The sequence below is a fragment of the Silene latifolia genome, chromosome 7 (genome assembly GCF_048544455.1).
Source record: "Silene latifolia isolate original U9 population chromosome 7, ASM4854445v1, whole genome shotgun sequence".
NCBI classification, from domain to species: Eukaryota; Viridiplantae; Streptophyta; class Magnoliopsida; order Caryophyllales; family Caryophyllaceae; genus Silene; species Silene latifolia.
The window spans coordinates 43388599-43460687 of NC_133532.1; the positions used below are offsets into that span (position 1 = coordinate 43388599).

The 72089-nt window shown below is 38.0% G+C and overlaps 1 protein-coding gene across 1 annotated transcript; it reads right to left on the bottom strand.

Annotated features, from left to right (window-relative positions):
- Window positions 1–27205: 27205 nt before the first annotated feature.
- LOC141591040 (uncharacterized) lies at window positions 27206–45082 on the bottom strand. The gene is made up of 6 exons (XM_074411505.1): window positions 44625–45082; window positions 43861–44060; window positions 43619–43759; window positions 43030–43110; window positions 27712–27839; window positions 27206–27555 (listed from the first exon to the last, which is right to left on the bottom strand). Exons 1-6 carry the CDS (start codon window positions 44848–44850, stop codon window positions 27510–27512), a joined length of 822 nt encoding a protein of 273 aa, XP_074267606.1. The 5' UTR covers window positions 44851–45082; the 3' UTR covers window positions 27206–27509.
- Window positions 45083–72089: the final 27007 nt, after the last annotated feature.

The following is a 72089-nucleotide window of genomic DNA, read 5'->3' on the forward strand; positions in this document are numbered from 1 at the left end:
CTGAGTAGGGAAACCCTACCTGGAATGCAATCACAAATCAGACGATCTAGCAGCTGTCTCAAAATCTCTCCTCTACGAATCCTCCTCATATACATATATTCATACAATTACTACCTTAACCATATAAAACATAAAACATAAAACCCCCAAATCCCCAAATTAGGGTTTAACCAACATCAATCAAATGGTATAAAAACGGTACGTAGAACTTACCCTTGACGCAAGGATCACAATGATATAAAGAACAAAGGCAACCGACTCCTTTAGCTCCGGGATTTGTCAATAAAGCGGAAGAACAAAGCAACGTAACTTGAAATCTCTCTTAATCAGTGAATTAGGTTTTGTAAAAGTGTTTAAAGAAGATGACGAAAGTTATTATATATTAATCCGCCTTATTAACAAAACCCGTCAAATAACACCCGATACCGACTTACTCAATCGAGTAAGACACGTACTCGATCGAGTGCCACTTACTCGATCTAGTGCCAAGGCTACTCGATCGAGTACCCTACAGGAAGACTACTGTTTCGTATACCAAACATACTTACTCGACAGAGTAAGCCCCACTCGATAGAGTACCCACAGACTCATAAAACCGTAGTGTTACCGTCTTCTCTCCTTAAAAAGAACTTCGTCCCCGAAGTTCAAACCACAACAAAACAAAAACACACTAACACTCTCCCGACACAACAACAAAAACAAAACTCAACATAAAAACTCCAACACATACTTACCAACCAAACTCAACCCGACTCAAAAAACTACTAACTATATCAAAATCAACATAAAAAGATGTAAAAACTCTTCGCGACCATCTCCTACCCCCATAAAAGAAACAAGGTTACGTCCCCGTAATCATACATACCTAATCAAAAAGAGACGGGCAGCGCTCTCTCATGGCCTCTTCTGCCTCCCATGTAGCCTCTTCAACCTCCTGATTAGACCGAAGAACCTTAAGCAACACTGTCTCACCATGTCTAGTTTTCCTAAACTTCCGGTCAAGGATCTGTTTAGGCACCTCAAGATAAGACAAGGACTTATCCAGCTCTATGTTCTCTACCTCTAACACATGTTGATACGTGCATTTTATATTGTCCTTTTAGGCCTTTTATGCACGTATTTCTATGCTATTATCGTAATTTTATGCTATGAAATGCCCCGAATATGCTACTTTGGTTTGTTTTGTCTTATTTGCAGGAATGAACCAGAAAGTAGTGAAATCAAGCCTTTTACCGTCCGTTTAGCATGCATTTAGAGGAAGAGTGAATTTGGAGCGGGAATGTAGCTATTTTGAGATGCGCAAAGAAGAAAGATAGCTAGGCGAGCAAAGGAAGAACTTCAAATTGCTAGTGCCTACTTTGAAGAGCCATATCTCGAGTTCTACAACAGATTTTCAGGTTATTCCAATTTGAGATGAAAGTTTGTCTTCTTAGCTTTCCAACGCCACCGGAATCGCCCTGTTTGCCCAAGTAATGAAGACATGGAAGCCGTTTGAAGTTCAGTGCGCGAAGCAGGAATTGTGTGTTGGAAAGTACTCGATCGAGTAGATTTATGTTCGATCGAGTCCTTTTTCTACTCGATCGAGTAGATTCAATTTAAGGTTTACTCGATCGAGTTGATTTTCTACTCGATCGAGTGGTTTAAGCTTAATTTTACTCGATCGAGTGATTTAAAGTTACTCGATCGAGTGGTTTTGATGTTACGCGGGATTAATTAACCCGTGTTGGGCTTAATTTTGGGATAGACTTTTGTTTTCCTATTTAAGCTTTCATAATTAGGTTAAGGGGGATCTCTTATCAGACTTCAGACTATCATACGTTACTTTTTCCTTCTGTTACTGTTGGACATTGCTTTTCTTCCCTTTTCCGAATCCTTACTCTGTAACTTTCTCTTCCTTTTTATTCTTCTTATTTAATGTTTATTATTCTTCTTTCCCTTATTTTTGATCTTTTATTATTCATGTCTTGCTAATTCCCTTTCTAGGATTTAGGTGATTCAATGGACTAATGTTAATTGCTAATTAGGTTTATAGGTTGACGTTGTTGTTTTAGTCTATGTTGTTAATCACTGCTATAATTGTATCCTGCTAGTTGAGTCGACACAATTAGCCTTTTAATTTAGGTAAGCCTTGACCTAGACCGAAAGGTTGGAAAGGGCGAGACCTGCAGTGAACAATATGATGCTTTAGTGAGGGCGAAAGTTAAGCTAATAGCATTTTAGGGCGAATTGAGACCGAAAGGAGATATTCATTGCCCCTTAGACCGACACATCGACTGATCTGTGACCTTAACTGCGATTGACTGACGTTCATTGATGACCCGGAATCCTAGTTCTCTCTCTTTATTGTTAATCCCTTTATTTTTATCTCTCAATTTCTCTTGCCACCTCTCTTAGTTTAGAAATCATATTCAAACCCCCGTTACTCTTAGACTTATTTAAAACAGATAAATCTCATTTTTGCCTCCCTGTGGAGATCGACCCTACTTGCTGCTAGCTTCTGTTAGTTGTATTTAGGTTTATTTTTGGCACAAAAACGACCGTATCAAATTTTGGCGCCGTTGCCGGGGAGGCAGCGTAGTTTTATCTGTTTTTATTTAGTCTATTTCTTGTCTCAAGGAACCTCAGTTCCTTGAGACCATTCTCATGTCTTTCGTTCTTGACTTGCCGCAGAGAGAGAACGAAAGTTTTGGTTCTTATATAGACAGGTGGGAGGAGTGGCTCGAACCAAGACGAGGAATTCTTTCGGGACACCAAATATGCCAGTCTATCATCCAGGGAATTAATGCCCCTACGCGAGCATACCTCGAGGCTAATGGTAAGTGGGATTTCGAAGGAATCCCCGTAAAAGAGGTATTAGAATTTTTTGAATGGTTTGCTACTGAAACTCTTAAACCCAATTTCTCTCTTCATGTTGACTCAGATGAGGGGGTGGGTGAGACCTTAGAAACCGTTCTAGAAAATACTGACGAAAAAATAGAGGAGACCATTGGCGTGGTTAATAACCCCTTATATAAGGATAATTTAGAACCCCTCTATGATTCTTGCACAGATAGTGAGGACGACTGGGAAGGTCTCTTTGAGAACTTCCCTACTGACGAGTCCGACCCTAAGGAGAGTGAGGAGAAAATTTTTGACAGTTTTGAGGTTAAATGGGATAGTTATGACGATATTATGGATGAACTTATTGTTGAGGACCCAATTGACCCAATTGACTTTACTGTCCCTTGCATTTGGGATGAATACCCACCTTCTCCTTTAGAAGACTAGATTCCTCTACCTCACAATATAAACCCGTCAGTGCATCTGGATTATACTCGCATTATTTTTGAGTCAAATGCTCATGAGCTCTCTTATTTTCCACTCGCGGTTAATTTAAGCTTCTATATTCCGCCCTTAGCTGGAGGGAGGAATAATTTTGTGGATGTTTTTAGGAGCTGTCATAGGAAATTTGTTAGACTTAAATGCTATTTCATTTTAATTTCCTATGCTATTGCTATTTTATAGTGCTACTTACATTTTTGTGTAGCACATGCGCGCATTTGTTTGATCGATTCTTTGCGCGCTTTGAGCTGTTTTGACCAGGCTAATTAGAGCAGCTGGATGAAAAAGAAGGTCGAGCTGGGACTTGTCTGAAACTAGCGCTACCCGGGAGGCAACCCGGAGATTTATTTTTAGTTGTTTTTCAAACATTGCATTTTATTTCAGTTGTGTGTAATAATTGGTCTTCGTACCATAAACTATATAAGTATGCTTGCTTTGTTAGTTTTGCGGGCTGTTTTTATTGCGTCTTTTGCAGGAATATACTAAGGATCACTCGATCGAGTACTTATTCTACTCGATCGAGTACCTGCAAAAAAAAAAGAAAAAAAAAGAAAAAAAAAAGAAAAAATTTACTCGAACGACCACTATTCCTCTCGATCGAGCTGTTTTGGACGCCCATTGCTTGGATTAGCTTCTTGTGACGATGTTTCGGAGCTATTAGTGACCTCCCACGTTGCTGGCTGGTTTGGGGAGGTCCCTTATTCGCGCAATCTTGTGAGCTTTCCGTATTTATTCTCTTTCTCTTTTAGTTTGCATTTCCTTTCCATGTTTTGGTACAATGAGGGCATTGTACGGGTTGGTTTGGGGAGGTTATGCATCCATATCTGTGTCTGCATCTTGTTTTTATTGCATTTCTGTTATCATGTTTAATTTCAGTATGCATTGTTGTTTATTTTCATAAAAATCAAAAATCTCATAAAAATTGAAAAATTTCAAAAATTCAAAAAAATATTCACGTTTATTTTTGCATATAGGTTGAGTCGGAACGGTAGATTTCCGTGATGATAATGCACTATAACTTGTCATTTTCTTTGAGCCTTGCACTTCTGTTGATAGTTATTAGCTTTGTCATACGCATAGTCTACGAGTTCCTGTTCAAATATAGCTGACTGTTTAGACTTGACCTGATAAATTGGCAACCTACTCTATAAATTCTGAGTTTTAGAGCCTTATAACTGGGGACATTCATGACCGGTTTACATAGGAATTGAGAGTAGTACTCCTTGCATAACATGTTTATTACTTTTGCACATTTATGAAATTCGATTTCTTGTCAAATGCATATATTCGGGTTTGTGGTCGGTGTCACATGCAGGGAGGTGCTTGCAAATTTCCCTTTTCCTTATATTTTTCACCCATTTAGCTCCACTTAAGGCAAAACTTGCCTTTTTGACCCATTAGCTACATCCAAAACTGAGCCTGCCTAGTCAAGCTAGTTTAGTATGTCTTTTGTGATATGATTTTCCGTCTGCAGTTTGGCCCGTATCCCTTTATTTTTATCTCTCAATTTCTCTTGCCACCTCTCTTAGTTTAGAAATCATATTCAAACCTCCGTTACTCTTAGACTAATTTAAAACAGATAAATCTTATTTTTGCCTCCCTGTGGAGATCGACCCTACTTATCGCTAGCTTCTGTTAGTTATATTTTGGTCGCGTCCCCGGCAACGGCGCCAAAATTTGATACCGGTCGTCGCAGTATCAAAAATAAACCTAAGTACAACTAACGGAAGCTAGCGGTAAGTAGGGTCGATCTCCACAGGGAGGCAAAATGAGATTTATCTGTCTAATTTTTGTCTATGAGTAACGGGGGTTGATTGATTGTAATTAATCTAAAATTAATCTAAAGCAAAGAGAGAAAGAGTACGAGAAAATAAGAGCAGAGTAATAAGAGAGAAAATATGCTAGGAATCGGTCTACCGTGGCAACTACACTATCGGGTCAACTGAGTCGATTAAATTATTGATAAGAAGAGCGAGGTCGTCACCTTTCGGTCCTTAAACCTACGATTATACCCTTTCGGTCTCTAATCGCCCTAGGGTCTCCCTAATTTAGCTTTCGCCCTAGTTAGGTATCACCTATTGTAATCAAGCAAGCCTTCCCTTCCAATCTTTCGATCTAGGTCGGGGGTAACTAATTAATCGGTCTCCTGCATGCATTCATTCAACCTAATCACAATTATATTACTTAATACAATTCTTGTCGCAAAACTAATCTAATTATGTCGATCCTAACATATTGCTACCACGGTTTCCCTAGTCCTAACATATTAAAGGAATTAGCTACGCATGGCTCGGGATACTACACTAACAATTGCTAATCTAATAACATAAGACATGATAACTAAATAGAGGAATAATAAAAGCAATAAAGAAACAAGAATGAATTAAAAGGGAAAGATTACGGTTACAAAGTTGTAGATCGGAAATCGTAGCAAGCCAAATCCGAATCCCCAAAAATCGTAGCAAAGTGTTGAGATGTAAACTAAGAGATGTATGATATGATATAGAGATGTCTGATTAGCAAGACTAATCTCCTTATTTATAAAAAAACCTATGCGTAATTAAACCTAATACGTCACGGACCCAAGCCCATAAGAGAATCTACTCGATCGAGTAATTTAAAACCTCTCGATCGAGTAAACTAAAGCTTAAACCACTCGATCGAGTAGAAAATCTACTCGATCGAGTAAATCATCTACTCGATCGAGTGATTTAAAACCACTCGATCGAGTAAACTAAAGCTTAAACCACTCGATCGAGTAGAAAATCTACTCGATCGAGTAAATCCTAAAATGCAACTACTTGATCGAGTAGAAAAAGGACTCGATCGAGTAAAATTGTACTCGATCGAGTACTTTCCAGCAACAATTTCCTGCTTTGCGCACTGAACTTCAAACGGCTGCCATTTCTTCGTTACTTGGGAAAACAGGGCGATTCTGGTGGCGTTGGAAAGCTAAGAGGACAAGATTTTATCTTCAATTGGAATCACCTGAATATCTATTGTAGAACTCGATATATGGCTCTCCAAACTAGGCACTAGCAATTTGAAGTTCTTCCTTTGCTCGCCTAGCTATCTTTCTTCTTTGCGCATCTCAAAATAGCTACATTCATGCTCCAAATTCACTCTTCCTCAGAATGCATGCTAAACGGACGGTAAAAGGCTTGATTTCACTACTTTCTGTTTCATTCCTGCAAATAAGACAAAACAAACCAAAGTAGCATATTCGGGGCATTTCGTAGCATAAACTACGATAATAGCATAGAAATACGTGCATAAAAAGACCTAAAAAGACTATATAAAATGCATGTATCACATGTGACGGATCACTAACATACTTCTGCAGCTGAGACACATGAAACACATTATGTACCCTATCCAAAGCAGACGGTAAAGCCAACGGATAAGAAACCTCTCCAACACGGTCTAAGATCTCATATGGTCCTATGAACTTCTGACTCAACTTCCATTTCTTACCAAATCTCATGACTCCACGCATAGGAGACACTTTCAAAAGAACCTTGTCCCCAACCTGAAACTCTATATCCCGTCGATGTAGATCAGCATAACTCTTCTGTCGATCCTGGGCCGCTCTCATCCTCTTTCTGATCAGCTTAATCTGCTCTACCATCTCATGTCCCCAACCTGTTGTTACCCTGTTGACTCTTCGGTAAACCCACGATAAAATCCATAGAAATGGACTCTTCGGTAAACCCACGATAACCCATATCATGTTGTTACCCTGTTGACTCTTCGGTAAACCCACGATAAAATCCATAAAAATGGACTCCCACTTCCACTCAGGTACCTCAAGAGACTGAATCTTACCTTATGGTCATCGCTGCTCCCCTTTTACTCTCTGACATGTCAAACAACGGGTCACAAACTCAGCTGTTTCTTTCTTCATCCCAGGCTACCAGAAAGTCTTCTTCAAATCCTTGTATAGCTTGTCACCACCTGGATGTACCGAGTATGGTGTGCAATGAGCCTCTATCATGATCATCTTTTTCAGCTCCTCATCATTAGGGACAAACCACCTCCCATCAAACCTCAGACTACCATCTGTATGAATAGAGAATCTAGACACTGTCCCTTTCTCTACTCCACCTCTCCACTCCACAATCTTGGGATCCAACACCTGTTTACCACGAATATCATCATAAAGATCAGGCTGCACTGTCAAATCTCCCATGACATCCCTTTTCTGGATCATATGTATCCCAAACTTCCCAACCTCATCTCTCAATCTCATCAAAGATATGGATGTGCACAAAGAATGCACACTCTTCCTGCTCAAAGCATCTGCAACCACATCGGCTTTCCCTTCATGGTAGATAATATCCATGTTATAATCGCCAATCAACTCCATCCACCTCCACTGTCCCATGTTCAACTCCTTTTGAGTGAAGATGTACTTGAGACTCTTGTGATATGAAAATACCTTAAAGGTCGCCCCATATAGGTAATGTCTCCAAATCTTAAGAGCAAATACAACTGCACGCAACTCCAGATCATGTGTAGGATAATTCTCCTCATAAGGGTTCAATTGCCTAGCATATGCAATCACTTTCTGTAGATACCCGTATCCGTCGATATTGGAATTTATAGAGAACCCGACAAACACCCGATGATGATAGGACGACATGTATTTGCTAGTTGGCATTGTCATTATTTGGGTTCGTTTTACGATGTAGAATTAGCGTCGTCGATGAAATATTTTATCAATTTAAATGATATTTAAATTAATGTTTTTTAAAGTGAATTCATTTTATTGTTTTAATTTGAATTTATTTTCTTAAACTTATTTTATTGAAAATAAAATAGATATTTGATTTGAAAAATCATTCTTTAGTTACTTGATTTGAAAAATCAATTTAAATCGTTTTATAAACCGTATTTGAAGAACTCGATTTTTTTTACGATGGTTTTATACGCGATTTTGAGCTCGTTTTCAACTTGATTTGGGCACGATTTTTGAAGCAAACTCGAACCAACTCCTGACCCATAACCCAACCCATCACTCATCCTCATAACCAGGCCCTAACCCCATGCAAGCCCACGTCCAAACTCCCTCCAATCCAGCTAATAACCCGTCCCAAACAGCCCGCACAACCAACCCTTTCCCTTACCCGTGTTCAGCTTCGCCAAGCCCCAAACCCGCTCCAAACACCACTTAAACCCGTGCCCATTAACCCTAAACCATACCCTAGTATCCTACCAATATTACCTTAGCTTAAACACCAAGCAAACCCCTCATACAAACCCTAAAAACCCCACGAAATAGCTGATGGACAACAGCTATGCAAACCGAGTCCAAGGTCTCTTAACCCTATCAAACCCTACTTTAACTCCCTAGAAATACCTCCCCTCTGCCATACTTTAATTCCTCTAAGTTCTCCATACATACTACCGTCACTAACCAACACTAATCTCCACAAACAAACCCTAGTTGCCTCTCAAAACCCTCGACAAAACCGAGACATCCAAACTGAGAAACAGTTTGTGTCTCTCTCGAAATACCATTCGTTTCCCCTTCAAATCTCCATTAAAATTCGAGTTTCTTATTCCTAATTAACCATATAACATCCATCTACATCTTAGACAAAGATTCACAAGCCAAATTGACCTTGAGAGTACACGAATCCCCTCGAAAAACAGAGTGTCATACACTCTGTTTTCGCGGCTTTTCCTGTCTGTCCAGTTCTTTTTGTGCTCGTTTTTCGTGCCCAATAACTCAGAACGAGCGTGGTTTGTTTTAATATCTTTGTTCTCCTCTCTTTCTAGTTTTCAAAACATCTTTTAAATCTAATTTTCACCGTGAAACGAGTGAGAAATTGCAGTTTGAAAGTCGCTGTCCAGATTTACAAAAAACGTGTTATTACTTTGTTCCTTCGTCGACGACGGCCTCTCGAGATAAAATCTACGATGTATTACGACCCAAGACGGTGTCAACGATACATTTAGGTTGAGGGTGCATCAAATCCTCCTCTTCTCCCTTTTATTTCGTTCTTTTTTATGTTTGTTTTTTATTGTTCGTTTTTACATTGTTTATCGTTTTGCATCGTTTGATATCGTTAACTGTGAAACTAGTTTAGTCTGAGTATGAGTTAAAGTACCACCATGAACACCCGCGTTGACTTTATTTGGGAAAGAAATCTACCAGATCGGTCGGTCGTATCCCCTTCTCATTTACATATCCTCGTGTTCAAGGTAGGGCATTAATAAAACGAATTGTAACTTTGTTCCTCGCTTTTGACCCCTCGCTTGTCTCGCTCAATTCGGCCTGCCCTAGGACCCGTTGCATGTTAGTTCAACCTCTGATTGTTAACATATGAATCATTTAGACGATATTAGATCGATTTAATAACCTAATTAGACATGTTAGGGTGCTTCGACACAAGCATTAAAATCGGTTAACAATTCTGTAACCTAATTGAATACATCTCTCTTTTCACATGATTTCTCGCTAGTATAAGAGTGCGTGATTATCACCTTCTTATTAACACTCGACGAGTTAATTTAACTAGCGAACTTGACCTAATTCGACCCTTTATGCCGTGTAGAGCACTCGGTTTAGGCGAAGCCTTCTGACCTCTCTTATCATCGATTTCTAATGTATATCCCGTATCGCTTTGCAAATCTATCTAACCTAATGAATCTAACCCAAGGATTAGGGTAGGCTAGGATATGTAGGTCGTGTTTGGCCGTGTATTTTGTAGTCCTTTTCTCGCTCTTTTTATCTTTATCTCGTTATTTCGTATCTTGTAATTACTTTTGTTTATTGAGTCGTGTTTTGTAATTTGTTTGTAATTAGTTTGCCGTTATCGAGTCAAATGATTTATAAAAACCTTAGTCTCGTCTGGTTAGATGGTTGTGCTCCAATTCATGTAAGAGCGTAGTAAATCGCATGTTGTTTAAAGCAACATGGCTTGATGTATGCTAATGCAGGTTTTGGTGTGTGACTTAATGTCTAATTCGATGAGATTAAGCGAAAGCACGCATTACGAGGAGTGACCCAAGGCCGTGAGTTATGTAAACCGTGGGCCACCCCTTGTGCACGTTTTCCTAGGCCGGATTGGCATGTAGGGTGTCGTGTACTGTGTCGTATATATCAATTGTATTTAGATCGAGTTGCATCTTTAATTTCTTGTTGTGTCGGCATGAAATGCCTGGATTGTAATAGGGTAGATCCCAACGGCTCCCCCATTCCCATCAAGCCTTGTTTGTTTCGTTTATATGTTGTTAGATCAATCAACCCACATGCTAAATTACAACTTTGACAAAGTTAGTTTAGTTGCATCTAAATCGATATAGAAACCTCACATGTTAGGGTTTTAAAACGATGTTTGCATATCATATACCATAGTAGCTACGACCTTGTTTGAAATCCGATACTTGACTTAGTAGAGGCCGTTATTGACGGGCGGGGTTAGGTGTCCTTATGGGCTTCCTAACACGTACCCTCACCCCTTACTCAAGATCTATGGTTTGTGGATCTGTCTAAATACCATTGGATTATGAGAGTAATTCAAATCGAGTGATATAGGGTACAAGTCTTTATCTTTAATCACTCGTAGTCGATTGGCTTTATGCTTTTCGATGAAAGGTGTAAAGTTGACTTGAACGGTTCCAAGTTCCCATAAAACTTGGTGGCGACTCTAATTTATCTTAATTCGATTCGAAAGAACCTTGAGTCGATTGTGCCCCTGTGGATCCCGCGGACGCAGTTCCCGCGGGCATTGTCCACAGTTTGGCGACTCTGCTGGGGAAAAGAGGACTAGTTACACTTTGTTTCTAGGGTCTTTTCCTCCGAGGTGTAACTTGAAAAGAAAGTATTGGAAAGTAAAACATTACTCGTAGTGCTACGATTCATGCATAAACCCTTAAGGACTTTCCCGGGCCGCCCCAGCGCTTCTTTGTGACGCGTGGGGGGCGACGTCTCACTATGCCAGGTGCTTGCACATTGCTTTCTTCCGCTCCGCCTCGTCGTGGTTCTTGAGGGTGAGGATGCTCTTCTAGGTACTCTACCTAAAGGCCCTTGTTCTATTAGACCCGAAAGGATTGAGGGTATAGACCTTCTTATAGAAGACTTGCCGAGACTTAGAAATGTCTAGGAGCATACATCCTTATAACATGAGAATGACAATGTGCAAGGTGATCTCCCGAGTCTTTTTTCAAATTTTCCATGTCAATTTCAAAACCGAACTTTTGAACAACTTACTTTCAAAATAGCATGGTTTTAAAAACGCGTAATGCTGCCCAAGTAGGACTAGTTCTTTCGGCCCAAAATGAGCTTTTATAGCCGGCATGCTGCCCATTTTAAATCTCATTTTCAAATCGATTATTCATTTTTTTTCAAATTTAATCCAAAATGCCTCTCGAAACTTAACCAAGCATGAAATGCGTCGAGTCGTGTCCGGGTCCTAGCCGTGTTTGGCTAGGCGTGTTTCGTCCTAGGTATCTAGAACACGACCTTGTTGGATCACCCAAGCTCACCTCTTGGGCTTCGAGTCATGTGGGTCGACCAATTGGTCTAGGATAGTCCACAGAAACGTCCAAGCTAGGCCATTTAGGGCGTTTCACTTAAACCTATGGGCTATGTTGGTCCAATCACGGGTTTAGTCACACCGAGTCCAGTTTAGAATCGAGTTATGATGGTTTGGGTCGTGTCGTTTTGTCGAGTCCAAAATGAATCGAGGTCTAAATCCAACCGTGAGTCGAACCTTTTGGTTAGTCAGTCATAAGTCGAGTCTTTGTTTGAGTCAAGTTGGTGTCGTGTCCTTAAGTGTGCAGGGGATCTTACATTTGAATATTGACTCAGTTCGGGGTTTTCTTGTAGAAAGGCCGCCAAAAACCCGACTTCAAGCAATGGAAGACGCTGTTAACAAACTCACTGAGGTCGTGAACCTCATGAGGGCCAGAATGGATGTGATCGAATCCAAGCTGGGTGAATATTCCTCCACCCCACCTCTGACTCATCTGAAGAAACGGTTCAAATTCATTGAAGACCGTCTGAAACTCTCCCAGGGGATGAACATCCACTACGAAAATGCTAGGGCCTATGCCCCAGTTCAGGATAAGTTGCCCACAAACATGGTACTCACTGATATCCCAAAGTTTAAAGGCACAGAAGATCCAGTCCACCATGTTAAGGCCTATAAGGGGTACTTAGCCCTGAAGGGAGTACCTGCTGACATGCTCTCTGAAATTTTCACTCAATATCTGGATGAACACCCGAAGGCGTGGTTCTACAATCTTGACCTTAAGAACTTCCCCACTTTCGAAGATATTACGGTGGAGTTCTGCAAGCACTATGCTGATAATGTCGAGATTCAAACCAACATAAGAACATTGGAGGTGATGACACAAAAAGACAAAGAAGGCTTTACTGAATTCCTTCCAAGATGGCGCGCTGAAAGCGTGAAATTAGCCAAGAAGCCTGACGAAGTTGAAATGGTAGATAAGTTCGTAAAGAATCTACGACCTATTTACCGCAATGCTCTGAAATACCAGAATTTTGGCTCTTTCAAAGAATTGATAAGAATCGGGATAAAGGTAGAAAATGATGTCATAAGGGCAGAGGCTGAAAAGCCGAAAGGGTACCAAGGGGCCTCATCGTCTAAGGCCAAGGCCCCAACAACGACCCATATTGATGAAGCCATCAATCTCTTAGAAGGGCAATCGAAGAAGTCGCAGCGCCAAACACCTAGGGCATTCACCGATATCGGATGCACTTATACATACGCTCTCCAAAGGCTCATAGCCCAAGGAAAGCCTGAAGCCTATTGGTCCAACTCCGGACCCCCCGCTGATCAACAAGGTAAATGGTATAAACCAAATGCCTACTGTGCCTTTCATCAAGGGAAAGGCCATGATACTTAAAGGTGCTATCGACTGAAGCACGAAATCCAAGACATGATTGAGAATGGAACACTCCCGATCCCAACTGTTAAACCCAATAACATCACCAATCCATTTGGCGATCACACTAACTTTGTTTCTGTCGAAGACGGTGTCGATTATTCCCATCTTATCCGCCCATGTCACTTGAAAGGGGTGTTTATCGGGAAAATATTTGTGGATTGCTTTGAATTCTTGCCAAACCCGAAGAATGAAATTCAAGTCGGGAGTCTTGCTTTAGAATGTACTCTTCTCGTTAACGAAGTTAATAAAAGACAATTCGATTCACCAACCTTCATCATTGGCGTAGATCCTCAGAGGACTACCTCGGGATGGAGGCAGACCATCGAAGGGATCAAGGACAAGAGCCGAGCATCTAAGTTGACAGCTGAACAAGGGAAAGCCCATGACCAGATTTGAAATTATGAGTCGGGATCTGTTTTCTTATCTTAGTCGAGTCGAGTCTAGGACTTTCTTTTCCTGAAGTTGAGTCGTTTGTTCCGCGATGACCTAGGGTGTGTCCTAGGAATCGTTCCTTCGAGTCCGTTAAGCATTTGTCATTCCAATAAAAGTTGCAGTTTCGTTTCCAAATATATCTTGTTTCCAATCCTCAATCATTCCGAAACATGATAAAATGCACAAACCACTCAAAGGTATACTTGGGGTAGAAATATGTCCCGTTTCAAAATGGAAGGTACACTAGGATCTCGTGTCTGTGCCCTTTACCTATTCCATGTCTGGCGGTAGAGAACCTCCATCAAAACCAGTGCTTATGACAAGCTCTTAGATGATTCTATGACAAAGCTAGACTAGCTCCCTGCTTCCCATATCGATGACATAAGGCAAGCCCATTACCCACAAAATCATTCCACATCTCGAAGAGAAAGGAAACCAACCCGTTCTAACAAGGAATTGTTAGCTCTGACCCAAATTAGTTGGCGAAGCCAAGTTTTCAAGGTGTATCCATTGGTGACTAGGAGAAGGAGTTGAAGACCATTTTCAAAAAAAAAGAGAAAAAAGGAAAAGATGAAAAAAAAAACGACAAAGAAAAAAACAAGAAGAAAAAAGGAAAAAGAGACGAAAAAAAAGAAAGAAGAAAAAGAGAAAAGAAAAGAAGAAAAGAAATGTTGAAATGTTAATCAGAGTTCAAGGCGAAGCCAAAATGGTCAGGTAGTGCCATCAGTAGTCATCCATGCCCCTAAGTCCTTCCCGAGGCATTTATAAGGGAATAGTTAGGGATTCTGAGAATCAGTTAGCTTGTGTTAGTAAAGCCAAGCCTTTAGGGTCCAGACATGGAAACTTGAACCCACGTCGTTTCCCGACCCATTTGCACTTAGGTTCATCAAACCTGAGACACCATTTCCAACCACGTTATAAGCCATAGCCCTTGGCCTTAGCACCACAAAACGAACCTTCAGAATGATTGTTTACCTCGCAAACCTATTTTTACCAAGCTCCACATCCCAAAGAACCACAACTTTTTGTACCAACCCTAGACACGGGATTTAACAGTACCTTACAGGCTAGAATGGGATATGACATGATACCTTAGGTGAAACCTTCGAGTGTGTACACACAATCAAAATGCCAATTTAATGCACCTTCATCGAACTACGTCGGATTTGATTTCGCTCTACGCGAATACGTAGGCAGTCCTTCAGAATAAGGGATTCAATCCACTCATCAACCAAGTTGTCATCTTGTTGGTTTCTTACGGGTCTTAACCAAGTCCAAATGAAGCCACCTTTGTTTGAGTCAGTCTTAGCACTCGATGTAGGCTAGGATAAGGATATAGATTCAGATGAGTAGTGTCTAATCTCGGAATGAGCTTTATCTAACGGTGTAGACAAGGATACTCAGTCAGATAGGTGTGGGTTTGTGTTAGGAACAGAAAATATGAAAAACCCGCTGAAAAGAAAGGAGGCGTGGAAAAAAATTAGTAAAAGCCCGCTGAAAAGAAAGAAGGCGGTGGCAAGAAATGATAAAAAACTCGCTGAAAAGAAAGGAGACGAGGAGAAGAGTGACAGAATGTTCCCAACAAGAGTGATGTGTGATGTCTAAGTATTCTCGTAAAGTCAGTCTGTGTTTAGTGTCTGGGCGAAGCCAACGTTGTTGCTCTGTGAGTTTAATCCTCCTTGTCAATGCCAAGTGATCTTGATTCCCATGTGCCCTCGGGAGCACGCCCATGACATACGATATCTCCGTACCAAGTCCGACGACCTTGTGATTCCCATTTGCCATCTTTTGGCGCTGGAACGGCCAATTTACGTTTCTACCCCCAACAAGTCAATAATCGAATTAAAACCCGGGCACACTTACGGTTTTATTTTCCTTTTTTGTTTTACGGTAGCGGGCTACGCCCACGTGGTTTACGAGTCATACAGAGTGTCTGAGTCGTATTTTATGCTCACCCATCAAGGTTCGATTTCAAAAAATTTCAAAATTTCAAAATTCAAAAAACTTTTTGCGAATTGTGGATAGATGATCCAAGTAGTGGAATCTTTGTGGGTCGATGACCCAATCTTTCGAAATTCAAAATTCAAAATTCAATTTTTCAAAGGGCCGATGGTCCAATATTCTAAGTGGTGACACATTCGAAATGCGGGTCGATGACCCAATTATTCAAAATTTTCAAATTCAATTTTCGGGTCGATGACCCAATCTTTCAAATGATCCAATTTTAAGATCGATGATCCAAATGTGCTTATGTGATGATAATTGTTCGTCCATTTTCTATGTTTCAAATATAGCAGGATATGCTTCAACTGGGGGCTCTAAAGTCTTCGACTTTAGAGCCATCACAAACTGGGGGCTCTAAAGCCGTTGGCTTCAGAGACCATTATCAAGATGTAAAGGATGACATCCACCAAGAATTCAATTCAATACAAGAGTATGAATGAAATGGAAGAATTCCGTAGCTGAAAGCAAATGATGAAAGCGGCGACAACCTCCTCGGAGAGTCCCGTCCCATTTCGGACAAGTGCCAGCAAATGATAAACTTTGGGCAAGTGTCAGCAGATATGAATTTCGGACAAATGCCAGCAGGTGATAAACTTTGGGCATGTGTCAGCAGTGGCCGAACTACGACGCGGGTTTGATTCCGTCAGAAACGGATACGTAGGCGCCTATGGATAAGGCTCAACCCATCACATATGCAACTTTATGGGTCGACGACCAATGATGACAATTTGACGCAACAGAAGCAAGAGTTAATCCCCGACGAAGTTTCAGGTATGATCTCTTCTTATGGTCAAGTAGCTTATATACGCAAGTCTAATGGACTATAAACGACCCGCGGAATCCTCAGGTCGAGAGGGACTTGGGGTATACTTTGACTTTCGCCTTGTCCAAGCCTCAGTCAAAGTGGGGGCTCTGTAGATACCCGTATCCGTCGATATTGGAATTTATAGAGAACCCGACAAACACCCGATGATGATAGGACGACATGTATTTGCTAGTTGGCATTGTCATTATTTGGGTTCATTTTATGATGTAGAATGTGTAACACTACGGATTTTCCTTGGTGACTACTCGACCGAGTAGAACCTACTCGGCCGAGTAGTGCTGAGGTTGTGTGTTGTTTTGGTTCTGCCGAGGAACACTCGGCCGAGTAAAGTGAACACTCCACCGAGTATGGGACACTCGGCCGAGTATACACTTACTCGACCGAGTGTCCGGTTTGGCGGAGTGTTATTTCGACGGTTTGATTAGGGAATGTTTAGGGTATTTTACATTTCCGCATCAGTTTCTAAACATCATTCCAACCCTAATCATTCTACGATCTCTCCCTAATCACTCCGTAATCATCCTCATATCTCGTTGTGTGTGCAAATCGTCGTGATCCTTGCGTGTAGTCTCTTATTCTACTGTTGGTAAGTTTCATTCCCTTGTCATTTGTATTCTTTTGGGGTTACTGTATATATGAATTGGGGAAAATGGGATTGTGCAATGTGTAATTGTATTATGTGATTATTGTTGTAGGTGACGATGTGATATTGTTATGCATTTGTATGGTTGATTGCAGCATAGCGGATTGCGAAAAGGTAGGGTTTCTCCTACTCAAGATCTTTGTTAATTGATTGAGATTGCATATGTTCATAATTGTTGTTATCTCACGATCATCGGAGGATAGGTGTTGTGGAGACGTGTGTTGGTGTGGTTGTGTTGTGACGGTTGTGGTGTTGTGACAGGTGTGATCTTTGTGTGTGTGTGATTGTGGTGGAGTCACTTGCGGGAGTGGCTTCACACCCTAGTTCGCCCTCCGTGGAACCCGTCACGGGAGGGGATGTGCACATTAAGGGACAGGGATTGTTAGTCGCTCGTTGATGAGCTGGACTAGGTGGGGATGGGCTGCGGTCACCCACTGGCGGCGAGGATTACCTGTTGCGATGGGTAATCTGGCAGGGCTACACACTTCGGTGTGTAGTCGGTTACTGTGCGTGGGATCGATGATCGGTGGTGGTAATGTTTGTTGTCTTATATTGATTGAGTAGTCTCGACCCGTGTTGTTGTTTTGTAAAACTGCGGTGATCCATTCGGGGATGGTGAGCGACAGGACAGTGATACATTAATTGAGCTTGGGGGCAGTCATGGGAGAGTCACCACGCTGGATTAGATGACACCATCACGAGCCTTAGTTATTGTTTTGTTAGTTGTTGCCATTTGGATAATTCGTTTATTAGATTTTGGAGACTATGTAACTTTTATAATTTCTGTACTTTAATAAATGTGTTTGGACTGTTGCTTTTGATATATACTAACCTCGGGCAACCGAGATGGTAACAACCTTTCATCCTGGGGTAGTCCTGGTAAGGTACCTTGGTATGAGGGGGTGTTACAGAATGAGCGTCGTCGATGAAATATTTTATCAATTTAAATGATATTTAAATTAATGTTTTTTAAAGTGAATTTATTTTATTGTTTTAATTTGAATTTATTTTCTTAAACTTATTTTATTGAAAATAAAATAGATATTTGATTTGAAAAATCATTCTTTAGTTATTTGATTTGAAAAATCAATTTAAATCGTTTTATAAACCGTATTTGAAGAACTCGATTTTTTTTACGATGGTTTTATACGCGATTTTGAGCTCGTTTTCAACTTGATTTGGGCACGATTTTCGAAGCAAACTCGAACCAACTCCTGACCCATAACCCAACCCATCACTCATCCTCATAACCAGGCCCTAACCCCATGCAAGCCCACGTCAAAACTCCCTCCAATCCAGCTAATAACCCGTCCCAAACAGCCCGCACAACCAACCCTTTCCCTTACCCGTGTTCAGCTTCGCCAAGCCCCAAACCCGCTCCAAACACCACTTAAACCCATGCCCATTAACCCTAAACCATACCCTAGTATCCTACCCATATTACCTTAGCTTAACCACCAAGCAAACCCCTCATAAAAACCCTAAAAACCCCATGAAATAGCTGATGGACAGCAGCTATGCAAACCGAGTCCAAGGTCTCTTAACCCTATCAAACCCTACTTTAACTCCCTATAAATACCTCCCCCCTGCCATACTTTCATTCCTCTAAGTTCTCCATACATACTACCATCACTAACCAACACTAATCTCCAGAAACAAACCCTAGTTGCCTCTCAAAACCCTCGACAAAACCGAGACATCCAAACTGAGAAACAGTTTGTGTCTCTCTCGAAATACCATTCGTTTCCCCTTCAAATCTCCATTAAAATTCGTGTTTCTTATTCCTAATTAACCATATAACATCAATCTACATCTTAGACAAAGATTTACGAGCCAAATTGACCTTGAGAGTACACGAATCCCCTCGAAAAACAGAGTGTCATACACTCTGTTTTCGCGGCTTTTCCTGTCTGTCCAGTTCTGTTTGTGCTCATTTTTCGTGCCAAATAACTCAGAAAGAGCGTGGTTTGTTTTAATATCTTTGTTCTCCTCTCTTTCTAGTTTTCAAAACATCTTTTAAATCTAATTTTCACTGTGAAACGAGTGAGAAATTGCAGTTTGAAAGTCGCTGTCCAGATTTACAAAAAACATGTTGTTGCTTTGTTCCTTCGTTGACGACGGCCTCTCGAGATAAAATCTACGATCGACTATGACCCAAGACGGTGTCAACGATACATGTAGGTTGAGGGTGCATCAAATCCTCCTCTTCTCCCTTTTATTTCGTTCTTTTTTATGTTTGTTTTTTATTGTTCGTTTTTACATTGTTTATCGTTTTGCATCGTTTGATATCGTTAACTGTAAAACTAGTTTAGTCTGAGTATGAGTTAAAGTACCACCATGAACACCCGCCTTGACTTGAGTTGGGAAAGAAATCCGCCAGATCGGTCGGTCATATCCCCTTCTCATTTACATATCCTCGTGTTCAAGGTAGGGCATTAATAAAACGAATTCTAACTTTGTTCCTCGCTTTTGACCCCTCGCTTGTCTCGCTCAATTCGGCCTGCCCTAGGACCCGTTGCATGTTAGTTAAACCTCTGATTGTTAATATATGAATCATTTAGACGATATTAGATTGATTTAATAACCTAATTAGACATGTTAGGGTGCTTCGACACAAGCATTAAAATCGGTTAACAATTCTGTAACCTAATTGAATACATCTCTCTTTTCACATGATTTCTCGCTAGTATAAGAGTGCGTGATTAGCACCTTCTTATTAACACTCGACGAGTTAATTTAACTAGCGAAATTGACCTAATTCGACCCTTTAGGCCGTGTAGAACACTCGGTTTAGGCGAAGCCTTCTGACCTCTCTTATCATCGATTTCTAATGTATATCCCGTATCGCTATGCAAATCTATCTAACCTAATGAATCTAACCCAAGGATTAGGGTAGGGTAGGATATGTAGGTCGTGTTTGGCCGTGTATTTTGTAGTCCTTTTCTCGCTCTTTTTATCTTTATCTCGTTATTTCGTATCTTGTAATTACTTTTGTTTATCGAGTCGTGTTTTGTAATTTGTTTGTAATTAGTTTGCCGTTATCGAGTCAAATGATTTATAAAAACCTTAGTCTCGTCTGGTTAGATGGTTGTGCTCCAATTCATGTAAGAGCGTAGTAAATCGCATGTTGTTTAAAGCAACATGGCCTGATTTATGCTAATGCAGGTTTTGGTGTGTGACTTAATGTCTAATTCGATGAGATTAAGCGAAAGCACGCATTACGAGGAGTGACCCAAGGCCGTGAGTTATGTAAACCGTGGGCCACCCCTTGTGCACGTTTTCCTAGGCCGGATTGGCCATGTAGGGTGTCATGTACGGTGTCGTATATATCAATTGTATTTAGATCGAGTTGCATCTTTAATTTCTTGTTGTGTCGGCATGAAATGCCTGGGTTGTAATAGGGTAGATCCCAACGGCTCCCCCATTCCCATCAAGCCTTGTTTGTTTCGTTTGTATGTTGTTAGATCAATCAACCCACATGCTAAATTACAACTTTGACAAAGTTAGTTTAGTTGCATCTAAATCGACATAGAAACCTCACATGTCAGGGTTTTAAAACGATGTTTGCATATCATATACCGTAGGAGCTACGACCTTGTTTGAAATCCGATACTTGACTTAGTAGAGGCCATTATTGACGGGCGGGGTTAGGTGTCCTTATGGGCTTCCTAACACGTACCCTCACCCCTTACTCAAGATCTATGGTTTGTGGATCTGTCTAAATACCATTGGATTACGAGAGTCATTCAAATCGAGTGATATAGGGTACACGTCTTTATCTTTAATCACTCGTAGTCGATTGACTTTATGCTTTTCGATGAAAGGTGTAAAGTTGACTAGAACGGTTCCAAGTTCCCATAAAACTTGGTGGCGACTCTAATTTGTCTTAATTCGATTCGAAAGAACCTCGAGTCGATTGTGCCCCTGTGGATCCCGCGGACGCAGTTCCCGCGGGCGTTGTCCACACTTTCCCATTCTGCATCAACACACAACCCAACCCATTCTTTGAAGCATCTGTATACACTTCAAAGTTCTCACTCCCTATATGCAATGCTAAGATTGGATTTGTGGTCAAACGCTTCTTACTGTTTGGAACGCCGTCTCACAACTCTCATCCCAACGAAACCTGTTTTCTTTCCTCATCAAAGCTGTCATAGGTCTAGCAATCTTGGAGAAATCTTTCACGAACCGTCGATAATACCCTGCTGAGCCCAAGAAACTCCTGATCTCAGCTACATTCTTTGGTGCTTTCCACTTGGTAACTGCCTCAATCTTTGCAGGATCCACATCTACCCCTTCCTTTGAAATCACATCCCCCAGAAAAACAACTTTCTCCAACCAGAACTCACACTTGGACAACTTGGCATACAACTCATATTCTCTCAAGGCCTGCAACATAATCCTCAGATGCTCCTCATGCTCCTCCTTAGTCTTAGAAAAGACTAAGATGTCATCTATGAAAACCACCACAAACTTGTCCAAGAACTGACTGAAGACTCGGTTCATCAAATCCATAAACATAGCTGGTGCATTAGATAACCCAAACGACATCACCACATACTCATAATGGCCATACCTCGACGTGAAAGTCGTCTTTGGTATGTCCTCCTCTCTAATCTTGACCTGAAGGTACCCCGACCTCAAATCAATCTTAGAAAAGACTGCTGCACCACTACTGTGATCAAACAAATCATCTATCCTTGGCAAATGATACTTGTTCTAGACCGTCACTCTGTTCATCTCCCTGTAATCTATGCACAACCTCAGGCTCCCATCTTTCTTTTTCACAAACAGAACTGGTGCTTCCCACGGTGATACACTAGGTCTAATGTATCCCCTCCCAATCAGATCATCCAACTGTTTCCTTAGCTCCACTAAATCCCTAGGACCTATACGGTACGGTGCCTTAGAGATTGGCCCCGTCCCCGATTTCAACTCAACACTGAATTCTATCTCCTTCTTTGGTGGCAACCCCGGAATCTCCTCGGGAAAAACATATGGAAACTCCCCCACAACTGGTATCTACTCAAATGTCGGACTCTCCACTCTGTGACCCCTCACATGGCACAAGATCAACGGGCACCCCTTCCTCAGATAGGACTTCAAGGTCACAGCTGCAATCAACTTAACTTTGGGTTTGAAAACAAACCCACGATAAGACACACTAATCCCCTTAGGACCTCTCAGGAAAACTTTCTTTTGATGACAATCTATCTTAGCTTTGTACTTTCCCAACCAATCCATCCCGACTATCATCTCAAAACCGTCTAAAGAAAACTCTAGCAAGTCTACAGGTTGATCAACTTGCCCAACTATCAAGGATACACCTCTCTGCAACCTCCCACACGATACAGACTCCCCTAAAGGTATAAAAACTTTCTCTCTTACAGACGCATACTCTCTTAACCCAACCTTTTAACATGACTCGAAGATACAAACGACTATGACGCCCCCGAATCAAACAAAACAAAGGTATAAACACCATTAACAAGAAAAGTACCAGTGATAACATAAGCGTCGTCCTCAGCTGCTTTCTTCTCCATCATAAACGACTTGCCATCGGTCTTCCGTCCACCTCACCGGACAAGATTATTTGAGGTAGTCGGCTTAGCACCCGACCCCTGGTTGTGGTTGGTGTTCGTAGCTGGTTTCTGATAAGAATTACCGCCATTGCGGTTACCCCCACCGTTGTTGTTCTGACCTCCCCTGTTGTTCCATGACCCAGCCGGTCTGTTGCTTGCATAACTCTGTGCAGGACCCTGTGAAAAGCTCCCCTGTAACGGCCTCTAGAAACCCCCACTCACCACACTGGTTTACTCATGTCTCTTGTGGCCTACACCGCCACAGTTAAAACAGGTCATTCCCCAGCTACTGCTACCACTCCCACGGCCACGCCCATATGAAACCCTAGCACTAAACCCCGAGCTAGATGAATATGCTCTCGCCTGAGTGTGGTTACCCTTCTTATAGTTGGATTGACCACCACCCTCGCTCTCAGCCTTCCTCTTCTCAGTACCCCTCTCCATCTCCACCAACCTCTCAGCCATCCTAGCTCTCTCAAAGACTTCCTTAACATCTGTAAAGACTCCCACCGGTAGCTTCTCCATAATCTTGGGGTCAACCCCTTCTCAAACCTCAAAGCTAGGTTCTCCTCACTCAGCTCCATATCCTCAGCGTATCTGGACTTCTCATAAACTTACGGTAGTACTCAGCCACCGTCATATCAGATGCCATCTTAAACTCATCGAACTCCTCCCTCAGCTTACTCCTCACATGTTCCGGTACAAACTCGTGTCTCATGGCTCTCCTGAACTCCTCCCAAGGTATTACAGGTAGTCCCTGCTTCATATACATCTCCCTAGCACTCACCTTGACCTTATCCCACCACTCACCTGCCGCTTCCCTCAAGTAGAATGCAACTTGTTCCACTTTCAACTCATCCGGGCAGTGCACCAACTCCAGGATATTCTCCATCTCCCTGTGCCAATTATCCAGAAGAATTGGCTCCCCACTTTCCTTATACTCTTTCGGGTTTAACCTCGCTATATGGATGCTGATCTTGGGGTGATCAACCTCCTTATCCTTTCCCACTCTCTTCAACACTTCCGTAAGAGCATCTTGGTGCCCCAACATCTTTACTATATCATCAATGTTCATGCTCTCAGCTCTAGCATACAAGGCGGTTTTTTTTGGCGGCATCTTGTAACTATATAAGAAAAGGTAGACATAAACACGCATACTATAACTCAAAACATGCATACGACCTGTACAGAACCCACTCGATCGAGTACCAAAACCCACTCGATCGAGTTGAGGCCACTTGATCGAGTGCCCAACCTACTCGATCGAGTGCCTCGAGTCCAGAACCTGATCAGACCTCTGCTAAAAAATACACTCGATCGAGCTGACAAGTCACTCGATCGAGTGCCCCTATGTACTCGATCGAGTACCCAAAAACACGTTTTTGCCCAGAAAAACACTAAACTCCCTACTCGATCGAGTCAGATCACTCGATCGAGCACCTCACCTACTCGATCGAATGCCCCCCCACTCGATCGAGTCATGCAGACTTGTATAACTACCCGCATGCTCATCTTACTTTCCCCAACATTATATACAATTTCTATACTTTTAACATAACAACAACAACTATGCATGCATATATACGCAACTCTTTATATACTCAACAAAACAATTTACTTCATATCACTAATATGCCACATTATAAATAAACAACATGCTTTTCATCCAATTCAACATACAAATAACATATCTTTCAACTTCTATTCCATATCTCCATTCCTCCACATTCAACATCCATAAATTCACACCACATGCTACTATATAGATACACAAACCAGAAGACAACACATACGATCCCGACACGTACCCCATGTGACCGGTTCAAAATTGCAGGGCGAGTTCGCAACTTTAGGACGTCTCCCAAGCCTTTGCATTAGCTCCGACAACTTCTACCCCGGGTTCATTTTAATTTGACTCCCTATGTTCGTTAGATTCATTGGTTATAAGTTTCAGGATCGTCGCTCTCATACCACTTTGTGACACCCCCATACTCCAAGTGCCTTACCAGGACCACTCAGGTATAGGAACGTCACCATCTCGGTTACCCGAGGCAATGAATATCATAAGACAATAATGAAACGTACTTTAAAAGTAAATATAATTTAAGCGATTACATGTTCAAAACCAAAAACGATAAATCCAATACAATTCTAAAACCAAATGTCTACTAGCCAAACTGAATACTAAGGACATCGTCTGACACAGCGGAAGACTCTTCTAATTCCAAGTGATAACTCATCCTAGCTAGCCCAAATGCATTGAATCAAACCTGCTCAACAACTGTTCACCATTCCCGAATGGAATATGGGTCACCACGGTTTTACAAAACAAACAACGGGATCAGTACTAATTACACGATACAAATCACAATAAAATAAATGCCAAACAACTCAACCGTCACATCAAGTCCCAAACTCCATAATCAATCTCCACATAACTGACTACACACTAAAGTGTGTATTCCTGCCAGAGTACCCATCGCAACAGATACTCCACACCGGCAGTGGGGGACCGCAGCCGTTCCTACCTAAGCCCCGCTCGTCTCCATCGAGCGATAAACCCATGTTTATTAATGTGCACATCCCTTCTGTGGCGGGTTCCACAGAAGGCGAATCAAGGGCATGAAGCCACTCCCGCAAGTGACTCCACTCAGCCAGGGACGCACCGCGAAGATCACAGACAGATACAAGAACAACAATGGCAACGATAATAAACAACAACCGTCACAACCACCAACAATATACTTTAACAACAATCACAACGAAACCACCAATCACATCATGTAATTAATACTGAGTAGGGAAACCCTACCTGGAATGCAATCACAAATCAGACGATCTAGCAGGTGTCTCAAAATCTCTCCTCTACGAATCCTCCTCATATACATATATTCATACAATTACTACCTTAACCATATAAAACATAAAACCGTCAAATCCCCAAATTAGGGTTTAACCAACATCAATCAAATGCTATAAAAACGGTACGTAGAACTTACCCTTGACGCAAGGATCACAATGATATAAAGAACAAAGGCAACCGACTCCTCTAGCTCCGGGATTTGTCCATAAAGCGGAAGAACAAAGCAACGTAACTTGAAATCTCTCTTAACCAGTGAATTAGGTTTTGTAAAAGTGTTTAAAGAAGATGACGAAAGTTATTATATATTAATCCGCCGTATTAATAAAACCCGTCAAATAACACCCGATACCGACTTACTCGATCGAGTAAGACATGTACTCGATCGAGTGCCAAGGCTACTCGATCGAGTACCTTACAGGCAGACTACTGTTTCGTATACCAAACATACTTACTCGACAGAGTAAGCCCAACTCGATAGAGTACCCACAGACTCATAAAACCGTAGTATTACAGTCTTCCCTCCTTAAAAAGAACTTCGTCCCCGAAGTTCAAACCACAACAAAACAAAAACACACTAACACTCTCCCGACACAACAACAAAAACAAAACTCAACATAAAAACTCCAACACATACTTACCAACCAAACTCAACCCGACTCAAGCAACTACTAACTATATCAAAATCAACATAAAAAGATGTAAAAACTCTTCGCAACCATATCCTACCCCCCTCCCCCCCTCCCCCCCTCCCTCTTAAAAGAAACAAGGTTACGCCCCCGTAACCATAAATACCTGATTAAAAAGAGACGGGCAGCGCTCTCTCATGGCCTCTTCCGCCTCCCATGTAGCCTCTTCCACCTCATGATTAGACCAAATAACCTTAAGCAACACTGTCTCACCATGTCTAGTTTTTCTAACCTTCCGGTCAAGGATCTGTTTAGGCACCTCAAGATAAGACAAGGACTCATCCAGCTCTATGTTCTCTACCTCTAACACATGTGACAGATCACTAACATACTTCCGCAGCTGAGACACATGAAACACATTATGTACCCTATCTAAAGCAGACGGCAAAGCCAACCGATAAGAAACCTCTCCAACACGGTCTAAGATCTCATATGGTCTTATGAACTTCTGACTCAACTTCCATTTCTTACCAAATCTCATGACCCCACGCACAGGCGACACTTTTAAAAGAACCTTGTCCCCAACCTGAAACTCTATATCCCGTCGATGTAGATCGACATAACTCTTATGTCGATCATGGGCCTCTCTCATCCTCTTTCTGATCAGCTTAATATGCTCTACCATCTCATGTCCCCAACATGTTGGATGTTTTTAATTTGCCACCTATTTTTGGGGTGGCCTGTGTTGATCCATTTAATATTTTCGATCATATAGGGAGCATTTTGTATGCAGGTTTGCATTTGGTAATGCGCGGGATCATGGGCCGAGACACGAAGTTAGGGTAGAGTTTCTTGGTCGTGTTATAGATAGCACAGATGTAGTATTAACCAAGTATAGATCACCACTTGTATTTCTTTTATTCATTCGTAATTCACTAAACATATATTTATTTAAAATGTTACTTAATTGAAGTTCCGATTCACTGTCTCGGGAAATCGAGATGATGACATCTCCCGATTGCTTTAGCTGGATAAAAAGGGGTTTTACAATATTATTTCATATTACCATGATAGTTTTCAAAAACTGATAAAAATCGATAAACAAGCACGTATATGTTTCCCATTGTAAATGGAGGAAAACAAGTGATATAGTTTTCGGCCCGATGTGAATCTCCCTCCATAATCTCAGTCTTCTACATGAGGGAAAGTATGAAGTACAAAACATCTATTGATCCAATAATGATTACAGTTGTTCACTATTTAATCTGGCTCATAAAAACAGACCAACTTCTTAAACTGGTGAAGGCAATCTAATGATGAGTTTACCCGCCATGACACTGTAAAAAAAATAAAAAATGGTTAGATTAACTGCTCCAAAAAATAGGTGTATGATAATTTATAAAGGTTATGTACATTAACACTGCAAAAATCTTGAAAACTTAATATTCATAATATTGTAAATTGAAAATAATAGGATTAAATTATAAATGTACCTCTTGACATAATAATAACAAAAATCGACCAATATAAAAGTTTGAACGGCCTCTGCTACCAGCATCAATAATATCCAAAAATGTCCTCTTCCCGCCATAAATAGATAGGCTCCTCTTGATTCGTATATCTAATAATTAAGTAATAGATATTAAGTAGAAGAAAATGTCATGATAATCACACACAATTTCAAGAGTAAATCATGTACTTTATTGACATTAGATATTCATTATTTATAGTACAACAATCCCAAAGACCACGATTATTTGAATACTTAACCTCAAATATTTGTTTATTATTCAATCACTTTTGACTTGTGAGAATGAGTAATGTGAAAAAACCCAATAAGTTTCTGGTGTGGTTTATTTAGCGTACTTTTAACCCCTTAGCTAACCTCATTTTGCATCGTTTATGGTCTTTTATAATCAATTTCCTAGTCAATTGCTTCCTAGTGCATTTCTATGCGTTTTTTAGGAAAGAAGCTAAAAGGAGCGGAATTCCCGTCTTTTGTGCACATTTGGTAGATATTTGACGATATTAGAGGATAAGCATGAAGAGGAGGCGAGAATGACGACCCAAGGACCCTAGGTGTTGTGCGAAAGCGATACGGAGTAGATGCAAAAATAAAAGACACAAAGATTTAACGTGGTTCACTATCAATGTGATAGCTACATCCACCAGGGCGAGGGAAAATATTTCACTATGTCGGGAGAATTACAGATTACAAAAGATGAGCATAGAATTTTTTTAGATCTGCCTCTTAAAACACTCAATATATTTGCCTCACAAATCTCTCCTTAAAAGAATAACTGGGTTAAGGTAGTGTTTATATATTAAACTACCCTAACAAAGATTATTCTAATTAAGATAATTAATTAATACAAAAATATTGTCCAACTAAACTTAGGGAATCAAAGCCATGATGACGTCAAATTTCTAACAATGAAGTCAACGGCAAAAGCACAATAACACATACAAAATTCTGATTTCACCAGAATTGGCTGCGACCCGCAGTGCGTCGCACAACCCTTTTTTTCCCTTAGTCTAATTTATCTCCCCGTAATCAAACTCCGACATACTCCGTAAGTGACATACGAGTCACATACTAACACTAGGCATGAGATTAGGGAGGAAGATACGAAAGCCCATAAGCTACAAGTTGTCCTCACACTTCTTTTATGCAACTTAGAGCAAAGAAGAAAAAATTGGAGAACTACCCGTTCCAGATTGATCCATCTCGCTCCAGATAGGAGTATATGTAGTAACTCGCCCGAGATGCACCCAACCCTCCCGGGTTCCTGACTAGTTCCAGTTTATGATCTTAGCTAGAGCAAGGCAATGTTTACTTCGACATTTCAGCATTTTTCCTAATTTACCCTTCTTAAACCTACTCTTGTACTTACTATATAAACCCCATTTGTAATAATTTTAGGGTTTATGCTTCATTAGTTTAGGAAGTCTCGTAGATTAGGAAAAAACCTTCTTAGATTAGTTTACATTTCCTTGTTTTAGATCTCATATTAGATTAGCTTTAATCTTTTCTCAATTTACATTAATCTTTCTATAATTAATCTTTCAGTACTTGTTCACTAGTTTAGTCTTCAATCTCTTGGATTTACACTTGAAGATTGATGACAAGTCTTTATTTTTATTCAAGGATTCTCTTTTATTGCTTTGTTGGTTGATATTATTTCTAATCTCTCTTTATCTCTAGTTAATCATTTGTTTATTATCTTGATTAATCATCATGTTTACTTATGTTATGATGTTTGACACCATTGTTAGCATGACAACCATGATATGCAGGAAGTACTTCTCTAGCTAGGGTTAATGCGGGATTAGAGGAATGATTAGAGGGTAGATTCTTATTTAATGAGTCCATTTGGTTGATTAAATTGTTGTTGTACGTTCTAGCCTAGTTCACATGTTATGTTTGATGAAATGCTTGATTGACGATCTCGCATGATTCTCTACCTATTCAACGATACCTGTAAGATCGAAAGGCTCGGGGATTGTTCGATAATGCACTACGTTAGTAAGAAGACCAGGTGTACGCCAGAAGCTACCTCGACTCGACCTATGGACCGCAGGACCAAAAGTTCTGGCCCTACTTTACCATGAGCTTGACTAAGCCTAGACTCATACCTTTGGATTTACCATTTGATCACTCCTATGATATTATGACTCCCTAGTGTTTTCCTTCTTGTTGATTTAATTCTTGCCATTTACTTGCTTTTATTAGTTTAAATTACAAACTCCTTTTAATCGTGACACCCTTTGCACAATTACCATTAGATTGGACAATTTGAATACCCCCGTCTTTTGGTTCGACTCCGACTTACTTTCTATACTAAGTTGGATATAAATGTGTTTGAGAGTGAACAATGACTCGCACATCTGTTTCACATGTGAGTGTTTTCCAATATTGATAAAAGAGGAGAGAGTTTAACTTTTGTATAAGCTAAGAAACTACTTTTTCTATTGACAATTGGTTTTAAAGTACAATCTCTTTAGGCTTATGAAACGGACACTCTCTCCTCCATTTGGGTGTGCCCCATACCCATTTTCATGGTTTAGCATGGTATCAGAGCGCATGGCTAAAGACCTGGGTATATGATTAACTGGGTCGTTGTGTGCCAACTAGGTGAGGGTTTGTGTACCTTTTATTTGACCTAGCACTACTACAAATCCAGGCAACTACAACGCCCCTTTAACAACGATTATTCACGAAAATCACAATAGACGTTGTAGAATGTATGGCGCGAATTTTACTAAAATCAATTACAACGAGTATGGTTATAAAAACCGTTGTTATTAGTTTTAACAACGGGTCATACATGCACAACCGTTGTTAATAATTTGGCGCAAAATTGGCGCAAAGTTAGTGAAAAGTAATCACAACGGTTACTTTTTTAACCCGTTGTTAAAATATATTTCACAACGGGTGTTTTTTACAACCGTTGTTAAAATATATTTCACAACGGTTGTTGTTTAATAACCGTTGCCAATACCTTCCATACTATAAACCACACAAACAGAAGTCTGCTGCACCCACAAAACACAACCCTTAATACACAAACACAAACACAGCAGACAAACAAACACAAAACACACACTTTCTCTTTCTCTCTTTCTCATCGTCGCTTTATCTTCTCGCCGTCACTGTTGATTTCATCGTCTCTTACGTTCTGTATTTATCAGGTAAATCTCGCCGTCACTGTTAGTTTCATCGTCATTATTTTCTTTTTCTATTTATTTCTTTTGCATTTATGTGTTTTTATCGACCATTATGTTATTTGTTTAAGTATTGTTCGCATAATTAGTTAGTAAAACAATGAAGAAGCAAGATGAAGAAGCAAGATAAACATAATTAATATATATATATATTTATAAATACATAAATTAAAAAAAAAATTACATATATAAAAATGCAATCTTATATTTTCATATAGGATCTTATTCTGCTCTATCGTATCCGTCCTCTCCTCCTTGGCTATTTGAGGTTCCATTATTGCAGCTTGCTATATCGTCATATAGCCGCAATCGCTGCCGCTCCGTCAAGCCATCTTCTTTGGCGTGCTTCAGTGCGGATCGAGCATCCGCAAGGTAGCTCCTGAAACTTTCCTCAATATGGAGGAACCGGCGGATGAAGCTGTTGTTGTTCTCGATCATGGTAAGAGTCTTAAGGATGAAATCATTCATTTTGTTGGAGTTTTTGGAGTTTGTTTTGAAAGATTAAGTAGAGTTTGTTTTAGCAGTTAGGGTTTGGAGATGTATATATTGAGATAATGGAAATGTTAGTTGAGATAATGCAATGTATTTATACTAAGCAATGTGTGGGTTGAGTTGTTTTTTAATTAATATATATGTTAGGAAGTTGTGCCATAATCATCATCATTTCTCTCAATGCTGCTTCAAATCTTATTACTAACCCTTCTCATTCCATATTGTCCGTTCATATGCACAGTGATGTCAGTAATAATGCATGCATCGGAATTCTAACGGGCCGTAATTATGCATGCATCTAGTAATATTTAATTTAATTTTTATTTTTATTTTTTAAGAACAAACAACAACGGTTATTTACAAACAACCCGTTGTCTTTAGTTATAACAACGGTTTTGTATATTAAAACCCGTTGTTATAACTTTCCCCCCAAAATTGAGTCACACTTTCCACAACGGGTTTTTATACTTAAAACCGTTGTTAATATTTTTAACAACGGTTTCCTTAAGAAAACCAACCGTTGTTAAAACCTTTTACAACGGACGCTTTAACAACGTCCGCTTTTTTATATAACAACGGTTTTTGACCGTTGTTATAGCCTGTATTTGTAGTAGTGTAGTCTGAGCTTGTTTAAAGTTGAAGAAAGGTCCATATTTGTGTTGTGGAAAATTCTCTTTACCGCTAACCAATGTTCTTTGCCAGGTTGAGCCATAAACCTGCTAACAACACTAACATCATGTGCAATATCTGGCCTAGTGCAAACCATGGTATACATTAAACTGTCAACTACACTAGCATATGGAACAGTTGACATATAAGACTTCTCAGCTTCAGTTTAAGGCGCAAAAGATATAGTTAACTTACCGACAGCATAAGGAGTATTTAAAGGTCTAGCATTACCCATACCAAAACAGCCTAGTACCTTCTCATTGTAGCTTTTCTGAGATAAGAAAAACTTCCTTTTAGAATGATACCTGCAAATCTCCATCCCTAATATCTTCTTCGCAGACCCAAGATCCTTCATATCGAACTCTGAACTGAGTAGCTTCTTCAAATTATCAACATTTGACCTTTTCTTAGCACAACAAGCATATCATCAACATATAAGAGTAAATAAATCAAAGACCCATCTTCTAGCTTGTTATGATAAACACAACAATCATATGGGTTTCTCTCCTACCCATGCTCTACCATAAAAGTGTCAAATCTCTTGTACCATTGCCTTGAAGATTGCTTAAGCCCATACAAAGACTTCTTCAGATGACAAGCTAAATGCTCTTTCCCTGGAATTTCGAACCCCTCTGGCTGCTTCATTAGAATATCTTCCTCCAACTCACCGCGTAGAAAGGCGGTCTTGACATCAAGTTGCTCAAGCTCATAATCATAATGTGCCACTATAGCTAGCAACACACGAGTAGAAGTGTGTCTCACAACAGGAGAAAAAATATCCACATAATCAACTCCCTCTATCTGACTAAACCCCTTAGCAACAAGTCTAGCCTTGTATCTAACCGTCTCAGCCTCTAAAGTCCCTTCCTTTTTCTTGAACACCCCTTTACACCGTATCAATTTTCTCCCTTCTGGTGGTGGCACAAGTTCCCAAGTATTATTCTTGTGAAGAGACTCCATCTCTTCACCCATAACAGCGAGCCATTACACCGACTCACTACTAACAATTGCTTCTTTATAAGATGATGGTTCTTCAGACTCAATTTCATCAGCTACCTGTAATGCATAACCAACCATCTCCTCAACATAGCAATTATTGCCACGAACTTTACGGCCCTCAAGCTCCTCAATAAGCCTACTAGTCTTCTTGCTTACACGTTTAGGCAGGTCAATAGGATCAGTTGGTTGATTATAAGATTCACCATGCTGACTTTCCTCATTAACTGGAGTAGGAGTAGTCACAGGATTAGAAATAACTGGTTCGGCATCCTCCTCGATCACAACCTATGGTAACATAGATAAAGTGGCAGGAGCCACCTCAAACTCCACCTCTTCCTTGTCACTATCATTCTTTTCAACATCCTTGGACACCCCTTTAGAAATAAACATGGAATTTTCATCAAAGGTAACATCCCTGCGAATAATAACACGACCCTCTGACGGAGACCAAATCTTGAACCCCTTAACTCCATCTCCATATCCTAGAAAGCACCCCTTCCTTGACCTTGGATCTAACTTACTATCTTTTACATGATAATAAGCTACACATCCACAAACTCTAAGTGTAGAATAATCCGGTACATTGCCGCTCCATAACTCATAAGGAATCTTGCAGTTTATTCCCATATGAGGACCACGATTGATTAAGTAACAAGCTGTCAGAACATCTTCACTCCAGTACCTTCTAGCAAGACCTGCATTAGAGAGCATGCATCGAACTCTCTTTAACAGTGTCTGGTTCATTTGTTCTGCTACACCGTTCTGCTGAGGTGTACCCCTGATGGTATGATGCCTTTCTATACCTTCATCCTTACAGAACTCATTGAATTCTCCTAAACAGAATTTCAAACCATTGTCCGTTCGTAGCTTCTTGATCTTCTTACCTTTCTGATTTTCCACCAAAGTCTTCCATTGCACAAAGACTTTGAAAGCCTCACTCTTCTGCTAAAGCAACCTAAGCCATGTGTACCTGGAATAGTCATCAATAAATGTAACAAAATAATAATAACCTCCCATACCTTCAACTCGAGGCTGCCCCTCAAAGAATCGAATGGATATAATCAAGGACTTCTTTTGTTGTATGAACACCCTTGCTAAATTTAGATATGTGTTTCTTACCAAACACACAATGTTCACAAAACTCAAGGTTCCTCAGATTGACACCGTTAAGGAGATCCCTCTTGGACAACAGCTGCATCCCTCTCTCACTCATATGACCAAGCCTCTTATGTCAAAGGTTAGTCATCTCTCCGTGATTTACGGATGCACAAACCACAGAACTAGTCAGTGTTTCACCTTGAAATACATACAAGGTATTTTGTTTGACACCTTTCAGAATCAAACGAGAACCCTTTGTGACAGACAAAATCTTCCCTTTACCCTGGAACTCATATCCTAAATCACTTAATGAACCAAGTGACATAAGATTCTTCCCCAAAGCTGGAACATGCCTCACATTAGTCAAAGTACACTTCTTACCCTCAACAGTCTTCACCTTAATCGACCCAATACCCAATACCCACTACCTCACAAGTAGCATTGTTGCCAATAACAACGTGACCCCATTAAAGGACTCATAAGTACTAAACCAATGCTTGTGTGGACACATATGATAAGAACACCTAGAATCTAGAATCCAACGATCTATAGGATGAACAGAATCAACCGCAAGAGCATGGTCCGCCTCAGAATCGTACTCCGCATTCTTACTTTGAACTACAGCCGCATTAGACTTAGTTTTCAATTTAGGACAACTAGGTCTTTTATGCCCGGATTCTTTACATAGGTAACAGATAACAGAATTACTAGCAGTATTGGTGTCCGGAGCCTTATCCTTAGCCTTTTTCTTCCGACCTCCACCCTTCTTAGTGTTATTACACTACTACAGATACAGGCTATAACAACGGTTAAAAACCGTTGTTATATAAAAAAGCGGACGTTGTTAAAGCGTCCGTTGTAAAAAGTTTTTTAACAACGGTTGGTTTTATTAAGGAAACCGTTGTTAAAACTATTAACAACGGTTTTAAGTATAAAAACCCGTTGTGGAAAGTGTGACTCAATTTTGGGGGGAAAGTTATAACAACGGTTGTAATATACAAAACCGTTGTTATAACTAAAGACAACGGTTTTTTAATAAATAACCGTTGTTGTTTATTCTTAAAAAATAAAAAAAATTAAATTAAATATTACTAGATGCATGCATAATTACGGCCCGTTATAATTCCGATGCATGCATTATTACTGCCATCACTGTGCATATGAACGGACAATATGGAATGAGAAGGGTTAGTAATATAAGATTTGAAGCAGCATTGAGAGATATGATGATGATTATGGCACAACTTCCTAACATATATATTAATTAAAAAACAACTCAACCCACACATTGCTTAGTATAAATACATGCATTATCTCAACTAACATTTCCATTATCTCACTATATACATCTTAAAATCCTAACTGCTAAAACAAACTCCAAATAAATTAACCCTACTTAATCTTTCAAAACAAACCACAAACTCCAACAAAATGAATGATATCATCCTTAAGACTCTTACTATGATCGAGAGCAACAACAGTTTCATCCGCCGGTTGCTCCACATTGAGGAAAGTTTCAAGAGCTACCTTGCGTATGCTCGATCCATTCTGAAGGACGCCAAAGAAGATGGCTTGACGGGAGCAAAGAGCAGATTGCAGCTATATGACGATATAGCAATGGCGAACGGAACCTCCAAATAGCCAAGGAGGAGAGGACGGATATCATAGAGGAGAATAAGACCCTCTATGAAAATATAAGAATTGCATTTTTATTAATGTAATTTTTTTTTAATTTATGTATTTATTTTATATATATATATATATTAATTATGTTTATCGGCATTCCTCTCTATCATCTTGCTTCATCTTTGTTAATTAAGCGAATAATGACGATGAAAGACGAATTAACTGATTAATACTTAAAGAAATAACATAATGGTCGATAAAAACTAACACATACACATGCAAATGAAATAATTAGAAAAAGAAAATAATGACGATGAAAGACGATGAAACCAACAGTGACGGCGATATTTACCTGATAATTAGACGATGAAATCAACAGTGACGGCAAGAAGATAAAGAGACGATGAGAAAGAGAGAAAGAGACGATGAGAAAGAGAGAAAGAGACGATGAGAAAGTGTGTTTTGTGTTTGTGTTTGTGTTTGTCTGCTGGGTTTGTGTTTGTGTATTAAGGTTTGTGGTGTGTGACTGTAGCAGACTTGTGTTTGTGTGGTTTATAATATGGAATGTATTGACAACGGTTATAAAGAACAACCGTTGTCAAATAAGTTTTAACAACGGTTGTAAATCAACAACCGTTGTCAAATAAGTTTTAACAACGGGTTCCAAAAGTAACCGTTGTGATTACTTTTCACTAACTTTGCGTCAATTTTGCGCCAAATTATTAACAACGGTTGTGCATGTGTAACCCGTTGTTAAAACTTATAACAACGGGTTTTATAACCATACCCATTGTAATTCATTTTAGTAAAATTCGCGCCATACTTTCTACAGAGTAGATGAAAAAATAAAAGACACAAAGATTTAACGTGGTTCACTATCAATGCGATAGCTACATCCACCAGGGCGAGGGAAAATATTTCACTATGTCGGGAGAATTACAGATTACAAAAGATGAGCATAGAGTTTTTCTAGATCTGCCTCTTAAAACACTCAATATATTTGCCTCACAAATCTCTCCTTAAAAGAATAACTGGGTTAAGGTAGTGTTTATATATTAAACTACCCTAACAAAGATTATTCTAATTAAGATAATTAATTAATACAAAAATATTGTCCAACTAAACTTAGGAAATCAAAGTCATGATGACGTCAACTTTCCAACAATGAAGTCAACGGCAAAAGCACAATAACACATACAAAATTCTGATTTCACCAGAATTGGCCGCGACCCGCAGTGTGTCGCACAACCCTTTTTTTTCCCTTAGTCTAATTTATCTCCCCGTAATCAAACTCCGACATACTCCGTAAGTGACATACGAGTCACATACTAACACTAGGCATGAGATTAGGGAGGAAGATACGAAAGCCCATAAGCTACAAGTTGTCCTCACACTTCTTTTATGCAACTTAGAGCAAAGAAGAAAAAATTGGAGAACTACCCGTTCCAGATTGATCCATCTCGCTCCAGATAGGAGTATATGTAGTAACTCGCCCGAGATGCACCCAACCCTCCCGGGTTCCTGACTAGTTCCAGTTTATGATCTTAGCTAGAGCAAGGCAATGTTTACTTCGACATTTCAGCATTTTTCCTAATTTACCCTTCTTAAACCTACTCTTGTACTTACTATATAAACCCCATTTGTAATAATTTTAGGGTTTATGCTTCATTAGTTTAGGAAGTCTCGTAGATTAGGAAAAAACCTTCTTAGATTAGTTTACATTTCCTTGTTTTAGATCTCATATTAGATTAGCTTTAATCTTTTCTCAATTTACATTAATCTTTCTATAATTAATCTTTCAGTACTTGTTCACTAGTTTAGTCTTCAATCTCTTGGATTTACACTTGAAGATTGATGACAAGTCTTTATTTTTATTCAAGGATTCTCTTTTATTGCTTTGTTGGTTGATATTATTTCTAATCTCTCTTTATCTCTAGTTAATCATTTGTTTATTATCTTGCTTAATCATCATGTTTACTTATGTTATGATGTTTGACACCATTGTTAGCATGACAACCATGATATGCAGGAAGTACTTCTCTAGCTAGGGTTAATGCGGGATTAGAGGAATGATTAGAGGGTAGATTCTTATTTAATGAGTCCATTTGGTTGATTAAATTGTTGTTGTACGTTCTAGCCTAGTTCACATGTTATGTTTGATGAAATGCTTGATTGACGATCTCGCATGATTCTCTACCTATTCAACGATACCTGTAAGATCGAAAGGCTCGGGGATTGTTCGATAATGCACTACGTTAGTAAGAAGACCAGGTGTACGCCAGAAGCTACCTCGACTCGACCTATGGACCGCAGGACCAAAAGTTCTGGCCCTACTTTACCATGAGCTTGACTAAGCCTAGACTCATACCTTTGGATTTACCATTTGATCACTCCTATGATATTATGACTCCCTAGTGTTTTCCTTCTTGTTGATTTAATTCTTGCCATTTACTTGCTTTTATTAGTTTAAATTACACTCCTTTTAATCGTGACACCCTTTGCACAATTACCATTAGATTGGACAATTTGAATACCCCCGTCTTTTGGTTCGACTCCGACTTACTTTCTATACTAAGTTGGATATAAATGTGTTTGAGAGTGAACAATGACTCGCACATCTGTTTCACATGTGAGTGTTTTCCAATATTGATAAAAGAGGAGAGAGTTTAACACTGTATAAGCTAAGAAACTACTTTTTCTATTGACAATTGGTTTTAAAGTACAATCTCTTTAGACTTATGAAACGGACACTCTCTCCTCCATTTGGGTGTGCCCCATACCCATTTTCATGGTTTAGCATGGTATCAGAGCGCAAGGCTAAAGACCTGGGTATATGATTAACTGGGTCGTTGTGTGCCAACTAGGTGAGGGTTTGTGTACCTTTTATTTGACCTAGCACTACTACAAATCCAGGCAACTACAACGCCCCTTTAACAACGATTATTCACGAAAATCACAATAGACGTTGTAGAATGTATGGCGCGAATTTTACTAAAATCAATTACAACGGGTATGGTTATAAAAACCGTTGTTATTAGTTTTAACAACGGGTCACACATGCACAACCGTTGTTAATAATTTGGCGCAAAATTGGCGCAAAGTTAGTGAAAAGTAATCACAACGGTTACTTTTTTAACCCGTTGTTAAAACATATTTCACAACGGGTGTTTTTTACAACCGTTGTTAAAACATATTTCACAACGGTTGTTGTTTAATAACCGTTGCCAATACCTTCCATACTATAAACCACACAAACAAGTCTGTTTTGCACCCACAAAACACAACCCTTAATACACAAACACAAACACAGCAGCAGACAAACAAACACAAAACACACACTTTCTCTTTCTCTCTTTCTCATCGTCGCTTTATCTTCTCGCCGTCTTTCGTTGATTTCATCGTCTCTTACGTTCGTATTTATCAGGTAAATCTCGCCGTCTTTGTTAGTTTCATCGTCATTATTTTCTTTTTCTATTTATTTCTTTTGCATTTATGTGTTTTTATCGACCATTATGTTATTTGTTTAAGTATTGTTCGCATAATTAGTTAGTAAAACAATGAAGAAGCAAGATGAAGAAGCAAGATAAACATAATTAATATATATATATTTATAAATACATAAATTAAAAAAAAAAATTACATATATAAAAATGCAATTCTTATATTTTCATAGAGGATCTTATTCTGCTCTATCGTATCCGTCCTCTCCTCCTTGGCTATTTGGAGGTTCCATTCAGCAGTTGCTATATCGTTATATAGCCGCAATCGCTTTCTTTGCTCAAATCAAGCCATCTTCTTTGGCGTGCTTGATGCGGATCGAGCATCCGCAAGGTAGCTCCTGAAACTTTCCTCAATATGGAGGAACCGGCGGATGAAGCTGTTGTTGTTCTCGATCATGGTAAGAGTCTTAAGGATGAAATCATTCATTTTGTTGGAGTTTTTTGGAGTTTGTTTTGAAAGATTAAGTAGAGTTTGTTTTAGCAGTTAGGGTTTGGAGATGTATATATTGAGATAATGGAAATGTTAGTTGAGATAATGCAATGTATTTATACTAAGCAATGTGTGGGTTGAGTTGTTTTTTAATTAATATATATGTTAGGAAGTTGTGCCATAATCATCATCATTTCTCTCAATGCTGCTTCAAATCTTATTACTAACCCTTCTCATTCCATATTGTCCGTTCATATGCACAGTGATGTTAGTAATAATGCATGCATCGGAATTCTAACGGGCCGTAATTATGCATGCATCTAGTAATATTTAATTTAATTTTTATTTTTATTTTTTAAGAACAAACAACAACGGTTATTTACAAACAACCCGTTGTCTTTAGTTATAACAACGGTTTTGTATATTAAAACCCGTTGTTATAACTTTCCCCCCAAAATTGAGTCACACTTTCCACAACGGGTTTTTATACTTAAAACCGTTGTTAATATTTTTAACAACGGTTTCCTTAAGAAAACCAACCGTTGTTAAAACCTTTTACAACGGACGCTTTAACAACGTCCGCTTTTTTATATAACAACGGTTTTTGACCGTTGTTATAGCCTGTATTTGTAGTAGTGTAGTCTGAGCTTGTTTAAAGTTGAAGAAAGGTCCATATTTGTGTACCTCTTATTTTGCTCAGTATGAGCTTGTTTATAGTCTAAGAAAGGTCCATCCGTTGATGGCTTTGGTCTAATTTAAAGTGGACTCGCATGTGAGGGGAGTGTGAAGAAATTTAATAAGTCCATACGTGAGTGTTGTTCCACATTGATAAAAGAGGACATAGTTTACCACTTATAATCTTATCTTTATTAATTCAGAAGACAATACTCAATCCAGGGTGTGCCACATCATTAATTCAACCTTTTTTTTTGGAAATTCATGTTATGGTTGGACCCGTTAGTGTGCAATGTCTTTATTTCTTCAGAATTCCGGCTATACAAACATGCGACAAATTCCGTCTTAGAACAAATACTATGAAATAATTTTATATATTCCGAATAAATGAAATTAATGGCATATAAGCGGAATGAATTATAAATCGGAATAAATGAAACTAAATACAAATACATGAATTACATAATTTAAAAAAAAATCATAATAAAATTACATAATTACGAGAAGGAATTACATTTAATTACGGGATTGAATTGTTAATTGCTAATTGTTTATGTTAATAATTGTTAATTCAGATTGTTAATGTTAAAATTATCTATTACACATTAATCATGTACATCATGGAATGTCACCTATTGCCCAATTATTATAATAGAAATACAAATTTAAATATTCATCAGAAAAATATTCATATCGATCTAATACATATCCGTGCAATTTTGCACGGGTTTAAAACTAGTTGGTGTTAAAGTGAAATATTTTTGGGCTTATGAAGCGTACTCTATCACATCCATTGGGTGTGGCCCAGACCCGTTCTTGGTGTGGACTTTTTCATCTTTTCTCCCGTAGTTACACATCAAAAACCTTAATTAAGCTTAATGTATATGTAGGATATCAGGGTCCGTTGCTCATTTTCCATGGGATATTACAATGTTCGTAAATTTGAGACTAATAATAATGTTTAGGGTAAAATTGTATAAACGAACAAACCCTCATTTTGTTCACAAAACAAACCCATAAAATGAAACAATTTAATAGAGCTACTTATCTAAACGAAATAAAAACTGAATGTAAAAATGGAGCAAGGAAGAAGACGGACTACATTGACGAAGGGTAGTTTTGTTTGATTTGGGGAAATTTGGAGGTCGGGATTAAAACAAGGGTAGTCTGGATGCTTCAAGTAAGTTATACTCAATGTTTAATTAAAAAGTCGTGAAAAAATCGGAATTAAGACAAATAATCATCAGAATTATAATTAGGTGTGTGTCTTGTAAATAAAGTTAGAAATAACGTGGTTATTGGTAATAAATTACAAATCAGTGGAAATTTGTAAAATTATGAATATAATAGGAGTTTTACACAAAAAATTCGTATTGATATTGTAACAATTCATTATTCTCATTGAAATGGATTTGATATGAGAATTTAATTTGGCTAGAGATTCATATTCCCTCCGTTTCGGTCAATAGTTATCTATTTCCATTTTGGGTGTATCAATTAATAGTGTTATTTATTTTTATTTTTGGTAACTTTTTGTGGGTCATTTTCCATGTGCATGTGGGGTTAAGTGATTTATGTGGTAATTCACCCATACTTGTTTCCTTCAACTTTGTGGCAAAAGCAATAGATAATTAATGATCGAGACGGAGGAAGTATGTGATTCATGACAAAACGCTTGTTTTGGGACCTGTCCTATGTTTGGCATGGATTGTTAATAATTATGGTGATTTATGTATGCTAATTCATCGTAAGTTATTACGGAGTATTTGTTTGAGAAGTTGCCATCTTTAATTACATACAAAGTGTTGGGATTGAGTGAACAAGTTGTTGTGATTTGTATATTTCTCAGTATTGAACTTATTGAGAAAGCAGGTAGGTTATGTCACAAATACTATCTTACAATCAGTTGTATAGTAGTATTGTACAATCGTCTTACAGTTGTTGAGCTCTTACACAACGTTGTTGAGCTATTTTACAAATTATTGGGCAATTTTACAAAGTTATTGAGCTTAATAGTTATTCTGTTATGCTAAACAATTTTGTATCATAGCTCGATAATTTTGTTAGTAGAGCTTGATAACTTTATAACAAAGCTCAACTACATTGAATGAGTTATATATACAAACAGTTGTATAATATATTAACTAAAGTTATGCCACGTATTTGTCACTAATTTGTTAAAAAAAATCTCACTCTTTGTGTTAGGTTTAGCCTGGTCATTCCCTGTTGTTGATACCCTCCGTACTGATTACTTTAGATTTAAACTAAACCAAAACATTATAGTACTTTCTTTACTTCTTGTTCTTGTTGGGAAGAATCACATATTAATCCACATGTGAGTGTTCCACATTGAAGGAGAAAGAGAGATTGTACCTTTTTGACTGATAAGAGCCGAACTGTACTTAATGGAACTGAACTGATATAAGAGTTAATTTATGAAGAGATAAGCTAAGCTGAACTAAAATTAAGTCCAAAGTGTTGGGAAATTAACGCCAATCTCCCACGCGCAACGGAAGCAACTAATTGACAATTCTCTTAAGCTTTCGTAATTTATTTAAATTTCCAAAAAATCAGCAAGAACCAAGATAATCACCAACCTGAAAAATCCAATGCGCGCAACCAAGGAACCTTGCAACTCCCAATGCAAACACATAATGGGCAGTAAATGTCTCAACCATCTGAATCATTATGAGAATCCAAATTATAATCATATTCAAAAGTTGATAGTAGAGCTGACAAACGAGTTAATCAAATCAGTGCGATCAGGTTATCTCTGGTTTGCAAGAATTCAGTCAGGTTAGGACCATTCGGGTTTGTATCATTTTTTAGTGTATTATTATCGATGATCATTATGCGATAGGTCGAATCGAATAACCAATCATATTCAAGTTCTTTATTCGAGTACAAGTTGGGTCATATGAGTCGGCTCAGCTTTAGTTACTTACTAATCATGAAATTCACCTATAAACTAGGGTTCCCACATTAACGAAATATGAATGAATGTGTGGAGATCAATATACCTACGAAGTATATATATATATCGTACAATAAGAGTGGATGATTTTAATTATGCCGAATAGGTGTGATTCAATACATTATACACATGTTAATAGAGAATGGAATATTGTGACGAGCTAAGACTAAAGAGGAGATAGATGAATAAGGTGTAGAAGATGGAGTAAGTACCTTGGCATTTCGCATATATCGAAGCTGAGGGAGGACCGATAAGGCTTCAACGCATAAGCAAAAAGACCACAATACTCTCGCAACAAAAGATGACATTGCTCGAGGATGAACTACCATTGCTAATACGGCACATGGTACTACCTGCGTTTTGATTAATTTTTATCATTATTTAAACCGGTTATCAGATGTCAGAAATATTTCGTGTAGTAATATACTATGAAGGACAAGAACAAAGAGAATACCACATAGTACAAAGGCATGGTGTCCAGTTCTTTGATGTAGGTAGACTTCAACTTAAACCGGATCATATAAATCACCCACAAAGTGAACAACAACGTGACGGAGTCGAGTACTGTATGTATGTCGTTCTCCATCATGAAGCTACATACAAGTCTTGCGCTTAAGAATATTGCCGTCAGTTCTTGTGTTTTTAGTGACAGACCTATAACATTCAAAAACATAAGTCTTTGGTTGCATTTCTCTTTAATTTAATTTTTAAAACCTTGATAACAAGAGCGACCTTAAGATTTAGTGTCTTAAGACGCTCTTTGAGGTCCATTTAAGTTAGTAAATTAAATTTTTGCAATCGTAGAACGTTAACACGATTTTTCGATCTCATACAATCTTCTTTTATACAATTGATTACAAGCCTTTTTTTAGTTATAAACAGAAAATTCACACGGTACCCTGAAGTTTGACATTTCGTACGAAATACACAATTTCTCGAACGGAAAACTTTAGGAGGCCATAAATCGGGATTTGGAAAAATAAAATTCGGATTTGGAACTCATGACAAGGAGATATGGTCACTCAATGTTTGTTCCGACAAAAAGAAACTTATATATATATCATATAATCTACTGATTTTATAGTGATTATATCAAATCATTTTTATTGAGACGAATCAACCAAGTGACAGGCATAAATCAATACGTGTTATCCATCTATTATAGATATGGAGAGTTAAAAAATCGAAAAACATTACTAGTAATGTGAAATGACGTACCCGAGCACGACCTTTTGGAGCCAGTAGTGAGCTTCAAAATCAATACAAAAATCCCAAGAGCATGAATAGATTCAGAAGCAACAAAAAAATGATCATAATCTTTAACGATATATCTCAATGCAACCAAGCAACATAATGCAATAACTGCACCCAAAATTATTTTCATTTTCAAAGATCGTCTTTGAATCCATTGACTTAATTTTTTAATAGGCGTTGGACTTCCCATCAAAATTATTCACAAATTGATGAAGAATTAGGGTTTTCAATTACAAAATTGGGTTTTATGTTATTGTTATTAATTGGTTAATTGACAAGAAATATGCATTAATAAAGAGTAAATGTTATGAGTTTATGGGTGAAATATTTTTTGGATACTGGTTTTTTATTTGGTGTGCTTTAATTTATTTGAAATATTATACAAATAAAATGTATACAATTTGGTATTTACAGAAATGAATGAATTTTAGGATAATATTCCAATTAATTCATGCATTAAAGATGGGAAGAATCTGGAATGATATTACTACATTAAAGTGCATTACGTAGAAAGAAAAGCAATTTGGATATTAACTCTTATCGTATATTCGTATGGTGTATTTTTTTTTTTTTTTGGTGGCAATCGAATGGTGTATATTCTGTATAGTGTAACCAGAATACGAGATTATTATATATTTTTCTTCTTTTCATCCGAATTATTCTGGTGGTAGCAAACTAGTTTAGATCCCGCACAATGAATGCGCGGTATTTATAAAATTATTAATATAGACCCTGTGTAATTCACTTATTTTTCATGAATGCACGGTATTTATAGAGTTTTACTTTTTAGTCTATTATTTATAGAATTTAAATTAACAATTCATTAATTATTTTTCATGTTTCTCCTTAATGTATTCTGATTAGAGAAATAAATAAAAATTTAAATCATAAGAATTAATAAAATGAGTGTTTTTTTGTTTTTTTATCGAAAAATTAATGATGTTAATTTACAAATATTTACTAATAACATATTTTTTAGCTGCAAATTTTTATCATAAAAAGTCAATGAGTTTTGACAAATATTTATTAATACCATATTTTTTAGCCGCAACTTCTTATCATAAAAAGTTAATAAATTTTTATCAATAACTTCTGTAAAAAAAGAATTTCCTTATCTTAAAAAGATCGGAGATAAATGTGTGCAGAATGTGAAATATTAAATGTTATAAATCTGATATTTAAATACAAAAGATTATATCCATTTATAACTTATCATATCCACACCTATAGTATATGCTAAAAATACCAAGTACTATTCTAGGAAATATGTTTTAGGAGGGAAAAGTTGGAGTTTCGCCTATTCATTTAGTAAATAAGGGATTACTCTCCTTTGCCCCTTCATTACCCCTAAACCCCTCTACGTCCTTACCCCTTACCCCTCGGAAAAATGGGATTTTCTTTCCCTTAATTACGAACATCACTTTCACCAGCTTGGCCACTACCCAACACTCACCACTACCAGCCCCAACCCCAACCCCAACCCCAACCCCAACCCCAACCCTAACTCTAACTCTAACTATAACTCTAACTCTCACCATCATTGCATCACCATGTCATACCCAGTCTCTGGCAACTAGATCTCGTGGCCTCCCACCCTAGCTCCTACTACCGCCGCCTTCTACCAAATTGCCTTTCCGCCACCAATGTTTGCCACCACCTAACGTCGTGCCCTGAACAATTACCCATGCCAATCACACATATCGTTGTCGACGCCCTCACCGAAGGCCTACTAGTCCTCTATTACATCTCCCTTCACTATCACTAGGAACTAACACCACTTGAAACCCATAAAAAACTTTCCCAAGACCTGAAAACTCATCTCCCACTCACAAAGCCACTAGAACTAGTTGAGTTATAAATGTGTTTGGTAGGCTAAAACAACACGCTTATCATCGAGATCGGCCAACGACCAGGAAAGGGTCCTAAAAGAGAAGATACCACGATTATTGTGAAGAATGACGTGGATGAAGATGAAATTGATGAGATGACTCCGGACTAAGAGGCCCGAACAATGCCCTTCATCAAGAAAATACTAGCCGAGGATAAGGCTAAAGCGTACAAGATCACGATTACGAGGGACCTGTTTAATACCCCCTCCCCACCATGAAAAGGCCAAGAATGACGACACTATCAGCAACCCAAGGGAAAAAGCAACCCGAGTGGAAACCACACGCAGGGAATCGAGACGAAAGACAGTGGAGGGACTGGTAATGTAACACCCTCTTCTTACCCGGCCAAGGTAATTAGGGAATGTTACAGTCTCGGTTTCCCGAGGCACTGAAATCGGAATTACAATTAAGAAACTCTTAATATAAATAGCAAGTTTAGTGATTACATAAACGTAAACAAATGAATAAATTAAATACAACTCGTCTATGACTATATCATCCACCTAGTGGCTATGTACTCGACTCCAAAGTCCGTAGCGTGACCCGAATCCTGATCATGTCAACAAGCAACACCTGTACTCAACCTGCTCCCCATATGATCGGAAATATCATATGAATTGACACCGGCCACCTCGTAAATAGGTGACAATTACACAGACACACAACACCTCAATTTCAATTAATAAAATGTGTGAGTATGCAACATGACTATGATATGAATGAGACGCTCTCAAACAACCACCACGCCGGTACTGGGATTGTAATACTACGGTTTTTCTTAAGTTGTATACTCGACCGAGTAGAGCCTATTCGGCCGAGTAGTGCTAGATGTGTCTTCTGTTTTGGTTCTGCCGAGGAATACTCGGCCGAGTATGTTGAATACTCGACCGAGTATACTTTATACTCGACCGAGTATCCGGTCTGGCGTGTAATTATTCAGCGGTTGATGCGGGAGTGTTTAGGGATTATTTATTTGTTAAAACAGTTTCTAAACGCCATTTCACAACCCTAATCACTTTTACGATATTCTAATCACTCCCAAATCTCCTACTGTGTGTGTAATCATCGTAGCTTTTGCATTCAATCCTTCATCCTTTCGTCGGTAAGTCTTTATTCCCATGTTTGTTGATGATTAATTCTAGGGTTTGTCTTTAATCATGAATTGGGGGAAATGAGGTTTTACAGTTAGTGATTGGAATTATGTGATTGTTGTTGTAGGTGACGATGTGGTATTTGTTATGCATTTGTGTGGTTGATTGCAGCATAGCGGATTGCGAAAATGTAGGGTTTCCCTACTCGGTTTCTGTTAATTGATTTAAGACTGTGCTTGTGTTGTAAATGTTGTTACCCGCTGATCATCGGAGTATGGCTGTTGTGTTGTGACGGTTGTGGAGTTGGGCAACTGTGATGCTGTGTGTGTTGTGATTGTGGTGGAGTCACTTGCGGGAGTGGCTTCACACCCTAGTTCGCCCTCCGTGGAACCCGTCACGGGAGGGGATGTGCACATTAAGGGACAGGGATTTTTAGTCGCTCGTTGATGAGCTGGACTTGGTGGGATGGGCTGCGGTCACCCACTGGCGGCGTGGATTACCTGTTGCGATGGGTAATCTGGCAGGGCTACACACTTCGGTGTGTAGTCGGTTACTATGTGAGATCGGGAGACCGGAGAGTGTGGATGATCAGCCGGTTGCACTATTTGTTTGTCTTACATTGATTGAATGGTACTAAAATCTGCGGTGATCCATTCGGGGATGGTGAGCAGACTGTGACAGGTAATACAGATGCTTAGCTATGGGACAGTTATGGGGAGTCATCACTCGAGTCTAGCTTCCGCCGTCGAGAGACTTAGCTTGCTTTCTTTGTAATTAATAGTTATTTTGCAGTTATGTTTTGGTTTGGTTTTGAGAACATGTATTCGCTAACTCTCTATACTTTAATAAAGGTTGTTTGGAATTGGTAACTTTGATATATTAACCTCGGGAAACCGAGATGGTAACAGTCTTTCATGCTAGGGTAGTCCTTGGTAAGGTACCTTGGTATGAGGGAGTGTTACAAAGTGGTATCAGAGCCGAAGATTCTGGCACCTAAAACTAATGAACCCAATGAACTTAGGGAGTCTAAATAAAATGAACCCGGGGAGAGTTGTTGGGAGCTACCGCAAAGACTTGGGAGACGTCCCGAAGTCGCACTATGGCCCTCATAATCTCAATCCGGTCACCAGGGGGAATTTGTTGTGAGTCTTTTCGATGCGTGTGTGTGGTATGTGGAACTTGAATGGTTGAATCATGTGAAAGGAAGTGAGATATGTGGAAACATGTGTAAGACATGGTGAAACTTGTTGAAACGGATTTGGTATGAAATATGTTGACATGTTAAGTGTTTATTATGTGGATTTCAAAAGAGTAGTGGTACATGAGTACATAATCATGATAATGTTAATGTTTGGTTGTTGGTAGTAGCATGTGATTAAGGTCATGCGTCTATGCATATGAATGTCGTGTTTAATTTTCATGTGGGTATGATAAAATTTCACCTCTGTACTGGTTTTTAGAAGTATTGGGTCGTTATTGTTTGTTTTATGCATTTTTAAGTTGTTTTGTTAAGAAATTTTGATTTGTATACAAACCGATTTTGGAAGGGTTGTCTTAAAACTGTCATAAGTCGCGTTCTGGATATGATATTGCTGTGACTCCAAGTTGAGGTGATAGGTTGTCCTCTTACGATTCTAACGATAGGTCACACGCCCAAAATGACCAAGTAAAGAGTGAGATATGACTGTTTTACGAAAACTGGACGATGCTGAGAACTATGTTGGTACTCGACCGAGTAAAGTAATAATCGACCGAGTAAGGTCTACTCGGCCGAGTATTCCCAATACTCGACCGAGTAATCCTTCTGCGACAATTGAGTTTACTTCTGGAGTCGAAAACTCGACCGAGTAATATAGCTACTCGACCGAGTAGCTTGTACTCGACCTAGTATGTTATGTACTCGACCGAGTACCTCACTGGGCGGCCACTTCGAGTCGGTGGCTATGTCCTTACTTTTGTTTTGAGTCGGTAACTATGTTCTTACATTGTTTTGAGTCGTAGGGCATATACACATGTATGATTTGAGTCTTAACGCATTCTTTTATATGTGTGACGGTCTTGATACGTAAGTTACCGGAAGTTATGACGTGGAGAATGCCGGCTTATGAGGGACATGTGTTGGGTAAGGAAGACATGTGTTAATGTGGTTGTGAAGGATAGTGGAAAAAGAAAAGGGAAGAATGATGAGCTAATCGAGGTAAAGAACATGTTTTGTGAGATATGATATAGTCGTGGGTTGAGTAATATAAAAGTAAGTATATTTGAGCAAGGGTGATGTGGGTGTAAAGAAACGTGAGAAAGAAAGATTGAGGTGAGGGATATGAATAGTGACATAGTGGTATGAGTAAGGATTTATGGAGGGAGACGGTTAGGATTGTGTTGGTTAAGGATATATGTGAGAAAAGGCCGTTATAGAGGGATGAAAACAAATGGTGTATAGTGAGATCGAGTTATGCCGCGATGGGTAGATAGTGGTCGAGTTTGGAAATTTGGAATATCAAGAGGTGAGCCTAGTATGTAATTCCTTGGGAAATTCACGGTATGAGGTAAATTTTTGGTTTCCTAGAGATACGAAAGGGAGATACGACTACAGGAAGAGTAACCATTAGTGTGTAGACTTGATGTGACAAGGGTGAGTGAGAAGCAAGATGAGACAGGATAAATGATAAGAAGAATGATAAGGTATTGTTATGAATTAATGGAATTAGAGTTGTGGAGCTATGGAAAATAAACAAATTACTACAGAGATAGGTAGAAAGAGAAAGGAGAAGAATTATTAACTGGTATTATTGAGTAAAAAGGTAGAAAGAGGGATGGAAGTAAGTTGAGAGAACGTTGGCCGAAGCTAATGAGCATGAAGGTAGGAAATTATGAAATGTACGATATCCCCACTAGAGGGTGTGAGTTAATGGTTATATAGGAGAGCATGACGACGTATTAGCCGTGAGTTTCGAGGTATTAAGGGAATAAGAAGCTTGTGGAGTGTTGCAAGATCTGAGATTTTGGTGGAGAGTTAGGTAGCGATATGATAAAGGATAGAATTGGGAATAATGTTTAGGTATGTTCTGTTGATGGATTGGATGTTCGTTATTTGGGATGATAACCAAAGAGAGGAAATAGATTGTTATATTAAGAAGTGATAGTAAGAGAGTAGTCACATGAAGGATGATGTTACTTTAGGGAAGTTAGTTGTTCTAATGAGGTTGATTTTGTGGAGGTGGTTAGTATGTTTGGTTGTGAGGAAGTATAAGATGTGGATATATGAGGTGTTCGCTGGAAGTTGGGTACTGATGTTATGGCTACATTTGCCGAAGGGGTGATAATTGTGTGTATGAGAGGATATGTTATGAAGGGCACCTGAGTTAAGTCCGGATGAGAGGTATTCATTGTCAAGTGGTAACTTACGTGATCAGAATTGGCTACTTAAATTAGATTATGGGTCCATGAGGTATGTAAAACTTTGTGCGAGGTCCTGGCCTCACGAGTAATAGTGTTGCGTGATAGTTACGAGTTGTTATATGTGTGTTCTGCGTCATATATTATACTCATATGTGTAGGTATTATATCTGTAAGTAATGGTGTGAGATTCCGGTCTCAAGAGTCATGGTATGGATAATATTCATAAGGTTGGTATTTGGGATCCCGTCTAATATGCTGCGTCGTGATCTGGTAGAGCAGTTTTAATAAAGTCTTGTGGTCAAGGAAGTTGTGCTGAGTCAGTGTTATGAGATTGTAAAAGCTGTGATGAATATCGATGTGGTTGTTATGCACTGTGCGCGGTAATTCGTGTTGTGATAGGAGTATTTTCGTGTTGTCATAGATCGTTGTTTGTTTACTGTTATTTCTTGTCAGTCTCGGTTGGGGTATATAGGCAGTTGTGTTGGTTCCCTATGTTCCTGACCAGTGTCGGTAAGGATATGGTTCTGTTGGTTTTATAGAGTAGGATATGAAAGAGAGTTGGGTATGGTTCTGTTGATGTCATGGTAAAGTTATATTCTGTTAATGGGACACAGTTGTGAGGGGTGGTTGGAGTACTTTTGATCTTGTTTTAGATGAGGCATTAGTGGACAATAGTTGTGGCAAGAGAATTGTGGAACATGTGTGGTATGATCTGGAAACTACAAGTGGTTTATCGCCTTTTCTTGGGACAGGGAGTACGGAGTTTTAGGACTTAGTATCGTGTAAAGTTAAGGGAGTAGTGGTAATAAAGAAGATGAACTTGAGAAGCTAATGTAAGTATGTGTAACACTTGAGGATTGTGAGATAAGATTGTGGAGATGAGTGTATATGTATATAGAAGTATGTCGTGTTGTGGTAATGTTGAAGAGATGGAGTAGTGGCTATATTGGGGATTTTATGATATATGTTATGGGAGTGCAGAATAATTGGAGGCACGAGAACTGTTAAAGAAAGAGAGTCTTGGATATAGGAATGGTTGTAGGTGTTGAGGTTATAGTGGGTTATCGATGTCATGCAGTAGTAATGAGGATTATGGGAGGTATAGCAACGGACCTAGTATTAGTGAGTTACGAGGACGTAACATTCATCTTAAGAGGAGTAGGATGCGACAAGAGAGTTTGATGGTCATACAGTTTGCAATTGGAAGTTTGAGTGTTGGTGCAGAATAGGGATGGATTTGTGTGATTGCCGATTTTATTACAGGTAATGGCAGTGCTCGTAGTAGTATGATGTTTATGAGTGAGAGTAACGGATTGTGTGAGTATCTTTATATGTGAGTAAACTTCGAGGACGAAATTCGTTTTAAGGATGGTAGAATGTAACATTCTGTTTTGATGGCTGATCTTATTTTGTGGTTTGTCTTGGTATTGAGTTGCTAGTGAGCGTTACGGAAGTGAGACAAGGTTGGCAACATTATATTGTGGTTGTTCGATAATTTTATGGAGTTTATATTGAGAGGATATGTTATCTAGTAAGCGTGGTTAGTGGAGTTGGTGTTAGGTGTCCATGTTTTTTTAGGTTGGGTTGGAACTTCGGGGACGAAGTTCTTTTTAAGGAGGGAAGACTGTAATACTACGGTTTTTCTTAAGTTGTATACTCGACCGAGTAGAGCCTATTCGGCCGAGTAGTGCTAGATGTGTCTTCTGTTTTGGTTCTGCCGAGGAATACTCGGCCGAGTATGTTGAATACTCGACCGAGTATGTTGAATACTCGACCGAGTAGAGGATACTCGGCCGAGTATACTTTATACTCGACCGAGTATCCGGTCTGGCGTGTAATTATTCAGCGGTTGATGCGGGAGTGTTTAGGGATTATTTATTTGTTAAAACAGTTTCTAAACGCCTTTTCACAACCCTAATCACTTTTACGATATTCTAATCACTCCCAAATCTCCTACTGTGTGTGTAATCATCGTAGCTTTTGCATTCAATCCTTCATCCTCTCGTCGGTAAGTCTTTATTCCCATGTTTGTTGATGATTAATTCTAGGGTTTGCCTTTAATCATGAATTGGGGGAAATGGGGTTTTACGGTTAGTGATTGGAATTATGTGATTGTTGTTGTAGGTGACGATGTGGTATTTGTTATGCATTTGTGTGGTTGATTGCAGCATAGCGGATTGCGAAAAGGTAGGGTTTCCCTACTCGGTTTCTGTTAATTGATTTAAGACTGTGCTTGTGTTGTAAATGTTGTTACCCTCTGATCATCGGAGTATGGCAGTTGTGTTGTGACGGTTGTGGAGTTGGGACAGCTGTGATGCTGTGTGTGTTGTGATTGTGGTGGAGTCACTTGCGGGAGTGGCTTCACACCCTAGTTCGCCCTTCGTGGAACCCGTCATGGGAGGGGATGTGCACATTAAGGGACAGGGATTTTTAGTCGCTCGTTGATGAGCTGGACTTGGTGGGATGGGCTGCGGTCACCCACTGGCGGCGTAGATTACCTGTTGCGATGGGTAATCTGGCAGGGCTACACACTTCGGTGTGTAGTCGGTTACTATGTGAGATCGGGAGACCGGAGAGTGTGGATGATCAGCCGGTTGCACTGTTTGTTTGTCTTACATTGACTGAATGGTACTAAAACCTGCGGTGATCCATTCGGGGATGGTGAGCAGACTGTGACAGGTAATACAGATGCTTAGCTATGGGACAGTTATGGGGAGTCATCACTCGAGTCTAGCTTCCGCTGTCGAGAGACTTAGCTTGCTTTCTTTGTAATTAATAGTTATTTTGCAGTTATGTTTTGGTTTGGTTTTGAGAACATGTATTCGCTAACTCTCTATACTTTAATAAAGGTTGTTTGGAATTGGTAACTTTGATATACTAACCTCGGGAAACCGAGATGGTAACAGTCTTTCATGCTAGGGTAGTCCTTGGTAAGGTACCTTGGTATGAGAGGTTGTTACAAGGATATTGTAACACTCCCATATACCAAGAAGCCTTAACAAGACCTTCCCTAACATATAAGGGCGTTACCATCTCGGTTGACCGAGGACAGTAATTATCAAATGTCGATAAAAGAACGTTTAAGTTATATTACAAGTGATTTACAACCAACCGGCGATATGAAGTATACAACTCAAAACCACAATCTACTATATGAACTACTTATGTTGTGACTCGTGATAGACTCGTCCCTCCAAGCACCCAGCTATGGTCCAAACAACAACCTGCTAAGACTGACTGCTCACCATAGTGGATCACGGCAGACACAACAGAAGCAACAACACAACATAACCACACCAGGTCAACAACTGAGGTAACAAATATACAACAGCAGACACAACATAAGTACAACAACACACACCACACCTCCTCCAACCAACCACATCTCTGACTGCCCGAAGGTCCAGTCCTGTCAGTGGAGGACCGCAGCCGTTCCCACCGACCTAAGCCCCGCTCATCTATCCGCCCATGTTCCTTAATGTGCACATCCCCTCCCGTGGCGGGTTCCACGGAGGGCGAACTAAGGGTGTGAAGCCACTCCTGCAAGTGACTCCACTCAGCCGATGGTGCACCTCAAGAACCACAGACAAACAATCACAATCGGCTGTACAACAACAAACACCAAGTACTATACCAACACAACATTAACAACCACCACAACCAATCAGAAATACTGACTCTACACCAACCAAACAACACCAATAGACACTCTAGACAATCAACAGTACTGAGTAGGCGAACCTACCTTTAGCAAACCGCAGCGATTCCGCGTCCGATCACAAGACATCAACCAACCATGAAAACCACTTATACAATCAATACAACCGTCTATTACTACCACTACCAACCAAACAGAAAACAACGACGACGACGATGATGATGGTAACATACCTATACAAAGAAATCTGGCGTCAAGACCGCTACCCGACTCAAGCATCCCATCCCCATGGTGTAAGCATCCTCCAAGGCCTCAAGGAAAGGGATTATGGTGAAGGAGAAAGGAGGTGACGACATCTAGGTTTAGGAAAAAGAAGTGGGGAAATGATTTGGGGTTTCACGATATACGACTTATAATTCCCCGCTGCAACCTCGTTACTCGATCAAGTAACTAACTTACACGATCGAGTGACCTCTACTCGATCGAGCTCCCAAGCTACTCGATCGAGTAGCCTCAGCTAGATCGAGTACCACATAAACCAAAGCTCACCACGTCGGTCAACGGGTCCCTAAAAGGACGGGTATTACAATCTTCCTCCCTTAAAAGAACTTCGTCCCCGAAGTTCGACTCATCCTCCCCCGCAATACAAGGTCAAGGAACCAAAATAACCATCACTGTTTATCCGACACAGGACAACCCAACCACTTAGGTATACCATTCCGCTATGCGTGTTCATCAACCATTATCATCATCTATCTTGGCACAAATCACACAACACGACTCCCCATCGATCACTAACTTCCTATTGCATCACCAATTACACATTGCACACAAAGACAACTAACTTGATTATTACTTGTACTCATCTCATGATATTAGTCAAACGTAAACCAACACAACTATCAGACTATTCTTTCATCCATTACTTGCCCACAACTAACAGATACAAACACTCAAAATGACAGTCCTATTACTGATGCACAACAACACTTCATTCATTCCACTCTATTACTTCAACCACACAATACAATAGTTCTACTAACAACGACTCTACTAATTGCTACTACATCCAATTCTCATGACAACATAATGAACAATTAATTGAAAATAAGATATAACAACATGCTATTTATTCCACAATTACAAATTACTATACAATTGCACAGTAACTACTACGAAATTAACCAACAACCATTTTAAACTCGCTACGAACTTGTCATAAAAGTACCATAAAATTGCCATAATTATGTCATTTTCCTCGCGACATTACTCTTCCCCTATTAAAAAGAACTTCGTCCCCGAAGTTCACCAACAACACAATTTTACTGTTACACAAGCCGATATATTATCACCCCCACATTGACATTACCAACAAAATATATGCACATTTGTCTCAGGATATCCACGATACTTTCTTGACATTACGTAAACATGACTCATATCATATATATATATATATATATATATATATATATATATATATATATATATATATATATATATATATATATATATAGAGAGAGAGAGAGAGAGAGAGAGAGAGAGAGAGAGAGAGAGAGAGAGATTGGATTTGGTGATTTTGGTTCTTATGGTGAGTTGTGAGCCACTAGATTATATTAGAGATGAGTGGCCAAGATCAAATCTTACATGTTATATAAAACCATTGTCATTTACTTATTTTCGCTTTTTTCTAATGTTACTTTTTTTTTTTACTTTAATTTTTTTCTCTTTTTTTTTACCTCGTGTTATTATGCTTTTTTTTTTTACCACTTTGATTTTTGTTTTCTCTTATGTTTTTCTTTAATTTACTCATTATGTTACCTTTTTTTTTTCTTTTTGTACCGGATTTTTTTTACTTGAAATTTTTTTTACTCTTATTTTTTTTACCTCGTGTTATTATGCTATTATTGTGCTTTTTTTTACCTGGATTTTTTTTACGACTTTGATTTTTTTCTCTCTTTTTTTTTTTTTTTTTTTTTTACGGTGAGTTAGGTTCTTGTGAGTTTTGTTTCTTATGGTGAGTTGTGAGTTTTGTGCTTGGAAATCTCAGCTATTAGATTATATTAGAGATGAATGGCCAAGATCTAATCTTACATGTCATATAAAATCACTGTCATTTACTTATTTTATATTTTTTCTAGTGCTACTCTTTTTTTTACTTTGATTTTTTTTACCACTTTGATTTTTTTCTCTTTTTTTTTTACCACATTTATTGTGCTGTTATTGTTATTCCACTGTTATTGTGATGTTATTCTACTGTTACTTTGATTTTTTTTACGACTTTGATTTTTTTTCGTTTTTTTTACCACGTGTTATTGTGTTGTTATTCTACTGTTATTCTGCTGTTATTGTGATATTATTCCGGTGTCACTTTGATTTTTTTACTACTTTGATTTTTTTTACTACTTTGATTTTTTTACTTTTTTTTACCGCATGTTATTGTGCTGTTATTCTGGTGTTATTGTGATGTTATTCCGGTGTCACTTAGATTTTTTTACTACTTAGATTTTTTTACTCTTTTTTTTACCACATTTATTGTGCTATTATTGTTATTCCGCTGTTATTGTGATGTTATTCTGCTGTTACTTTGATTTTTTTTATGTCTTTGATTTTTTTTCTTTTTTTTACCACGTGTTATTGTGTTGTTATTCTACTGTTATTCTGCTGTTATTGTGATATTATTCCGGTGTCGCTTTGATTTTTTTACTACTTTGATTTTTTTTACTTTTTTTTTACCGCATGTTATTGTGCTGTTATTCTGGTGTTATTGTGATTTTATTCTGGTGTTATTGTGATGTTATTCCGGTGTCACTTAGATTTTTTTACTACTTAGATTTTTTTACTCTTTTTTACCACATGTTATTGTGCTGTTATTCTACTGTTATTGTTATTCCGGTGTTATTGTGATGTTATTTCGGTGTCACTTAGATTTTTTTAACTACTTTGATTTTTTTTCTCTTTTTTTACCATATGTTATTGTGTTGTTATTCTGGTGTTATGGTGATGTTATTATGGTGTCGCTTAAATTTTTTAAGAATTCAGATGATACCAACAAAAATGACTGATTAATTTCACGGCCTGGGTGTTAAGCAGGATACGCTTGGAAGAGAACAGGATCCTTGCCCTTTGTCGTTCGTCATCAATTAATGCCAATGATTCTAGGAGCTAACTGCAGTCCAAATGATTATGTACCAAAAATACGAGGTCGATTATTTGAATCGACTAAAGAATGTTGTCCACTCTACCACTGTATAATTGGTGAATAAATTGGTCAACCTTTCTAAAGAATCGGGATAAAATTTCCGAGCAAATAGAAAACGTGGCCGCCTCAATCCATTCCACATGCATGGTTTCACCATTACCGTGCTCTGTGCAAAAAAACACACAATTGTCAGTTTGTCACTTGCCAATTTCTCACGAATGTCGAACATTGTCAGCAATTCTCTTTTTTTTGGGTCATTACTGAAGCGAAGAGGCAATCTAAAATAATGTCCAACAAAGTACACTACCAGTTGGGTAAAACTTCATCGGTCACCTATGAGAATGTCAAAAAGTGTGGCATTTAATTAAAATTCTTTTTTTTGGTCACTAAAATTCTTTTGGGATCATAATGAAGCAAAGGGCAATGTACGACAAAGCATAGCACCTCCAACTTAACCCCTAGTTTAAGCATTCTATGAAAGGTGTATGTAAAGAAGAGTGTACATACCTTGCTATCAGTAGTGACATGAACGCTTTCATCGAGCATCATTTAACAAAAATATCAGCTGACCATGTCAATAAATAAGCAACCACATCAATTGAACACCACCTGCTGCTCCTTCGTGCTCCACCTCGTCTCAGCAGCCCGCCGCAACCGAGTACGAGCCAATCAATTTATCACCACGAGCAAGCCACTGTTCGAAGCACCATGGCACCACGCCTGGCTACAATTTCAAAGCTAGATTCGTCTAGACGCCGTACCGAACCCGAGCAAGGCAGCATCCCACCTTCGAGTATCTTAGTCCCGTTCCCAATTCGAGCAACACCGTCGAAGGCCCACCATGGAGCCCGGCCTCCATGCGAGTCCTGAAGTTATCCGGTGTATCCATCCGGCGTATCCAGGTCAGTTCTGGTGCAACTCGACCCCGTCTGGTGTTCCTTCATGTGCAGCCACCAGCGAAACCGAACACCTCAACCAACCAACCATCTACAAACTCCATCACCCACCTTCATTTCGTCAGCCACCACCATCAATTCACATAAATCACCATCAACCCAATTCGAACTTGTCACACTCCATCTACCATTAATACAAGCTGATTCTCTTCCGAACTACCTTTGATTCTGAAGGAAAAGTAGATCTATATACTCAACATATTCATATATGTTTTATGTTAATTTAATCATAAAATTAATTGGTGATCTTATGCATGCAAACTATAAACAATTTAAAGAAGAAATCTCTATCTTACATTGGTATTTCGGTTTATTTGGGCACAAGAGAGATCTCCTTCTCTCTTGTTCTTGTGCTTTCCTCAATGGATGAACTAGGATCCAAGTATAGGATCCCTCCCAAAGTATAATACCCAAAGCAAACTCTTAATTAAATTAATATTATGTATACTAGAACAATATTAATTTAGCATAAAAATTGACCCAAAAATATTTGGTTTTGGTCTCCTAAAACCGGTTAGGAGAAGGAGAGGAAGGAAGAAAAAATTTTTTATCTCTCTAAAATATTTTTGATAGATGTTGAATGAATGAATACACTAAAATGTTATCATGTGTATATCATAAATTATAAGGCAAAACCCTTGGGTTTTGCTCTTGTGAAAAACCGGGTAAGGGAAGAGAGGGGAGCCAATGCATGCTTGAGTTTGTCTTCACAATGACAACTAGGTTTTGCATGGCTAGTTTAGTAGGTAATGATCATGTTTACCACTAACATAATCAAGACAATATAATCCTAAAACTCCTCTTCATTTCGGCACATATGTAAAATGGAATCCATTTTATTTTTGTCAATTTGTCAATATGTCACATGTCACATGTCATATAAAATTGTTATGTATTTTTAACATATTAAAAATCAACGTATTAATAAAAATACGTCATATACAAAAATCGACCTAGTAATTCATAATTACTTGTACCAAAATATTTTACCAATTATAAATCACAACAATTTGTATTTATAATAATTCATTCAATTTAAATTGTTTCCTTAAACAATAATTTCATCTGAGTAATGAAACAATTCGATTACTTAGACCGTATCTCATTTAATCAAATTTCAATGAGACACGTAAATATTACTTCCAAAATCGTCCGTCAATTTTAAATAATTTAATTGACTCGTAACGTTATACGATCAATTAATTGATCAATTAATTAAGAGTGTTGCCCTTTAGGTATGACCTAGGGGATCAACTGATCACCACCGTCGCACGACAGTAATGTCAAACTCTAGTCAGCCAATCATTACCGATATGTGTGGACCAGTTGACAGTAAAATATTACTTCCCAATTGTATTCTTTATAATGAGACTTAAAGATGTGATCATCATGATCAACAGTTGTGATCGCATTATTGTCGGAGGACACATGTTCCAACAATCTCCCACTTGTCCTCGACAAGTGTGCGTCACCAATTCTCTTGTCCTATTACTATCTCCCACTCAATGCAAGGTGTCTTTCAGGTCGTACTTGCAAGTGATCATATCGAGAGTGGTTTCCTCGATCTGGAGAATAACTGATTGACCGGATTTATCCACCACGGATACATTCTGGCGTGGCCACGCATTTCCAGTTCATTACTCCTCGAGTGACCCTGAGATATTGTTATAACCCTGACTAGGGGTGGACAATTCCTATCGCACTCATTCCCTTCGACTAGCCACAACCATCATAACCCAAAATATGCCCATTTGACCCCATTTACGAAGGTCGTAGTAACACAAATCAAAGTTAATCTGAAACTGTGTCATCTTAGGCGAACAGTCTTTAGTCAAAAGAATCGACTCATTTGAATACTATAGCAGCTCTCGCCACGACCAGGCTATATAAATTTGCCAGAACTCTATAAGCGGTCATAAGGCCCGACAAAATGTTCCTAACAGTCCGCCTATGTGATCGACTAGTCATTCTCATATGACTTTATGGCACTTGAACTTGCCATCAATCGCATCACACTCTAGTCACTTCGAGACGTCACCTCATGTAAGTAACTATGGGCAAATACAATGATAATCCGTGTTCACTTAAACGGGGTTCAATTGTCTCTACAACCCGTTGGATGTAACAAAGTATAAGGTGAGTTAATAAAAACTCAAACGACAAATGTCGACATCACACTCGGTAGTCAATACCATATTACAACCTTGTGATGCATATCGTAAGTGTGTAAACACTTGTTGATTGCAATAGAAGTTTAACATGTTACGTGTCCATGTGTTCAAACTTCTTAATCGTATTATCCTTTACATTCATGTTATCACTCATAGCATGAACCTTACCAAGTACACATCAAGGTTCCCGACTTTGGTTTCGGTTCTTTATCTTGAAAGAACTTCCTTGTCGATTATCACATAACGAACGAATTTGTGGTGAATGATATAACTTGTACTGATCAAGTACTCCATCCACATACAATGCACTAGGTATATGTTTTGTAGAGTCTTGCAACAATTTGTCAAGATGATTATCCTAGCACTTCTCACAAGTCCTAGCACATTAGGAAAGATTAGTTTTGAGCAACTTCTTATTCAACTAAGTATCTTTCCAAACTTCCTATTTCTCCTTTTGGCTTGAAAAGTTTAGGATTTTCATAAATCTTTACGTGTGTTCGGATTTTCTATAATATGTGCAACCTCTTGACACATAACAGAGTATTCTGTCAAACATCGAAATCGCTCATCGAATTCTTCTCGAGAATTCATGACGTTTCTACTATGGCTTACCAATGATTCATCATGCTCTTATGCATATGATTCATAATTGGACATGTGCATGATTATTCTAATGGCGGAAACATTAGTAACTTTTTAATCATGTTATCAACTATATTTAGGTTCAAGGAACGACCATGACTGCTAATGGCAATTCCATTTTCATTTAAATGAATAACCTACATATCTCGTTGATTCGATGTGTATCTTACAATACTTATCCAACATCTCATGATGTAGTTGGATTCATCATGGTCCATTTTCATCCAGAATTGAAAACTCAAATCTTCCTTTGTGAAGGAAGGTATTAGCTCGTCATTCTTCAATGAGTGATGAGTTATAAACTTTTACAAGATGATTGCTCCCACTAAATTCCATGTCTTCACATGATAATTTCCAAACTCCCACTCAATTACACATGTTTTGAAATTTACTTTTTAATTGAAACATTTCAAGAATTGAAATATAAATTGCATTGCCAAGTTATTAAGATAAAACCATATATGTTCCCATCATATCCATTCAAAATACCTATTTTGAAGTGGTCTCATCTTAACCTTATTAAAAGAGATTTTAATCTCTAACTCACACATGTCATAATGATGTGTAGCAATGTCATTATTCAAATATAAATAATATCTAGAACACGTCCTTCGAAATACCCTTTCGGAAGGAGGTTTAACCATTTCATTTTCATAATGAGGTTAAGTAATGACATCTGCGTGGTTAAAACTTGGCTATTGAAGATATCGGTATATCAAACCTTGCAACCTCTAGTCATAAATCTTGTTTATTTTCTAGGATGTTACTTTAATTCATTTAGGCTCTTAAGTAAATATCAATATTGAAACTATTGGTCAAAACTTATCATAAACTAGTCATTTTTCTTCCAAAACTTTCTTTTGGTCTCCTCGTGTAGTTATCTTGAGAAAAGATTCCTTTGATTACTTCACTTGGTCTCTTTAGTCATATAGAACTATTTGAGACCATAGATCTCATCTATTGGGTATACTATATAAATAGATATACCATCATTCAAATCATTCTCCTTGCGTAAATCTCATATACACAAGTACACATATTTATCTTGGTGTGTGTTGTGTCCTCATTTTTTTCTCCCACTCTATCTTTAGAATAAATACACTAGAGATTCAAAGATAGCATATGAGACACAAATAATGATTTTTAAGTATAAGGAGAACTATCTCATAGGTTGACTAATAGTTTTAGATTTTGAAGTGTATTTGGTGATTGACATTCCTTTAAGAGAGTTCATAGACTCAATATCACTTTATAAATGATCATACACAAGCCTTAAGCATGTGGACGTATAATTAATCCCATCATTATAGTTGTCTATTAGATCACTTTAAGTGAATAATCATATGTTTCTAAGAGCTAGTATGTAAATACGAATTTTAGAACAAGGATAAAATGATAAAACGGGTGACTTGGGTTGCAAACCAAGCCACTATTATCCAAAATACAACCAATTATCCAAAATACCTTTCCATGTCGAACACGAAAACTTAAAGATTCTAAAATCCAAAACATAATTAAAATAAGACAATAAAAAGCGAAGCTCCATGAAAGCTATTCCTAGCTTCTTGATGGTTTCTCAAGCTTGCTTTTCTTTTCTCTTGTCTTTGCTTGGTGGAGGCCCTATTTACAATAAAAAGGGAGATACATTATCACAACTTTGTATCACAATACCATAGTTGAAATAGAAACATAAAAGAAAGGATAGTCATTTACCTACTGGAGTAATCTTTCCAGCCTTAATATCACCAAGGTATTTGGAACAATTTCTTTTCCAATGTCCAACACCATTACAATAATGGCATTTATCAAGAGGACCCTTCTTGATTTTTGAAGTGCTAGCTTCATAAGTCTTAGCTTTGGTGAAAGTGGGAGCTTGTTTCTTACCCTTCCTCCCATTCTTTTTGAACTTCCCCTTGCTTTTGGTGCTAATGTTAAGCACATCCTTAGGTGGGTTCACATTTAACCCCATGTCGCTTTCGGCTTGCACAAGTAACTTGTGCAATTCTTTAAGAGACACATCCTTGTCTTGCATGTTAAAATTCACCCGGAATTGAACATATGCCTTGACTTTGGATAAGGAGTGTAGAATCCTATCTACAATGAGTTCTTTGGGGATTTCAACCTTTTTAATTTTCAAGGTTTCGACTAGCTCCATAAGTTTGAGCACATGAGGGCTAACCTTTTGGCCCTCTTTGAAGTTGAGATCAAAGAATGCCGCGGCCGCCTCATATTGGACGATCCGCGGAGTTTGTGAAAACATTGTCACAAGCTTGGATTAAATCTCATTAGCGGTGCCCATTTTAAAGGCTCTCCTTTGGAGATCCGCCTCCATCGCAAAGATCAACACATTTTTCATTGCGGCGGACTCCTTATGGTAAGCCTCATATGCTTTCCTAGTGGCGGCGGTCGACCTAGTAGTAGGTTCGGGTGGAGAGGCCTCGGTTAGGTAACGAAGCTTGTCGTCACCTTGGGCGGCTAATTTGAGTTGGACATCCCAATCGGAGAAATTTGACCCATTCTTTTCAAGTTTACATCGATCCATAAAGGATCGGAGCCAAGATGAATTTGCGAGAGGCGTGGCGTTTGGGTTTGGTGTAGCCATTTGTTATGAGAAAAAGAAGTGGACTACAAAACAAAATAGAAGGAGTAAAACAAATGTCGTTTTAATAATAATACTCGTGAAAACTAATTTAAACAAGTTTTATTGCATTTATCTAGTGACCTCTACCCAACTTAGATAAATGATTCCAAGACCCAAATTCATATCGACTTAGGCACGGTAGGGCCGATTCATCCTTTATCAATATAACTCGGTGGATTAACGTTTAATCGATTCTACTTTTACAACTCTTGGTCGATAAAATTACTCTAATAATTATCTATAGCCCGGAACACATGCGACTACGGTCACGAATACTTCCGTTGAGCTCAATCCAAATTTCGAATAAATGTGTCCATGATCCAAATCCATATCAACTTGGGCACGGTATGGCCGATGAAACCCTCATTAACATGAACTCGGTGGATAAACATTCATCACCCACTTCCCCTACGTAACAAGGTTTGTACCCCGGTAGGGCCGAGTGCACTCCCTCGCGAAATAGGTTTTCATGGTTTCTACTACTTGGTAAGGCTAAGTCTCAATTAATTATTTTAGCGAGAGGTCATGTCAATTTATTATCTATCACATTTTAAGTGAACTAAAGCGGTGAACTACGATAATTATAATTGACACGGTCGATAAACTCGATAGAAGATAATGCATGTTTTAGTTATGGAGATTTAGCGATGCATGCGACATATAAATAAAATGCAAAGCATAAAAATAAATCCTAGTATGGCCTTCCTAAAAATAGAAAAACTATTTAACTATTACATATTCGGAAACCAACTCCATTGGTCCCTTGAACTTCGGTTGTGGCACGCATCTCGAGGTAACACCGTCTTTATGTATCGCCATCTTGAAGAAATCCGTCTTTGGGAACTCCGAAATAAATAAAATTACATAACAAATTACATAATTTCCTATTATACATTTGTAACTAAAATAAAATAAAATTACATAAAATTACATAACAAATTACATAATTTCCTAATAAAATATACGATATTGGCTACTTAAAGGCGATTTAGCATAAACGGTGATACGAGATCACAATTAATTACAACCGAATCGATATTCCCATACATTTCGGGTAATACCAATTAAAAACTAAGGCCATACTAAGTAAAATTACATAATTCAAAAATTACATAAAATAAAATTAAAATTATGACAATCATAAAGAAAATGCAGCATTATAATATGTATGAACATGCCCAATTTTATGCTAAATCGCCTTTAAGTGGCCAATATCGTATATTACACGGTTTTTATGGATCTGCGTGATTCAACGTTTTATAATCACCAAAAATTACATAAATTCATATTTATGCATAATTTAATTACCCTAACCTGTTAGGACTCAAAATTTAGTCTTCACTAATTATTTGACCATAATTAATTCATATTTCTAAAATTTGTTCATTTTTGGACTTAAAAATACAATAAAATGCTATAAACTTCAAATAAATCACAAAAATTTCAAATAAATTCAAAATTTGAAAATTAAACTCATGAACATTCTGGAAAAATACCATGACACTCATAATGTTCAAAAACTTAGATTAAATATTTCGAAATTTATCCGGAAAAACAATGTTGCGGTTTATCGGTTTTAACAAAAATAATCATAAAGACATGAGAAAAATTATATTCATCAACTTTTCAATTTTAGATCTGAAAAAGATAATAAAATGCAACATGTGACGTTTTTCCTTAGTCATGGAGTATGTTTTATTAATATTTCACTAATTAAGTCACTATTTATGCTATTTTTCTTCAAAAAATCATAAATCATGCATAAAGACTTCAATATAGCCTATTATTTTAAACACATCTTGTAAAATTGTATGTGACAACATACTAAATTTCTATGACCAGATTCGAAATTTATCTCATATTAACCTATTTTTCATCTAAATCCGATTTTAATAATGAAAAATCCATTTTTCGAGCATAAGAAGTCCAAAAATTATGAAAATTTACAGGTCATCTCAAAATAATATATGTGGTAACATATCCAAAAATCACTGGAAAATTCGAAGTTTAGCTAATTTTAGTCCGAAAATGACATTTTATTCATAAAAATCATATTTTAATGCCATTATTATATAATATGAACAATAAAAATCCATAAATTAACCAAAATATCCTAAAAACATTTTAGGACCAGAAACTTTAACATGCATAATGATTTTCGTGATATATCATAATAACACAAATTAAACAAGTTTTATATGTTAATCGTATAACTCGGAAAAACTTTTAACCGATTTGCATGCAAACAACCATGGCTCTTGATACCGATTGAAGGAAAAGTAAATCTATATACTCAACATATTCATATATGTTTTATGTTAATTTAGTCATAAAATTAATTGGTGATCTTATGCATGCAAACTATAAACAATTTAAAGAAGAAATCTCTATCTTACATTGGTATATATTTCGGTTTATTTGGGCACAAGAGAGATCTCCTTCTCTCTTGTTCTTGTGCTTTCCTCAATGGATGAACTAGGATCCAAGTATAGGATCCCTCCCAAAGTATAATACCCAAAGCAAACTCTTAATTAAATTAATATTATGTATACTAGAACAATATTAATTTAGCATAAAAATTGACCCAAAAATATTTGGTTTTGGTCTCCTAAAACCGGTTAGGAGAAGGAGAGGAAGGAAGAATAAAATTTTTATCTCTCTAAAATATTTTTGATAGATGTTGAATGAATGAATACACTAAAATGTTATCATGTGTATATCATAAATTATAAGGCAAAACCCTTGGGTTTTGCTCTTGTGAAAAACCGGGTAAGGGAAGAGAGGGGAGCCAATGCATGCTTGAGTTTGTCTTCACAATGACAACTAGGTTTTGCATGGCTAGTTTAGTAGGTAATGATCATGTTTACCACTAACATAATCAAGACAATATAATCCTAAAACTCCTCTTCATTTCGGCACATATGTAAAATGGAATCCATTTTATTTTTGTCAATTTGTCAATATGTCACATGTCACATGTCATATAAAATTGTTATGTATTTTTAACATATTAAAAATCAACGTATTAATAAAAATACGTCATATACAAAAATCGACCCAGTAATTCATAATTACTTGTACCAAAATATTTTACCAATTATAAATCACAACAATTTGTATTTATAATAATTCATTCAATTTCAATTGTTTCCTTAAACAATAATTTCATCTGAGTAATGAAACAATTCGATTACTTAGACCGTATCTCATTTAATCAAATTTCAATGAGACACGTAAATATTACTTCCAAAATTGTCCGTCAATTTTAAATAATGTAATTGACTCGTAACGTTATACGATCAATTAATTGATCAATTAATTAAGAGTGTTGCCCTTTAGGTATGACCTAGGGGATCAATCGATCACCACCGTCGCATCTAATACAAAGAATGTCAAACTCTAGTCACCAATCATTACCGATATGTGTGGACCAGGTTGTGAAGAAATATTACTTCCCAATTGTATTCTTTATAATGAGACTTAAACAGGTGATCATCATGATCAACAGTTGTGATCGCATTATTGTCGGAGGACACATATTCCAACAGATTCAAAGCGAATAAATCGCAATTAGAAATTGAACTTCAAATTAATTAATGCAATTGATTGATGTAAATAATTGAGAAAGACAAGAAGGAAACGGCGGAGAAAAGATCGACGATGACAACGGTAGTGAAGCTGACTAAATTTTCTCTCCATTGACATCGTACAATCATCAACAACCATGCACTGTATTGAATGTTGTTTAATATTGGGTGAAATTATTGTTGTTTAATGAAGGGAGAAGAGGACGATTTTTAATGTAGCTTTATTTTTTTTTTTGTTTTTTCTTTTAATTTCATCTCAACCCTTGGTTTCTTTTGATCTAGTGGCTGGGATTTTCCAAACTCACAACTCACCATAAGAACCAAACTCACGAGATCCCGCCTCTCTCTCTATATATATATATATATATATATATATATATATATATATAGCTGAGATTGAACCATATAATAACAGCTACCACAATGAGAACAATACGCCATCTCTGAATATCAACCCAAACACACTTTATAATCATCCCTTTAACCTCCCTCTAAACCCAAAATCACTTAAAAAATACAATTAAAACCAAGAAATTCTCGCAAAAATACAGTGCAACATTGATATCATCTCACTTTCACAAATTCGATGCTCAAATTCGAACATTTATATCATCTTAATTCACCGATTTAGTGCCTGAAATTGAGCGGATGTCGACTCAAATTCAAGGCTTCACAGCAACTGAGCAATTCCAGCGTCAACGCCTCCGTCAACGGCGGCGTTTGCGGTGGAGGTTTACGACATTTGCGGGGCAAAGACGAGTTTTATACTTTCATTCACTCGTTCTCTTCAGAAATCACCAACACCAGCGTTTAATCGGGTTAACCCGATTTGACCTGAGTCGATGCAAATTTGGTGGTGGTCGGATCTGTGCTCGAACTTGAAGAAAGGAGGAGAGTAGTGACGGTGGCAGAAGCTCGACGTCGCTCAGGACTTGTGGTGAACTGCTGCGGTGGTCTGAGCTCGGCAATCAGAGGTGAGAAAATTTGGTGTCGCGTTGCTGTTGAGTGGCGCGGCGGTGTATGGTGATAATATCCACGGGTGTGACCCATTTCATAGCAGACGGGTCTTATCGCCTTGGGTATGGCTTGAATTTCCTTCTGCCTAGCTGGATTGCATCATTTGATGGTACATATAGAGTTAGAGGAGTGATGGTGGTGATGTGGTGGTTCAAAATCGACGTAGATAATGGGTTTGATGATGGTTTTGGGTGATGTGTGAGGTAGGTGGTGTTTATGGCTCCTGGATGTAGCTGGATGCGATGGACTGAACTCGGGTATGTCGAATCACTGCTCATTTTGTGTTGAATCGAGAGATTGGTAGTCATAGCTGCTGGTGCTTATTAGTCCAATTGATGGAGTCGGGTTCGGAATTTAGCCTTGTTAGTTGCTCGTTGCGGGTTGGCTGAAACTGTATGATACTGTCTTCTGATTGATATACGACTCAATACTTGCTGCAGGGTGAGTCGTTTGTTAAGATTTTTAGTTTGTTCTCTAACTACACCTTTCATCATTTTCAGTATTCTACACTTCTCTTTAGTTTGTTCCATTTAATTTAGATTTTGTTTAATAATAAGGGGTTATTAAATGGTCATAAGATAAGGCTGAGAAAGACGAACTATTCTACTCACAATTATATTAATATGTACATTGAACAACTCCACCTTCAAATTTGAGGTTTAAGAATGCTAATGATGTCAAACATACAAGTGTGTTCCTTTTTTCAATTACACAGGTGGATGGAGGTTTGCAGCTTTATTCCTTATGCTTTTATGTACTTTTCTTGTACAATTAGTTGCACTACAGGCTTATTTGCTATATAATGACAAGACTTGCTATCCAACAACTGTGATGTTAATTATTTAAGGTTTACTAACTATTTGCTTAGTTGATTAATGGTGTTCTCAAATCCAGTTACATGGAATTTATGTAATCTGAATATAACTTATTTTAAGCTTACCTGTAGAATAAAATATAGGGATTTAGAGAAAAAAATATGGGCGACATTCTGTTTAACAAAATGAAGTCCTGAATACTCGAAGTGAAGCCCTTACTTTTGCCGTAGAAAATGTGTCATTGTTCGAAGAAGATAAAATACAGTACCAGACAATACCTCAGTGGTAGTGGCATAATCATCTGCATATTGTGCTTGATAGTATATACTATTATCAATCCCAGGAAATTAGTTGATTCATGCGGTTTGATACCTCTTAATTTCACTGTCTGGTTCATAACGGGGGCAGCTTCGTTCATCTTTGCTGGAATTCCGGAGGAATCTCGGCTCTTTTGCAGAAATGGCTTTCTTTGCACCTAGTTATTTATAGCTAGTTTAAGGTAGGTCCGTTAATGTTGGCTATTTTCAGGTTGTATACGCGCATATTATGTTGGTTTGCTCATTAATAATGGTTTATTAAGCTAGTTTTAATTTAATTGACAGTCGCGGCGTTTGCATTTAGTTATCTATCAGGTGCAAAGCTAGTTTTCTTGCATCCCTCATCACTATTTTTGGTTATATCATGAATAGGACAATGACAAAGAAATGGCAGCATTTGGTATGGTGAAGGGATCAGGTCAATGACCTTGGTCTGTCTTTTGTTTTGAATCTCGTACATTTCCTCAAAATTTGTTCAATTTTTTACTTAGACACGCTTTACTTGGCTCGCCTCGATCCATCTTGCTTAGACGATCTTTCTTTCATTCACGAACTCATACCTACAAAATTAAACGCAAAAAACACTGACTTGGTGTCTTTGTCATTTATTGGGCAGGAATAACATTACAATAACACCAGAATAACAACACAATAACAAGCGGTCAAAAAAAGAGAAAAAAAAAAATCATAGTAGTAAAAAAAAATCAAAGTGATACCGGAATAACATCACAATAACAGCAGAATAACAGTAGAATAACAGCACAATAACACGGGGTGAAAAAAAAAGTAAAAAAATCAAAGTCGTAAAAAAAATCAAAGTGGCACCGGAATAACATCACAATAACACGGAAATAACAAAGACAATAACATGCGGTAAAAAAAAAGAGTAAAAAAATCAAAGTAGTAAAAAAAATCAAAATTGTAAAAAAATCAAAGTGACACCGGAATAACATCACAATAACAACAGAATAACAGTAGAATAACAGGACAATAACACGTGGTAAAAAAAAAGAAATAAAAAATCAAAGTCGTAAAAAAAATCACAGTAACAGCAGAATAACATCACAATAACAATAACAGCACAATAACATATGGTAAATAAAAAAAGAGAAAAAAAATCAAAGTCGTTAAAAAAATCAAAGTAACAGCAGAATAACATCACAATAACAGTGGAATAACAATAACAGCACAATAACATGTGGTAAAAAAAAAAGAGAAAAAAATCAAAGTCGTAAAAAAAATCTAGGTAAAAAGAAGCACAATAATAGCATAATAACACGAGGTAAAAAAATAAGAGTAAAAAAAATTTCAAGTAAAAAAAAATCCGGTACAAAAAGAAAAAGAAAAAAAGGTAACATAATGAGTAAATTAAAGAAAAACATAAGAGAAAACAAAAATCAAAGTGGTAAAAAAAAGCATAATAACACGAGGTAAAAAAAAGAGAAAAAAAATTTAAAGTAAAAAAAAAAGTAATATTAGAAAAAAGAGAAAATAAGTAAATGACAATGGTTTTATATGACATGTAAGATTTGATCTTGGCCACTCATCTCTAATATAATCTAGTGGTTGAGATTCCCCCAACTCACAACTCACCATAAGAACCAAAATCACCAAATCCAATCTCTCTCTCTCTCTCTCTCTCTCTCTCTCTCTCTATATATATATATATATATATATATATATGAAACTATTAGCAAAGTGAACCACACAACCGGACATTTCATCATCAACTATTCGACATGGCATGAATTATTTCCTTATACGACAATACCAAATACGCAGCAAGAATTTTAATCATTGTACACTTCGTCATCTGAAGCAATTTGATTTAGCATATGAACTTATATAAATATCATCGAAAATTGTATAAATCTTACCAATATGCATACTGTACAACCACCGTTGAGATAACACTACGATATAATATACCCGCAGCAAGAAATTTTACAATAACAACCATCGTCACGATAATGCCAACAAGTATTAAAATGAAATAGAGCTGTTACAAGGTTACTCGATCGAGTTCGTTAGGTACTCGATCGAG

What these genes read in the sequence shown, in the direction of transcription:
- LOC141591040 (XM_074411505.1), bottom strand. Translation starts at nt 44,850, where the DNA reads ATGGGAAGTCCAACGCCTATTAAAAAATTAAGTCAATGGATTCAAAGA. An exon ending in CTCCAAAAGGTCGTGCTCGG is followed by an intron (nt 44,061 to 44,624) that starts GTACGTCATTTC and finishes TGAATGTTATAG; the next exon opens with GTCTGTCACTAAAAACACAA. An exon ending in CCATGCCTTTGTACTATGTG is followed by an intron (nt 43,760 to 43,860) that starts GTATTCTCTTTG and finishes ATCAAAACGCAG; the next exon opens with GTAGTACCATGTGCCGTATT.